Source organism: Lactuca sativa, chromosome 6 (genome assembly GCF_002870075.4).
Source record: "Lactuca sativa cultivar Salinas chromosome 6, Lsat_Salinas_v11, whole genome shotgun sequence".
In the NCBI taxonomy this organism is placed as follows: domain Eukaryota; kingdom Viridiplantae; phylum Streptophyta; class Magnoliopsida; order Asterales; family Asteraceae; genus Lactuca; species Lactuca sativa.
Window position 1 is genome coordinate 62,618,069 of NC_056628.2, and position 72,089 is coordinate 62,690,157.

General features: G+C 37.4%; 3 protein-coding genes across 3 annotated transcripts in view; 1 reads left to right on the top strand and 2 right to left on the bottom strand.

The window, feature by feature from the left end:
- The window catches only part of LOC111897800 (probable xyloglucan endotransglucosylase/hydrolase protein 32), a 2,537-nt gene extending 2,363 nt beyond the window's left edge, over positions 1-174 (bottom strand). Inside the window, exon 1 of the mRNA XM_023893746.3 lies at positions 1-174. This exon is cut by the window's left edge and continues 91 nt beyond it. Coding sequence (XP_023749514.3) covers positions 1-105 — 105 coding nt within the window. The 5' untranslated portion in view covers positions 106-174.
- Positions 175-21,178: 21,004 nt separating this feature from the next.
- On the bottom strand, positions 21,179-55,116 carry LOC128126801 (glycine-rich cell wall structural protein 1-like). The gene is made up of 2 exons (XM_052764927.1): positions 54,905-55,116; positions 21,179-21,350 (listed from the first exon to the last, which is right to left on the bottom strand). The coding sequence occupies exons 1-2, from the start codon at positions 55,114-55,116 to the stop codon at positions 21,179-21,181; spliced, it is 384 nt and encodes a 127-aa protein (XP_052620887.1).
- Positions 55,117-67,096: 11,980 nt separating this feature from the next.
- Positions 67,097-68,857, top strand: LOC111897773 (vacuolar protein sorting-associated protein 24 homolog 1). Its single transcript, XM_023893726.3, has 6 exons — positions 67,097-67,432; positions 67,559-67,635; positions 67,876-67,978; positions 68,128-68,249; positions 68,329-68,520; positions 68,618-68,857. The coding sequence occupies exons 1-6, from the start codon at positions 67,321-67,323 to the stop codon at positions 68,684-68,686; spliced, it is 675 nt and encodes a 224-aa protein (XP_023749494.1). The 5' UTR covers positions 67,097-67,320; the 3' UTR covers positions 68,687-68,857.
- Positions 68,858-72,089: the final 3,232 nt, after the last annotated feature.

The following is a 72,089-nucleotide window of genomic DNA, read 5'->3' on the forward strand; positions in this document are numbered from 1 at the left end:
TATGGTGTCAACCCTAGAGCTAGGGTTATAGCCAGGCGAGGGTGGGTTGCCCATAGCGTTGGCTAAAGAATTGAACATAAAAAGAAGAAGGAAAAAGGTTGCCATGTTGGGAATAAAGAGATGTATGATCTGCTTAAATGGACGTACAATAGATAGGGGGAAATGAGAAGCATGCATACAGACCACATTTGGTGGGATAGGGTATAAATAAGAAGATTATGTAGGGACCCATGCATGCAATATTATTAAACTTTGGGTGGGACAATGACTTAGAAGACCATGGAAGTTTCAAATTTGTTCAAAAAACACTATTCAAGTATTATATGTTCAAAAATATTATCAAACTAAGACATATGTTCAAAAAACACCAACAAATTACATATTCTGTTCAAAAAACATCATCTTTATGGTTTGGGGTAATTTACATGTTTAGTTCCTAACTTTTTTTTTTCTTAACTCAGATGGTCCCTTGCGGTTATATTTATTTTTTCTTCGGATCATGATCGAGTTAAAAGACTAATATACCCTTATTAGTTTCATTTAACATGTATTTTTATTACTTATAAATATTTATACAATTGATATATTTATAATAAATAATAACATAGATTGTATAAATAATTAATAAATAATAAAAATAATGTTAAATGAAAGTAGTAAGGGTATATTAGTCTTTTAACTCGATCAGGGTCCAAAGTTGAAGCAAATCTAAACTAAAGGGACCGTCCGAGTTAAGAAAAAAACAAGTTAGAGACTAAATATGTAAGTTACCCCAAACCATAGAGATGATGTTTTTTGAACAGAACATGTACTTCGTTGGTGTTTTTTGAACATATGTCTTAGTTTGATAGTGTTTTTTGAACATGTAATACTTGAATGGTTTTTTTCGAACAAATTTGAAACTTCAATGGTCTTTTAAGCCATTATCCCAACTTTGGGTTGATATCTTATTCAAAATATAGAGGTGAAAATTTTGATATGTTTATTTGTAAAGAAATTAAAGTCACTCTCGTTATGTTTTTTTCGGTGGGTAAAAGAAGGTAAAGACGGGGTAAACATCCTCCAAATAAATAAATAAATAAATATAAATAAAAATAAAAAAATACCCAAAAGTTGAAACAGACAAATATCAAAACTGGAATAAAAACAACACAAAAAATTAAAACTGAAAAAAAGAATATATATATATATATATATATATATATATATATATATATATATATATATATATATATATATATATATATATATATATATGTTTGTTATGTAAATACACTTAATAAGGTATAGATCGAACCTTTTAAATAATGTGGTTTAAAAAAAACAAGAGATTTTTTCCTTTAATTTTATTTTAATAGAATAACAGTGAATTGAGTTAAATTATGAAATAAAAAAATCAATTATATATTTTTTTATTGCAAAACATCATTGAAATTTATAGAGAAAATAAAAAATCAATATTTTTTTAATGAATATAACTAAAATGTTTTGGTCTTCAATTGAAAAATTATATCGAATGATTTGTGAAATGTTGATTGAGTTATTTCATATTCTTATTTTATTTTTTATTCTATTACTTTCCATTTATAATTTAGTAGGGCTGATTAAACGATCATGACTTTTAATACTTTAAGTTCTTAGACACAATGAAAAAAAAGAACGTAAATTTGATCGGTTTAGTAAGTCATATGATTAAGCAAAATAAGTGATATCATGATTATATATGGATCAAAACTACATACTTTGGATGGTTCTATCTATAAGTTTAGATAGATAATAGCCAGTGGCAGATCCAAAACTAAATATAAGTGGGCTCCATTTTCATAAAAAAATATATAAACACATAAAATTCAAAACTTTTTTGGGGTTTTGAGGTAAATAAAATGTCAATTGGGGCAATTTAATGTACAAATAGGTTTTAAGGAGAGTGTTTTTTGTAAAAATATGATTTTTGAAGTGTTTATTAATAATAAAAATGGTGGGACACATTTCTAAGTGGGGTCCATGCACCCCCTAAATGGGGTTGCATCCGCCACTGATAACAGCCATATATATATATATATATATATATATATATATATATATATATATATATATATATATATATATATATATATATATATATATATATATATTATACTATATTATAAAGCATATTAGTCATATCTTGAATTTTAAGAGGTATAAGTTACAAAGTTTTTTGTACAAATCAATTATACTTAAATAATTCATTAATACTTGTCAAAAATATGACGAATAAATATAAGGAAAGTAATTAAGAAATTCAATTTGAACCAAAATGAAAATATTAAATTCATGTATATAAATTAATTTATATTTCTTAAACTAAACATCAATATTAATTAATTTGCATCAATACTATAAACATGTTGTATAACTATAAGGTATAAACATAAATATTGTATTTAAAAGTGGTAATTTTTTTATTATATAATAACTAATAATAAAATCTAATAAAATTTTCCCTGTAAGAAACTATTCGCCAAAAAAATTAATTATCGGCGCCGCTTTGCGCAGACACACATCTAATATATATATATATATATATATATATATATATATATATATATATATATATATATATATATATATATATATATATATATATATATATATATATATATATATATATAGGGTGCAAACGAACCGAGCCGAGCTCGAGCTCGGCTCGATTCAAGTTTTCTTGTATTGAGCTTGTAAATAATTATACAAGCTCGGCTCGGGCTCAGGGTCGACTCGTTTTTTATCCGATGTGCCTAAATGAGCTTAAGCTCGGATCGAACTCGTTAAGAAACTCGTTTACCAATACCCTAAATCCATAATTCCCCTAATATTTTTTATTTTAATATATATAAATAATAATAAATTATATTATATAAAGGCTCGTTTAGGCTCGCGAGCCTAATCAAGCTTAATGATATAGGCCCGAGCTCGAGCTCGTTTAATAAACGAACTTAAGATTAAGCTCGAGCTCGGTTCGGGCTTGTTTAAAATCGGTTTCGAGTCGTGCTGTTAACGATCCGATCTCGAGTAGGTCGCGAGTAGCTTGGCTCGTTTGCACCCATATATATATATATATATATATATATATATATATATATATATATATATATATATATATATATATATATATATATATATATATATATATATATATATATATATATATATATTCGAGTAGGTCGCGAGTAGCTTGGCTCGTTTGCACCCATATATATATATATATATATATATATATATATATATATATAGAGAGAGAGAGAGAGAGAGAGAGGGGGACGTTATATGGAAAACAAAAAAAAAACCGTAAAAATCATAAAAATGTATAAAAAATACTTAAGAATCACAAAACTTTTTTTGACTTTTATATATATAAATCGCAGCTATTTTAAAATTTTCGCTGAAAAAAAAAATTAAAAAATCGATTTTTTTTTTATTATTTTTTTTCAAAAATATTTGCAGTGAATTTATATAAATAGTTGCGATATTTGAGAATATAAAGTCAAAGAGAAGATTTTAGATCTCTAAGTATTATTTTTATATATTTTTGTAACTTTTAGGATTTTTTGTTTTTCATAGAACTTAAACATCTCTCTCTCTCTCTCTCTCTATATATATATATATATATATATATATATATATATATATATATATATATATATATATATATATATATGTATGTATGTATGTATAGGTGGAGGTTCATTTGAGATCACATATATTTTGTGAGACATGAGGACAAATCTAAGCTTTTGATCAAAACTGATCTTGTGGCTCATAAGAAAACGTGATTAACACTAATTAATCTAAATGATTAAGTAATTAGGGTTAGATTAGTCACTAGGTTAAATATTAGATCATCATATTTGTTATCTTCGCGTTATCATAAAACCCAGCTGCTTCGATTCTTTCCACCAATTCATAGTAATCGATCAACATTCCTTCATCTTCGATTCACGCTAATCAATCTTTTATTTGCTTTAATTTGAGTGATTGATGTTTATGTTCATCTATCGACAACAATTCATTTCAATATTTTTATCGATTTTAGCTCTGTGATCATCGATTTCATCAAAGGTAGAAGTTCAAGTGTTCGGTCGATTTCTATTAATCTTCATTTTCAACAATTGCTAACGATCTTTCAAGTTGTGCTTTTTACTCTACATCATGATTTCATCAATTGATCAAGGTTTGAGTTTTATTCCCCTAAGTTTTCATCGGTTTCAGATCAACGATTTTTAGCCATTCATAAACATTGGTAATCAATCATCAACTGATATCGATTTCCATCAGATTGATGCTTCGAGTTTACTATCAAATCAGGTGTTTTATCAATTTAACTTCATCTTAAATCTATTATCATTTCAAGTATTTGATTTCAGCCATCGATTATCAATTTCAAGCTTTTGGTTTTTTCTATGCATTCGAGCACATATTAAACAAAGATAAGCAAGCAAAAATAACATATCTTCGTGTTATTTTGTGCTCATTCTATAAAATCAATGAGGTATGTACATAATTGTTATTGTTCTTGAGCCAATTATCTTACATTATACATGCACTCTACCTATTGGATGAAAGTCGTGAATGAATAAAGAGTCTGATGTAAAGTCTGATATATCACTCCTTCCTTCCCACCCTTAAACTTTATTACGATTTAATGATATTGACCCCAATTTCCAAACTGATTTTTCTTAACGTAGTGATGACTAATGTACTTCTTCTTTTTTAATTTTTTTCATCTGTAACATTATAGTTTCCAAATTGCATACAAATACACAAACTACTTACATAATTTTCTATACATATAAATACACATATTAAAAAAAATACTTTCCGTTATAGCATCCTACTTTTTTTTTTCATTTTTTTTCATCCATAGCATTATAGCATCCAAATTGCATATAAACAAACAAACGACATACATAATTTTTATACATATATTTGCACATATGCAAAAATAATACGCATCCCATTATAGTGTCCTATTTTGGTTCCTTGGTTAATTATGGTTCTTTATTGAACCTCGCCTTATATATATATATATATATATATATATATATATATATATATATATATATATATATATATATATATATATATATATATATATATATATAAAATTGTTTAATATAAATTAATATTTAAATGACCTAAAACTTAAGGTGATATATAACAAAATAACATTATTAATAAGTTATCTCAAATAAGCTCTTAGCTTATTTGTATTGGAATTCAAATTAAGTTATCAATAAGTTAATTTATAAGTTATTTTATAAATTATTTATAAATTATGATAAGTTATTTTTAAAGTTTTATGAAATACTAAATAAGATAACTAATTTTTGTGGAAAAGGAGCTTTTTTGTATTAGAATTCAAATGAAAGTTACATCCATATTATGTTTACATCCACATGGTACGTGTAAGTTGTTAAAGGCATATTGATTTATTTAAATCCAATTATATCGACTCTAATGCCTTGTTAACTTCACAGAAATTCGATGCTATCTTATGCCGACACTACTGAGCAACTTTTGTTTAGGAAATGTACTTGATAATAAGGTAATTAAGTTTTTGATTTGTTTATATCTAGGTAACCATTTTTTTTTACACATCTAGATAACAAATTTTTTGGAAGTGTTCACATATGATTATTATGACCGGCTGTAGCAGGTTACCAAGATGTATACAAAAAAAGATTGTATACAAAAAAGTTCGTTACCTAGATGTATACACTTCCAAAAAATCTGTTACCTAAATGTATACAAAAAAAGATTGTTACCCAGATATGAATACACCGAAAAGGTAAAAGTAAATTACACGAATAATCCTTGTAGTTTGGGTAATTTTATGTGTTTGGTCCCTATTTTATTTTTTAACTTGGGTAGTTTGTTGTGTGTTTGGTCCATGTTTTACCTCAAAAGATTATTGTGCCATTTTTTACTATATTTTTAATTAATTTTTTTTATTTATGTATTTATTTTTTATATATTTTAAAAAATTAATAGACCTCACATCCACATCTTCACTATCGTTTCTTTTTTAGGTCCTTCAACTCCATCGAGCCAACCCCACAACACACTGTCTCTTCATTGAATTTTCCATCACCACAACCCAATAGAAGCTGTGGAGTTGGTTCGCCGGAGTTGAAGGACCAAAAAAAGAAGGGATAGTGAAGACGTTGATATCATTAAAGATGAAAATGAAAGAGAAGTTGAGGAGGATGAGAGATGAGATGGTGACTGGTGGGACCGAGCTTAAATTTCTCGAATGTGGTTTCAGGTTTAGGGTGAGGAGATACAAATATATGGGGTCTATTAATTTTTTAAAATATATAAAAAATAAATACATAAATAAAAAAATTAATTAAAAAATGATATAATAGTCTTTTGAGGTAAGATAAGGAACAAACGCACAACAAAAACAGACAACATGGATTATCTAAGTTAGAAAATAAGTTAGGGACCAAACACATAAATTATCCAAACTACAGGGATCATTCGTGTAATTTACTCTTACCTCTTCAGTTTCTTCATATCTGGGTAACTATCTTTTTTTGTACACATCTAGGCAACTAACTTTTTGGAAGTGTTCACATATGACCATTATGACTGGATGTAACATGCTACAGCAGGTCATAATGGTCATATGTGAACACTTCCAAAAAGTTCATTACCTAGATGTATACAAAAAAAAGATAGTTACCCAGATGTGAACAAACCGAAAAGTTAATTATCTTATTAAATCAATTTCCCTTTTTGTTTTGGTTGATCTTTTTTAAAATAATATATATATATATATATATATATATATATATATATATATATATATATATATATATATATATATTCAATACATGTATACACAATTTATTTTTTCCTATTTATGGTCTGTCTTTTTAAAAGTAAAATGCAAAATTAAATATTTAGCGAGAATTTCCATCACATTCAATGTGTCAAGGGGACACCGGCCTTACTCAAATATTTGACAAGTATTAATTATATATGGGTACAAAATATGGTCAGCTGGAAGTACAAATCGTCAACAAAAAAATTAAATGGGGATACAAAATTCGCAATGGTTGTGTGAAGCCAAGCATTCCCCAAATTAGGGTTCTTGTTTGATGGTTTCTTACAAGCAACAAATGTTTATAAAAAAAAAATTTAACGTAATTATGAAATTATAGGCTCAAAGTACTGCATAATTTTCTTTTAGTAATTGTGATTATGATGTATATATTTGAAAATATAATGGTAAAATAATATCAGTTTATAAAGAAACGTACATAAAATGAATGAGCTAGATAAATTGACCGTATAATTGATCAAAAGCAAATATATTGTGTGCCAATTAGGTCGTGTTGGATTGACCTACAATTAATTTATGGGTCTTTTTTAACTTTATACATAACCAGGGTCGGTCCGATTGTTTTTGATACCCGGGGCGAAATAAGAATTTTATGCCCTTATATATGTTCCATAAATGTGTTGCTATTTCTATTATAAGTACATTTCTATAATGGATAAAAAGTTACGTACGTTGCTCTAAAGAAAGTAAAGGACATTGGTATTTCTCATAATTTTTCCAAAATCAAAAGATGAAAGTTGAAACAAAATTCCTTTTTATCATGTGAAATACCTTGTGTATCTGTTATAACTCATAAATCTTTTTAATGTTTTTTAAATCTATAAGAATGTGCTTAATTCATGCTTTTCACTAAATTAATGTACATGCTAACTTTTTTCTTAATTCCATTTACAGGAAGAGGATTTGTATGAAGTTGACATTCTGTTAAATGTAACTCCCCGATTCTCAGGTATTGTTCAATTATAGTTTCTTGGTTTTGGCCCTACTCGACGAGTCGGTTATCCTACTCGTCGAGTAGCAGCGGGAGTGGATCGCGATTTAAGTGATTGACTCAGCGAGTCCACTAGTGGGACTCGGTGAGTAGGATCTGGCAAGTGAAACCCTAATTTCCGGGGTTTGTGCCCCTATTTAAAGGAGCCTTAGTCTCCCTTGGGTCTCTTTGCAGTCTTAGAGAGCCCCTGATTCGAGTGTGTGTGCTTGTTGAGTGTGTGAAGCTTGAATAGAAGATTTTGAAGGAGAAGGCTTAAAGGAAGAGGAGGTTGGAGCAAGTTAGGTGGGGAAATCTGCACTATTTTCAGTTGTCATCTTCCAGAGGTATCCTAAATTACCAACTCTTCTGTGAGTTTTCCTTTTTATTGAAGTTCTAGGGTTTCTATGGACCTTAAAGGTTGATAAGTTGAACAATGAGTTGGATCTGAAGTTGTAACTTCAGATCTGAACCCTCTCTACGCTCGAGAAACATAAAGTCTCAATAATTGATCATGTATGAGGTCCCTCTTGGGCATGAAGCCCCATTAAGAGCTTAGAATTGGCATTTAGAGCCTTAAATGCAATGCATGTACGTAAAGTTTGTGACTTTACGTAATAAGTATACCATAGAAGCCTAGATCTATGAATTGGAGCCACTGCATGGCTCAGAATAAGTCGGTATGGGAAAAAGACCAAATGGACCTGGCGAGTCACAAGGATGACTCGGCGAGTCTGATGAATGAAGCCGTGAAACTCGACGAGTTGGATGAACAACTCAGCGAGTCAGATGAACTTTCCCAAGGATATGCCCAACGTATGCACCCATCGAGCTTCGCTTAGGAAACCCGACGAGTGGCTTTAGGGTTCAGTCGAAAAACGAGGGAAACTCGACGAGTCACTCGACAACTCGGCGAGTGCACCGGAAGCCAAGGAAACTCGGTGAGTAGCCGAGGGAACTCGGCGAGTCAGGTCAACATGGACTGTTGACCTTGACTGTTGACTTTAACCATTGACCTAAGTTGATCCGTTGACTTTTGAGGACAGTTCTAGGAGGATCAGAATCTTATGTATGCAATTCGTAATAAATATAGGTAGTGGGATTCGTGACAGTAGCCCGAAGGTTGGAACTAATTTCTCTTAGACGAAGTTTCGAGGTGAGTTATCCTTACTATACTAAGGGGTCTAAGGCACCAAGGCCGGCCCAATGGATTTGATATCCTAGTAGTATTTGATATGTTGAGTTGAGTTAGTAATGTATGTCGGTTGATATGCTAGTCGGGTAGATCTGTAGGACTGCCTGTGATACTGATTGATTGCCTGTAAGTGTATTTATCTGTTACATGTCGACATGTTGTGTGGGGTGGGTTGAGGTTGTACTGCTCCGTGCGGTAGCCAATAAACCCGAGAGTATTCCAGATATGAGCTGAGGGCCCGGTAGGCATTCCAGACTCATATTGAGGACTCGGGAGCATTCCAGATACGAGCTGAGGGCCCGGTAGGCTTTCCAGACTCGTACTGAGGGCTCGATGGCATTCCAGATACGAGTTGAGGGCCCGGTAGGCATTCCAGACTCGTATTGAGGGCCCAGGGGTAGTCCAGCTTGTAAAGTTGTGGACCCAGTACATGCTGTTCTGTTTTAATTAATATGATATGCTATTGTTGATATTGCTATGTGGACTGTATGTGTATCGGTATTTTGGGGTGACTCACTAAGCATTCGGACTTATAGTTTCATTTTATGGTTTCAGGTAACTCAGGGGATCGCGGCAAGGCCAAGGCGTGATCGTACAGCTCCTCCTACTATGTTATGTTTCTGGGAAAAGACTCTGATAATCAATGTTTTGAAAACTAAATTTGTAATGTTTTGATGAACATGACATGTTTTTAAAAGTTTAAAATTTGCTTGAAATTTTGGATGTTACAAGTTGGTATCAGAGCCTTGGTTTGAGTGAATTGGAGGAACATTCGTGCGAATCCAGTCTCAAATCAAGGAAGATTTTCAAAATAGTTTTTAAATGGTTTTCAAAATAAGTAAAGGAGGATGCAGGGTGTACGATCAGCCGAAGCCAATAAGCAGACCCTAAAATACCATACAGTTATTTGATATTGTGATATGTTTTAACAGCATGCTAGTACTAGTATAGGGATCTTCAGGAATTGCATGATAAAATTGTCTGATTATGTGGTGCCTGCTAGCCTAGGGTTTCCTTTGCGTGAAATTGACATCATTACTGTAGTGATTTAGTGTATGCATCACAGTTGTACATAATTAAGACCTTATAGCCTGAGAATGTCTGGTTTAGCCTTATGTTCTTTTCTTGTTTGATTGGGAGCTTAGGGTAGAATTGTATATTCAAAAGTCTATTAAGTACAGCGTTATGTGTGGCTAGCATGCACTAGTGCTGCAGGGTTGGTGGAAGTTTCATGAGTAGGAAGGTTGTTGGGATGAGTCCGCCGATTTTGAGTCGTCTAGCATCCTTTTAGGAACCAGACTTGAGTGCTCGATGTGATTATATGTATTGTTAGGGAGTTGTGGTGATACTTGGAACAAATATGGGTAGGTGTGGAAGGTAGTATGGGCCCGTACTGCTGAAAGCACAGGACCCATACGCGTGACAAGGAAGTCACAACTCCCAGGGTTTTGTTGGGGGTTGGTCCCTAGTTGTTGTGTATGAAGTTAACTAATACCTTGGGCTGTGTTTCAGAATGGTGATGACTAGGCGCTTTGTGACTGGATCCGGGTCAGGATCAGGGTCGGGATCAGGAGAGGGCGGACAGGGGGAGCTGACAGCACCCGAGACGATCGGCCAAATGAGGCCGGATGAGATGGACGACAGGATTCGAGCAATCCTGCATGATGAGGTTGCTGCGTTGTTCCGGGCCGAATTACCGAAAATGTTCGGGTCAATTAAGACCGCCATGGTGGAGTATTTCGATTAGCGTTACGCAGCCCTCACAGAGACGGCCGCTGCAGCAGCTGCATCATCTGTAACTACGGCAGGGGGAGGAGTTGGTAGGGGTTTTCAGTACCGGGATTTCGACAACACGAATCCCCCTACTTTTGATAGGACACAGGATCCCATCAAAGCTATGAGATGGATTTCAGATGTGGAGGGTGTTTCTTCACCTGCTCGTGTCCTACTGACCAAAAGGTCAGGTGTGCTCTTAACCTGCTTATGTCCGGAGCCAAGGATTGGTGGAGACTTACGACTGGGGTGTATACTGATGATCAGAGAACTGTTGTTACTTGGGAGCAGTTCAGCGATATGTTCTGCGCTCGTTACATCCCGAGGGTTGAGCAGGAACGTTTGGCACAGGAGTTTCTGAGTCTGAGACAGGATGGAGAGTCGATGACGGAGATCACCCTTATGTTCACTGAGAGGGCGATGTTCTGCCCAGAGTTTGCTTCCGAGCAGTCTCAGATGACCCGTTATCTGAGTATGCTCAAGACTGATATCCGACAGTTCGTATCCACCCAACGATGTGATACTCTACTAGAGTTACAGGAGGTCGCCAGGCGGCGGGAGTTAGAGATTGAGCTGCAGTTGAGGGAGCAGCGGCCTAAGACTGCCGATGCTAGGACCGGGGGTCAGCAGGGCCGCACTTGTGGGAAGTATGGAAAGGGTCATTTTGGGGTATGTCGGGCTGGTAGTGGGTGCCATAAATGTGGCAAGGAGGGGCCTTATGCGAAGGATTGTCGCCAGGCTGCCCCAGTTCAGGGTATGAGGTTGTGTTATCACTGAAACCAAGTTGGCCACCTGAGGGCCAACTGTCCGCTACTTACCGCCAAGCCGGTGCAGGCTGCAGCATCGGCTACCTTGAGGATCACAGACGGGAGATCAGAGAGGACAGAGCCTCCAAAGGCTCAGGGCCATGCTTTTCAGCATACGGCGGAGGAGGCCAGAGCAGCACCAGATGTGGTTGTTGGTACGTTTCTATCCTCACCTTGTTTTATTTATCTATCATATGCTTATCTATTGTACCTGTAATTATGTACGTTTTTGGTGAATTCCTTGCCTGCTTTGGTCTTATTCGACTCGGGGGCGAGTCGGTCCTTCGCGTCTCAGTCTTTTAGTGGGGAGCTCTATACGCCTATGAGCGAGTTAGAGTGTCCATTGCGATTGTCCATCGCTAACGAACACGGGGTTTCTGCTTCTTCAGTTTATTGAGGATGTGACTTGGAGATTTTCGGGCTGTCTTTTCTGATAGATTTGATTCTGATTCCCATGGGGGAGGTGTGCGTGATTGTAGGCATGGATTGGCTCAGTAGGTTCGGTGCTATGATCGATTGCGAGGGTCAGCGAGTGGTGGTTCGAACCCCAAGTGGGGGAGAACTGGTGATATATGGTGAGGGCACCAGAGTAGGTTCATGTTTTTGCTCAGCTGCCAGGGCTGGGCAATACATTCAGCATGGGTGTATGGGTTATCTAGCGTATGTGGTAGATACGCGAGTCAGGGACCAGATTTCGGTCTCCGATGTACCGGTGGTCAGGGAGTTCGTAGATGTGTTTCCGGAGGAGTTGCCAAGGATACCTCCGGAGAGGCAGGTCGAGTTCAAGATCGACCTGGTGCCAGGTGCGGCCCCTATCGCTAAGGCGTCGTACTGATTGGCGCCGCCTGAGATGCAGGAGCTGTCGTCGCAGCTGCAGGAACTGCTGGGCAAGCAGTTCATTCGACCTAGCAGCTCTCCATGGGGAGCGCTGATCCTTTTCATCTGGAAGAAGGACGGCTCACACCGGATGTGCATTGATTACCGGGAGTTAAACAAGCTAACGGTGAAGAACCGTTATCCACTTCCGAGGATAGACGACCTCTTTGATCAGCTGCAGGGCGCATCTTGGTTTTATATCACCAGGTCAGGGTTAGGGAGGAGGATGTGGAGAAGACCGCATTCCGAACTTGTTATGGGCATTACGAGTTCGTGGTGATGCCGTTTGGGCTCACCAACGCGCCAGCAGTGTTTATGGACCTAATGAATCGGTTCTGCAGGCCGATGCTCGACCGCTCGGTCATAGTGTTTATTGATGATATCTTGGTGTACTCCAAGACCCGAGAACAGCATGAGGAGCATCTACGAGAGCTGTTGGGGGTCCTGAGGCGGGAACGGATGTACGCCAAGTTCTCGAAGTGTGAGTTTTGGTTGCGAGAGGTCCAGTTCCTCGGGCATCTCGTTAACCAAGAGGGGATTTTGGTCGACCCGGCCAAGATCGAGGAGGTTATGCAGTGGGAGGTCCCAAAATCCCCCTCGGATATTAGGAGCTTTTTGGGACTGGAGGGATACTATCGGAGATTTATACGAGATTTCTCGAAGATTGCAGTACCCCTCACTCGCCTCACGAGGAAAGGGGTGAATTTTTGGTGGGGTCCCGAACAGCAGGGAGCGTTTGAGACCCTCCGCCAGCGTTTATGTGAGGCACCAGTCCTGACACTCCCGGAGGGAGTTGAGGATTTTGTGGTGTTCTTTGATGCCTCCATCACAGGGTTAGGGTCGGTTCTCATGCAGAGGGGACGTGTGATAGCCTACGCATCGCGACAGCTAAAACCGCATGAGACCCAATACTCTACGCATGATTTGGAGCTGGGGGCGGTGGTGTTCGCCCTCAAGATATGGAGACATTACCTTTTGGGGGTCATCTGTACCATTTACACGGATCACAAGAGCTTGAGACACATCATGGATCAGCCGAACCTAAACATGAGGCAGCACAAGTGGCTCGATATAGTCAAAGACTACGATTGCGAGATCCTTTACCACCCTGGTAAGGCAAATGTGGTTGCGGATGCTTTGAGCCGCAAGTCGGCGGGGTCTTCCACTCTCACTATATGTATGAAAATAGCTGTGGACTCCCCTTGTGAGCTTGATCAGGGATGCCCAGATAGAGGGCATGCGACCGGAAAATTTAAAGTGGGAAAGGATCAAGGGTGAAAACACCAGGTTTGTGGCGGATGGTCGGGGGTTACTGACCAGGTATAGTCGGGTTTGGGTTCCGATTTCTGGCGGGATCGGGCAGATGGTTATGGAAGAGGCTCATAAGTCTCACTTCTCCATCCACCCGGGGGAGAATTGTATCAATATAGTATATCTCCAGACCTATAAGGCTAGAGCCACGAGATTAAGTCTTCATCCACCAGACCATATTAGAGAACTTAAAAATTAGATTTGGGCCATATTATAGAAATCAGAGAAATTAGAGAAATTTGAAGCAATGTAATCACTAAGAAACTTGAAGGCACTCAAAGCAGAATATAAATTTAGAGAAAATCAGAGAAATATTCAAATCAGTTATGGTTCTTACTTTTTATTTATCAGATCGTGTAACAATGGATTCTAGGCATCTGAGCCATCGAGTTCACCAATCGATAGCAACATAACAACATGCTTCTAGGCATCGTTTCATTTTTCTATGAGCAATTGAGACATCGAGTTCTCATTACAAAGGGAATGTGTAATAACTAGGTTCCGAGATAGCTCACTTTCTTGAGAGTCAGTCGAGGTTTTGGATTTCCGGATTTTGGGGGAAGTGTGATGGTTTTCTTCAGTGGTAAAACTTAGTGGGTCAAAGATTCATTATTGGTTAGGGTGCGTAAGTTCCATTATGATTGGGTTAAGGATAGTATGGGAAGGCAGTCATCTAATGAGCCGACTTTTAGTTCGTATAGGATTTTGGGGATGATCATTTGAATGGTCGCGGTGGAGAGGCGGGAACAATACCCTGAGTCAGTTGCAGTAGCAGACTTCCAGGACAAAGTCTAGTTCAAGTGGGGGAGAATTGTAACATCTTGTTTTGAGATAATTTCACTTTTGACCCTTTAATTGAGATTTATTACATTTTGGTCCTTAAAATGTAAGATTTGTGACTGGAAAGGGCTATTATTGCCATTTTTGGATTTGTGGGGCGGAGCCACATATGCTAGGCATATGTTTACGTACGTTGGGTATACGGGGTGAAGTCTCAAACCCTAAATATTAGTGTTTGGATCCTACTTATTCTTCATTATCTCTCAAACATGGTCCCTTGCATCAGCCTCCATCCTCTCAAAACATTTTTGCAAACCCTAATCCACCTTGTGAGTATTTTTGAGCTTGTGTGTGTGTGTGTGTGTTTTGTGCCTTTGAAGAGGAAAAAAGGAAGTGGAGTCCATCTTAGAGGAGTGAAGCACCTTAGATCCAGAATCACACCATCATTTAACATCACTTGGAGGTATAAAGTTTTGAACTTGGTGAAGTTATACTTAGATCTTGTTTTGGGCTTGATTTTATGTTCTTTTGGTCCCATAAGCTTGGTATTATGAGTGGGGGTTACTCTAATCCATTTAAGTTGTCCTTTCAAAGGTTTTGGAGCCTCATGAGTCATAAAAATGTAATCTTGGATCTTCTTTTTCCTCTATGCAAGTGTTGAAGTGTCTTAGTGGAATAAGAAGTTACATTTTTAGCTCTTGGGACTTGCCTAGCCATGGAAAGTCATAAATGTGGAAACTTTATGACTAAGAGCCTTATTTTGAGCCTAGATCTGTATTTGAAATGAAATAGACTTAATAGATTAAGCATGACTTAAAGGGAAAGTGGGATGCAGAGTAAGTTGGGTGCACTTAAGAGTATGTTTCGCATACTCCCTTAAGCGCCCGATGTTGGAACATGTGTATGATGGGCGTATAACTGAATACACTGGGGGCACTCAGTTGGGTTGACTTGGTTGGCTTTTTGGAAATTTGAATTTTACCTAATTTTCACCAAATTTGACCTAGGGTTATTTTAGGTATTTTGGATTGTGTTTGAGAATTGGTCTTTTGGATGGATAGGTGACGATTAGACCTGAGATTCAGAGTCGGAACCTCATCAGCTATTATTCAGATTGAGAGGTGAGTCTTCCTCATTGTACTTGTGGGTCGAAGGCACAAAGGCCGACCCTTTGGATTGAATATCCCATTATATGATAGTATGTTATTATGTTGTAGAGATCTGTTAGATCGGTATCCTATTATAGAGGATGTTAGCATCTGGTAGTGATATGTAGATCTGCATGTTTGTCTGTTAATTGGTTATATGTTTATTTGTTATGTATATGTCGACATGTTATGTGTGGTTGGGTTGAGGTGGTCATGCTTTGTGCTGAAGGTCAAGATACCCGGGGAGGTCCGGATAGACGTAGGCTTGCAAGGCGGTCCAGTCAGGCCGAAGGCCCGACGAGTAGTCTAGATAGGCTGTAGGCCCTGCAAGGCGGTCCAGTCATGCTGAAGGCTCATTTATGCATGTTGTGGTTTGTTATGGTTATTTGGTGGTACTTTGGGGAAAACTCACTAAGTTTTGGCTTATGGTTTTAGTTTGTTGTTTCAGGTACTTCTGATGATCGCGTAAAGGCGAAGGTGTGACCGTACACATCCTCCTGTTTATGGCCTTATGATTTTGGAATACTCTGATATTGATAAACACTTTGGAAACAATGATTTGTAAACATTTTATGATGGGAAATGGACTTAATAAGGTAATTAACTTTTTGGTTTGTTCATATATAGGTAACCATCTTGTTTTGTACACATCTAGGTAATGAACTTTTTGGGAGTGTTCACATATGACCATTATGACCGGCTGTAGCGAGTTACATCGGGTCATAACCGGTCATAATGGTCATATGTGAACACTTCCAAAAAGTTTGTTATCTAGATGTGTACAAAAAAATTGTTACCCGGATGTGTACACACCGAAAAGTTAATTACCTCATTAAGTCCATTTCCCTTTTATGATTATAGATTGTTTGAAAAGTTTAAAATTATAGTGATTTTTGAGGCATTACAGCATAATTGCATCCATCCACATGAGATTTCATACTTACGATTTTGTTACTACTCTGATGTTACTGGAAATACTTTAGATACTATTTCTATTTTTGAAAGTAATGAATGAATGTTTTGGTTGATTTATAAACAAAATTTTATCTAGTATTTTTGGGACGTTACAATTGTTGGTTTGTGCTTTTCGGAATTGGATGTTTATTAATGTCATTCTTCATTGTATGTTATTGGGGCAGTGAAATATTGCTAGATGTTCGCCATTGTCTATATCAATTTATGATGAGTTTTGTGCAAGTAGGAGATTGAAAGATCTTTATGTCCAAGAGTCATTATAGAATGATATTTGCTAATGGCATATTATCCTATAAGGTCGCACCTTAAAACAAGTTACTACTTATTGATTATTTATTAGAGTAATTTTTTTATTAATAAATATAACCAAAACTTGTATTTAATTGGAAAAACTTTGTTTTATGAAAATGATATTTTACCAACATATTAGGAATTATTATTTTTTGAAAATAATAATAAAAGATAACAAAAACTATTTATATTCATAAGGTATGAATATATATGATGTGTACAAATTAAATGGACATTTTGAGTAACCATTTAGTTCATATGCAACTACTAGTTAGGGGATTATGTAAACACCACTCAACTTTGACTCTAAGAAGAGTCAAAGTCATGGGTTAGCTAGGCATGGTAAGTTTGAGTATTGGACTTCGTTGTTCCATATCATACTCTCTTACACTTCAAGTACTTGGACCTTAATGAGGCTTGGACACTTAATGAGGCATGGTTCTTACCTTGAATGTCTAAGTGTATAAAGGAAAGTAAGAGACCAAAACTAGCAAGGTTTGCAAGACATTTCTCCTCTCTAGAGGGCTGCCAATTTTGTGGTTATGATGCTCTCATTTTTCTCCTTTTTCTTGCAATTTGGTGCATGAATTAAGTGTTTATATGTTGCTTCTCTTTAAGTTTTATTTGATATAAACTTTAAGGCTTAAGAACAACATATATACAAGTTAAGACTAGCATCTTTGGTGGTTTATCCTTACTTGGTGGATACATTATAAAAGATCTTTTTCTTTGTAGCTTCATGTCATCTTGATCAACTTTCAACCTCTCATGAGAATCAACTTTCAATATCTAATGATTTATTAGATAAATCGAAAAAAAATATAAATTAGTATTTGCATATTACAGTTCAACGTAAACCAACCCTACACATTTGTGATTTGACCTATGATCTATTATGATTTGAACGTAACTTTACTAATCAATTTATGATTCGACATAAACATGTATTTTATCATTCCTACGGATTTATATAGTAATGATGTACGAATTCATAGAATCATTATTAAAATCCATGAATTTGATGGCCAACTACTTTAAAAGCAACGTCGTTGATAAGCCTCTTTTGTAGACCAAATATATTGTTTTTTCCAATTGGGCCTACTCTTTTCCTACTACTATTCGAGTGTGATTGATGTTGCCTGTCGAACTCTTCTGCAGACAAAACAAGATTTTTTCCGCCCATGTATAATGGAACATGCTTCTAATCCATTATTTCGTATCCATACCATGTTATTAATTTACGGGGTAAAAGATTTTGTTTTATTGTGGTATAGATACCTAGTCTTGAATTATGCATCAAAAGAAGTTAATTGGAATGGAAGCGATAGTAACCAAAAGATTTTGCTTAGTATAAAAAGGAGAAGTGAAGAACAAGGTTTCATATTTTACATGTCTTAGTTGGCGAATTTAATCCGGTTAGTGTATAATATATATTTTTTTATCGTGGGTATCAACATCTTGAATTATTTTATTTGGTATTTTGTTTTTGAACAATACATATTTAAGGAAGTACGAAAATAAGTGACTCAATGATTCATTGCAATTAGAATTTTCCGTCCTTGTGTTTTTGTCAACTATTTGTATTATATAGGTGTCAATTTTGATTCATTAATAGGTATGGGGTCTAGTGACTACTTGATTCATATTTCGAAACTAGAGGTGGTCATAACTCATAACTCATGTAACTCATAACTCATAAAAACCGGTTAAACAATTTGAATCCCAACTATTAAATCTGTTAGCCATTCTTCAAACCCAACGGTTTAAAAGATCAGCCAACCTGAACCGGTTAGAAACCGATTAAAAGTCTGGTTATATAGACCCTATTAAAAAGCTTTATTATAAATATTAGGTGTGAGATCCGTGTATTACATGAGTTTTTTCTTAAAAAATAATATATTTTGTTAAGCATTATATGTTTAATAATTTACAAAACTGAATTTGGAAAGAATATTAGTTGTGAATGAACCAATTTTTATAAGGTTTCTGCAAATTATCGTGAATTCAAAAGAGATTGACCGAAAATTATGTTTTCCAATTAGGAATGTTGATTTGAATTTTAGTTGAATTTAATACATTAATTGATAAATTAAGTGAGAATTTATGGAGACATTTAAGATTTCTTATTTTCTTTATTATATTTTTATATTAGATTTTTTATAGTTTAACAACAAACCCAAAAAAACCACAATTTGCCAAGTGGATTTAAATCAAATTGAAAAAATTAAAAAAAATGTCATGTGACATATTGAATTAGGTAATGACATATGGCAAAAAAAACTTTCATTTATTAGGTAGGATTTTTGTAAAAAAATGTTAAAAATGACCGACCCTTATAACCGCTAAGGAAGGCCCGAGTATAAGTTAAATTATACTACCTCCATTCTAAATTAATAGTCCATTTTTTACTTTTGAATGATTTCTTAACTATGCATGGTTAAGCCATGATCAGTTATAGGCCCATACCGATTAATCAGAGGAATGATAAAAGTTTCTTGATTGGGCCCGTCACTAGTTCTAGCTTTTGTTTACCGCTATTAATTTACAACCAACTCGGATGATAAGAAAAATAAAATGAACACAATTTAAATAGATCAAAAGTTTTTCAAAATCAGGGGCGAAATGAAGTAGTAGGAAGGTCGGTCCACAGACCCAGTTAACTTTTTAGATTTATTTATAATTTATATAGAAAAAAATGTTAGAATCAAGTAATTATTAATTAACAAAAAAAAATGAGAAAAAAGAGATAAACTATCAAGGTTCTAAATAGCATAAGGCGTGACTTGACGTCAATGGTAAACCTAGAGGTGCAAACGAGTCAAGCTACTCGTGAGCTACTCGAGATAGGATCGTTAAAAGTTCGACTCGAAACCGATTTTAACCGAGTCCGAGCCGAGCTCGAGCTTAATATTAAGCTCGTTTATTAAACGAGCTCGAGCTCGAGCCCATGTTACTAAGCTCAATTAGGCTCGCGAGCCTAAACGAGCTTTTATATAATATAATTTATTATTATTATTATATATTAAAATAAAAACATATTTGGGGATTAGGGATTTAGGATATTAGTAAACAAGCTTCTTAACGAGCTCAAGCTGAACTTAAGCTTATTTAGACATATCAGACAAAAAACAAGTCGAGCCCGAGCCCGAGTCGAGCCTGTATAATTATTTACGAGCTCGCGTCGAGCTCAGTACAAGAAGTTAGAATCGAGCCGAGCTCGAGCCCGAGCCAAGCCCGGATAGGCTCGGGCTCGGTTCGACTCGTTTGCAAGCCTCAAACTTTTCCGTGCATTGGCGAACCACGTCATTTGTAAGGCGTGACTTAAGGGGACAATTTTGTATATAATTAATATTTTCATATGAATTTTCAACTATTATTCATTTTAATAAACATATATGAGTTAAAACGATGTTTTGGTAAAGTTTGACGGTAAATACAAGCCTTGGAGTCATGGCACGCCATGACGAGCTTTTTAGAACCTTGTAAAGGATTCTAATTTAGACTCCAAGAAAGAAAAAAAAATGTTGAACGAGTTTGGTTAGTAGGAAATGAATGGAATACGAGAGAAAATGATTCTAATTCCTTCGAATTCATGTGTTTGGTTGGACTTAAAGGGGGAAAGGGATTCCTAAATCAAATAAATTTTCCACCATAATGAGGAAAATAGATTCCTTCCAAACTTGGATGGAAAACATTATTTCTCATCAAGGAAAGTGATAGATTACAAAAATACCTCTTTTATCAGAAAAACCAACACCTACTATCACTGCTACCGACCAACCGCTGCTGTCAGCATCACCTATCACCGTCATCGCCACCACCACCACAACTACCATCACCAGCCACCTTTGTCGCAAACACCACTTCCGTCGTCACCACCACCACTACTATCACCGACCACCACTATCGTCGCCTCCACCACTTCCACCACCACCACCATTATTGTTGTCACCATCACCGTTACCATCACCCACCACCACCACCATTACTGTAGCCGCCGCCACCACCACCACTACCACCATCGCCACCACCACTACCATCACCTACCACCACTATCATCGCCGCCACCACCACTACCATCACCCACCACCACTACTACCTTTGCCACCACCACCACCATCGCCATGTCCGCAACCACCACAACCGCTACCGCCACCATCACTACCATCACCCATAGCTACTATAACCACCACCGTTGTTGCCACCACCACCACTACCACCGCCACCGTTATCGTTGCTGCCACCACCATTACCACCATCATCGCCACCACCACCGTCAACACCATCACCACCACCGTCACTGTTGTCACCACCACCACTACCACTGCTACCGTAGTCGCTGCAATGATTTTACTATTTTATAATTTATATAATGTATCTTTACATATGATTTAGAAAATAAAGTAAATTTAAGAAAAACAAACAAAAAGGATTATTTATCATTTTACATGGATTCCAATTCCACTTCTTGTGAACAAAACTGAATCTGGAATTAAATCTAATGTATTTCTTGTCAATCAAATAGGGTATGGAGTTGGATTCAAATTCCAAAGATATTTCTTTTTCCAATTCCAATTCCAATTCATTTATAAACATTCTGCAAACCAAACAACACCTAAATATCCAAGTCTTCAAGTTGGACATAAAAACGACTCTATATGCACAGTTCGTGGGAAACTGAAAGTCATCGATGTGGCATCTCGCTGAGCACACCAAAACACGCCTAAAGAATCCAACCTTGGGAGGTCTCGACACCTCCACAAATACCTCACTGCCAGGAAATAGTTCCAATGTTGCAACCCCTAAAAATCTTTGAAAAATCAAAATTTTGCCCCATCTTTAATAATTCTATACATAGTAGAAATATGAAATAACACCACTATCATGTAAATTATTGATTCAACAATACTCGAACACACTGCATTACCCAATTGAGGCCTCCTACTCACCTTGAAACCACCACTGCTCCCATGACAATCTTTACTAATCCTTACCTATAAAGAGTTATCATCATTAAAGAACCATTATTTACATATATTCAAGAGACTGGAATTAAATGCTACTAAACTTCAAACATTCAACCTACACTTATCTTTGGAATTAAGATCCCCATTCTATTAATCCAACTCAACTTCCTTTCCCGTAAATTTGCACCCAAAAACATACACATCTAAAATCCTTTAGACAACACCCCATTCCTCTCAACATTTTAAATAAATAAATAAATATAATAAATGCCCAACCCACCCAACATAGATTTTAGAAGCATTAATTGGCCACAAATAGGAAGCATTTTAACTTTCCACTTAGAGAGACACTTAGCAAACATGACTTTAACAACCCACCACCATCTACTTTAGATATATTATCTCTAACTAGTAAACCCAAATACGTTAAAGGAAAGGAAACTGCATCATACTCTGTGAAAGCAACCACGACCTCAATGGAAGTTGATGGCATGCCTACTCTTAGAAGATTCAACTTTTCAAGCTCTATCTTCAGACCATATGCCAAATATAAGCACCTAATAATCTAGATAAGATGCAACACATTATATTCATCTCACTCACCCAAGAACAACATATCATCATCATAAAAGATCTATGACACCATCAAACCATCCCACCCTACAGAAGGAGCTCTTAACACCTTATGAGAAACCACACATTCCATTGCCACATAAATACCCCACCATGGAAAGAATGAATAAATATGGAGAGAACGGATCACCTTGTCATAACCCTCTATATAAATGGTACTTCGACATACGACTACCATTAAGCAAACTATAAGAACTTACAAACCAAAAACACGCTCGGATCCAACTATGTCACCTATGAGAAAAACTCATTAAATACATAATTTGAACTCACCGAGTCATAGGATTTTTCAATTCCACTTTAAAATTCATTAATCTCCTTTTATACTTCTTATATTAGGTAACAATCTCATTCACCATCAACGGCTCATCAAGGTCTTGTGGGCCCTTTAATAAAAGTCGACTGCTCACACCCTGACAATATCATGCACACCTCCACCAATATATTAGCTAAAAGTTTTGTAATAATTTTATATTGCAACCAGATTAACCTAATAGGCTGATAATCTTTAATAAGCACATGATTATTAATCTTTAAAATCAAGATATAAACAAGGACACCCTACATGAATAACTAAAAGTCCATAACAAATTCAAACATAACAAAACCAAGAACATCCCAATAGTGTGTTAAAATCCAAAAAAAACATATTCGGACCCAAAGCATAATCACTCCTACACAACTAACAAACAACTAAACACACCTCCTCAACCATGACTGAGGACTCCAAATTCAAAGCCAAGTATAACATTCATTATTGGACTGGGTGTAGGATCGGTTTTGGACAGCCATGTATACCATTTTTAAGGACCGAGTTAAGCTTTGAGTCCAAACTATTAATGGACTGACCAATTCGGTTCATATATAATGTTTTCGGACCGGTTCTTTTACCAATATAGTAAACTGTTTGCAAACTTGCTAATCCACTACATTATACAAGTCCATAGAAATTATGGAAAATTAAGTAATGTAATCATTTTTGTATTGTTTTTTATTATTACCAGTTTGATTTTTTTGAAAAATGACTCTCTTATCCGGAATGTACCATTCTAGACCGATGTTATCTGGCCCGGCCCATTTCGATTGGCTTCTAGATATATATCAATACATAACATATTATGGAATGCATACCAAAATATAATCATATTTCACATTTATTGGGCAAAAAAGATATGACATCTGATTCCAGTGAGTTAAAGATTTTAAGGGTGAGTTGCCTTCATAACTAAATTGGTATAAAATTGCAAATAGAAGCAGAGTCATTTTTGGTTTGCCCTCATAACTTGAACTAGATTATAATGACATTTATAGAGAGAGGTTGATTTATTAGATTATTATATGATCAATAAACTAATTGGGAATTATGAGGAAACTAGATTATGACCCGCGTTAAACGCGGGAAACACATAAATAAAATATAAATATATATAGATATTGCAGAATAATTATAAAAAAATCAAGGTTATTGATATTATTGAAATGTGTATAAAATATACTGAGGTTGGTAAATATATATAGTTGTCGAAGGACCTTTTTGTAGACAATATTTTTTGTTTTATTAGTTCAACGACCTTCATCGCCACAAAGTACCTTCAAACCTTTTTTACTTGTGACACAGGAAACAGCTACATATAGTTAACCATGCTCAAAACGGGTTTACGCAAGTATAATCCAACATTTGACAATGTACTTTCAAAATACATTGTTATTTTATGGTTATATTGCGAAATAGAATTGTTTATTTTAAAAAATAGCAACTTATTTATGTTTATTTGAAATGAACCACATAACCCCCCCCCCCCCCCCCCACACACACACATACAATATTAAATATAAAAAAAAACTCTAACAAAGAAATATAAAAACATTTATGCTTGCTCGATTCAGATATTGCCCATAACTCATTAAAAATGCCAAAATACATAATTGACACACAACTTACTTGTTATTATGAGACGAATTAAACAACTTAAACAAATGATGATTTTTTATTTTTATTTTATGACAATGATAAAATAATGGAAAAATGAATGCTTACTTCAAGACATTTGCGGACGTTTGAGTAAGGTCTATGGTCTTAACTACTGAGTATTCATATCTTTCACATATATCTATTAAATGGTTATTCAAGATGAATTAAAAGTTCATTGCTATTTCTTGCCAATTTAGAAGTATGTTTCGACCACTTTTGCATCAGATAAAAAACATATAGATTCTTTTAATATTACTGCAATCCTACTTTCATATAAAATTACTTTTTTTGCATCAGACCAAACTCAGTGTTTTTAAGCATTATTATCATCCTATATTATACATTCTTGATAGTTTTTAAAAGTTAGTTGCAATTTCTCATTTCTTTTTGAAAGTTCATTGTTATTTCTTGTTGCTTTTATAAATAAATTTTAGACTATTTTTTTGTATCAAACCAAATTTGAAGGTTATTTTTGCATTATTACCATCGTATATGTTACATTTCATTTTTATTATTTGAATATAGTTTTTGTAGTTCAAAACCGATACGAATATAAAAATAATGACTACATATTAACCGACTCTCTATAATGTATAATTAAAAATCAAGACACTATAATCATAATTTATTGATGTTAGTTAATATGTAATTTATTTGGGGACGAGGTTAGTTTTTGGTTACTTATTTGGGAAGTATAATATGTATTATGCATTACAAGTGTTTATTTTTTAAATTTAGCATTTGATACTTTAGAAATTTATTTTGGATTGAAATAATCATGATCATCCCATATTTAGTATTTTTCTTTTCTTGCACCTTTACTTCCTACTAACTTGCATTCACTAAAACAATATTTAACATTTAAAAAAAACAAATATGAACAATAAACTATTAAACTCAATGGATATGCTAAAAGAGACATGAGACGTGCCTTTTGTGAGATTAATAATACCAAATTGAACAACTTTTTGCAAAATAATTTAAGAACCGAAGAAAACCTGATTGCCCAGATATCCAATATCATTATTTAAGTCATAACCTGTTATATGCCGACAAAATTGAAAATTTCAGCCAAAACTCTGTTACATGCCATCAAAGTTGAAAAAAATCCTTTAAAGTTAAATGATGGTATTGATTTAAAAAATTGTCTTTCACTTTTTGTTGGATGTATTTTTTTGATGACAAGAACAATTATCAGCCCAAACATAATCCGTAAAAACCATCATGGCCAAATCATAGATCGCTTCATCAACAAAATAGAATACCACGGTCGTAGATGATAATCCAGTTAGAGCATCTTTTTCTAAAAGATCAAGAAATTGACAATTTATTAAAATCTTATCACGCTGATAAAACCTGAGGATGAGACAAAAAAACATGTAACACTACAAAGTTGCAAACATAAAAAAACACATGATGCTAAAAATCTAGAAAAAAAAACCAAAATTTATACATGGTTGTGAGGTGAGCATAGAGAACTTGTGTCAGATTCTTTGAGACATTTCGTCAAACACCTAAGGTGTCTGTTCTAATAACCCATATTTTGAATGTAACATGACAAAAAAATCCAATGTTACAGGAAAGTATAGAAATGAACTACATTAACATGTATTTAGATTATACAAATTATTTTAAACAATGTTCCTTCAAAAATATACTTATTGTTGTTTCATACCTACAAACAAAGTTTAATAAAAACAATGTTAATTGTAATTATGCAATTTGATTCTACAATCAAATAAAAAATTTCTATAATACCGTAAATATGATATTCAAGGAAATAAGATTATTCCTAGTTTAGATTCTAACTTCTTAGCTTACTTTTGATATGGTTCATGTATTAATATTTAGAGAAACCGGTAGGAAATGATGTTGATATTAAGTGTTGTATATTGTTGTTACTGATAAAAAACTAAGTTGTAGTTTAAATTAAAAGTTGTTTTTTCATGGTAATTATGTTGCTATAAATTGTAAAAAAATCACATAGCTATTGCAGTTTGTAGAGGTTGTTGAGTATCGAGTCCAAGTTAATAGGTTAAGAATTTAATATGAAAAACTATACATTTTTGTTTTGTTTGACTTAATCTAGACCGAATGACGTTAATCGATTTCATGTAAGTTATGACAAAGAATATCAAAATATATATATGAATACGTATATTTGATAAGGGAACAAAAAATAATCGAAAAAAATATAAAAAAGCGAAAGAAGGTACTGACCTTCTAGTGCACAAAAATGAAGGATTGAAGCAGATAATGATGATGGAAGTGATAAACAATAAGAATCATGTTGTAGGAGAAGGTCTGAAGAAAAGCAACGATCGAAAATAAGTGTGAGCCGCAAATTCAATGATGAATCGTATATGTATGTGATAATTTGAATATGATTTTTTGGTATTAATGGTTTCCTAATAAAAATGGATTTTATATTAATGGTTTGCTAATATAAACGGATTTATATTAATGGTTGATATTTAATGTCTTAATTGAAATGGTTTTCAGTAATATGTTTTTAAAGTTGACTATTTTAAAACCTTTATAACCGAAAATTCAAGACTTAAAATAGGGGGAAATTTATTAAAATTAAATACATTCTATTTCAATGGATTTAAGTTAATTTTGTTTGACAATTGGAAAACTTTTATTGGAATTAAATACATTCCATTTAGGGAAGATGATGTCACCAATTTGATCTAAGGGTGGAAAACATAAGATTGAAATGCAATCAATGACCCAGATTGTTTTAGATGATATCATAAGATTTTTGTTTTAATATATATTAAAGATAACATAATTATTGATATGCTTATTTAATGAGTTTTTTTTAAAAGAAAAAACTAACCAGGTTTAAATTTTGAAGCCAAAAACTATAAATAATGGAATTAAATTATGAACAATATTAATTAGGGTTAATGATGACATAGATCGTCAAAAGATGTCTTAAAGGAGATGCTTGCTTCAGTTTGTAGAGATTTGTGTGAAGCCAAAATAGAGGTGTGATAATTGGAGATGCAAGGAAGAGGCAATATGCAAATTCTAGGAATACATGAGAAAAAGGAACCACCTTATGGTGCTACATTCTGTTATAAACACACAAAACATCAATTGAAGCACAACCATTGACATGAAGAAAAAGAGGATTAGAGAATTGTGGTTTAAGAGAAAAATAGAGGAGAAAGATGGAGGCGGTTATTCATGTTTTTGGCCAGATTTATGGAGAAACCGATGTCTCATATATTAATAGAATGATATGCTTTAATTGATAACATAATTGCTGATTTTAAAGATTCTACAATTAAATGTAATTATGCCCGAATTGTGAAATATATTTTCGAAAGTATGAATAGATTCTATAATTAAATATGAATAGATTCTATAATTAAAGATTCCATAATTTAATGTAATTGTGATTGAAATGTAATTGGTAAATTTAAAGATTCTATAATTAAATGTTTGAATTCTATTTTGAGAAGATGATGTCATCAATTTGATCTAATGGTGAAAATCATATGATTGAAATACAATCAAGGGCCTTGATTGCTTCATTGGTGAATTAAAGGTTCTCTTTTTAATAATATTTAGAGATGATTTGTTAATATATTATATGATTAATATATTAATTGGAAATAAATAGTTGGTTTGTTAATTTATTATGTGATTAATATATTAATATGATATCAATTGTTAAAATAATTGATTTGTTAATTTATATGATTAATAAATTAACATGACATCAATTATAATTGATTAATTATTAATCATAATTAATCTGAAATTAATTTGGGATTAACTGGAATTAATTAAATGTGTAAGGGGTGAATTGTAATTGTTCAATAGTTGAACAAAAGTGGTAATTCTAGAATCATCCTAGGGTGGACAGGTTTGGGAGCCTTTCTAGGGTTTCCAGAAGCCTCCTGGATGTTGATAAGGAAATTATATGAATTGGAACTAAATCCATTATTTAATTATTCAAATCTTGTTTTGTCCCTAAGTTACCTAAACTATAAATAGAACCCCTTGGGCATCAATTTTCGAAGATACTCTTTATTAGAAGCCTATGAACAAAAATTATACCTCTCGTCCTCTCTCCCCAAGTGTCTTCTAGTTCTAGGGTTTGTGTGTGAGCCATTAGATGCATTATCATTTAGGTGCTAGTTTTCCAAGCTCTTCAAAGGAAGGATTCAAGTGATTTGTTTGCTACAACAAATCAAAGGTATGTAAACCCTTAACCTTAATTTCTAGATTTTGAAATTTCTAGGGTTTATGTTAGTCTTGTTATTCAAAGTATGTTGTCTTGAAAGTGAAATACATAGATGAGGGAGCGTTACCCACGGTTATTTACGACAACAAACTTTGAGGACAAAGTCTGATTCAAGTGGGAGAGAATTGTAACGCCCGAATCACTAGAAGAAGGACGCTTGAGGAGAAGCATTGGACAATAAGGAGCTTGTAGATCCAGAGGTTGTTCATCATTTCTAGCTCATTGGAGGTATAAAGTCTGAAACTTGTTCATTCTAAGTCTAGATATAGGTTTGGGGAAAAACTTAGCATCTTTTGGTCCCATAACTTTGTCTCGTTGAGTATGGACTACTCCAGACCATTTGAGCAATCCTTTTGGGCTCTTAGGGGTGCATGAAGTCATAAAAATTGAATCTTGGAGGTTAGAACTCAACCATGCATGAGTTGGTGACCACTTAAGGGAGATAAAAGGCTTAATTCATGGTTTGATTCCCATTAAGTCATGCAAAATCATAAAGTTTGCAACTTTATGGCTTAATACACTTTAATGATCTTGGAATTGAATTTGGACATCAAAATCGTAATGGGTTAAGAATTTGAGAAGGTTGGCTCTCTGACTAGTACGACGGGCGTACTCATAAGTACGTTGCGCGTATTGGGCTAGCGCTCAGATTCCGGATCAGCGATAACGACGTACGTCGGGCATACGAGCCATATCTGATTCGGAGCCCAAAACTTCCAAGGCTCACAGACGGTCATACGAGCCAGGTACACCACACATATGACCGTCTGTGAGCCTTGGAAGTTTTGGGCTCCGAATCAGATGGGCTTTTTGTCTTGATTGAGTTTGGGCATTAGGTTTAATTGTGGTATCAGGTCATTAGTGGGCTTAAGGCCATATGGAAGCTCTTGGGTCCATGTTGGGCCTTAGGGTCAATTTTAGTTAGACTTGGAATGCCTTTTGGGCTAGTTTGGATTTGGGCATCAATGGGTTAGGCTCAATAAGGCAAGGGTTAAGCAGCCTTTCTAGGGTTGGACTCTCCGATTGGATTATTAACCTAATTTCTAATTAGGGTTTTATTACTTGTGATTTAGAGTGAGAGGATTTTGTGAGTTAGCAGCTCAAGAGTGATTTGATATCTTCTATCTGATGTGAGTTTCCTTCGCTCTAGCCATGGCTTGAAGGAACCAATGCCGGTCCACTAGATTATGTTCGTAGTATGATGATTGTCTTTGTGACAATTACATGTTATGTGTGTATCTACTTGATGTCTTTGTAACTCTTACTGTCATTGCATCTCATTTTCCTCATCTCCTCATCTGCAACGTACTTCAGGACCAACAAAGCCTTCTCCTTGAATTTGGTGGTAATCTCCGCCACATTCTCAGTAGTTTGGTGAAGGTCCTGGAACTCCCTCTCCAGTTGTTGTACCTCAATCATCAGTGCAAACTCCCTCTGTAACCTCTAAACAAAATCCTCCCAAGTCATGACTGCCACTGTCGCTGACCCCACAACTCAGCTAACCTCCTCCTACTAGTCTCATGTTCTATCCCTTAGCAGACATGATGCAAATCCCACCTTTGTCCCCTCAGGGCAAAAACTTGTCCGCTAAGCATTCTCTATGTCATCGATCCAATGTCGGCTAGCGATGGGGTCCTTAGGCCCAAAGAACTCAGGAGCTCCACAGGCCTTGAACTCCCTGAATGGGGGAGTTCGGGCTCCTATATGACCCACAACAATATCAGCTCGAAGCAAACTAATCCTCTCATCCATCAGATCCATAATCCCCTCCTTAATAGTACCGAGCAATACAGGAGTAGGATCCAATATGCCGCGAATAAACTCAGCCAAAATAAACTCGCGTAGTCGCTCATCGATCGATTTTGTGCCTGAGCCAGAACCTGAACCTAATCTAGAGCCAGAACCTCCTCGAGTAATCATCACATTCCTCAAACTAAAACACAACATATAAATAATCAACATATGACTCAAGGGGATTTTCACTACAAAGTCCACCTTAGAGTTCTCAGGCCCATCATCGTCTCAGGTACATATCATGTGCTTCCAGTAGTACGGACCCAATACTACCTTTTGTTGGGTTTTGAGCATTCTAACACTCCTAAGGTGTACATGCAACCCTAGAAACCTTGGATCTATGTTTTACTATGATAAATGCAAAATTGATTCTCCAAGGTTCTTAACCTATCTAGCATACCATGGGAACTTTTAAACACAAATGATAGAAGAAGAACATACCTTTTTGTAGTTTGGATTCCTTGAGAACCTTATGAGCCTAGCACCTCAAGTGTGATACCTCAAATGTCTCACACAACACCAAATACACTTGGAATAACCTTGAGAGAAATAGAACACTTCTAAAATCGGATATGCCCTCTTGTTCTCACTCTAGTGCCAATTTTGGTTGCTCACGTATTCCTTTTATAGTGTGTCATAAGTAGGGCTACACCATGTAAAACCTAACTTGACATGGCTCTTCATTCCCATGATCCATGGGTTCAAAGACACCATGGAGCATCCTATGGGTTTTAGCCCAACTTGATAATCCATGGAGCACTAGACCACTATACAAGTATGAGTGATTTACACAATCAACCCATATATTTAATTAGTCTTCTTTTGATCACTTAATTAATTCCAAATTAATTCTTGATCAATACTAATTAAATAATATTATTAATATATTAGAACTTATAATATATTAATAAACCTTAAGTGTTATTTCTCTCATTTTAGTCTATCCAAATGCATGATGCCATGCAACCCAAATGGACCATGTTAATCAGGTCAAGTACATTCCAGAAATAGTTATGAACTTAGACACCTAATCTAACAGTCTCCCACTTGGATAAGTCTAATAACTATATTTGCAAGAATAACTTCAGGAAGCGATCAACAATCGTAGCTCTTTCAAGGTCTCGCGGAACTGAGATAATGATGATACGCCATTTAAGATAAGTGATCATATAATCCTCTATTCTAGATATCAGCCGGACAAATACATGAAACAATGTCTTACTTATTGTCCCAATAGTTTGTTTCTTGATTTCCGATTTGTTTGACATAGAACTTATTTGAACACATCAACTTAGTTTGACCAGGCCCGGTACATGGGTCAACACAAAATCATCGAGGGGCCCAAATATCGCTTCTAATCCAAGAAGGAACAGATAAAATTCGACTCATATGCTTGTTCTACTACTTGTTGAATCATACACAAAGGCACGTTTTATAACATCGACTGCGTTTACATACAATCAATGTATAACTAACTCATAGGCGACAAGTCATATCTATATGTTTGAAGACTTATATGATATTACCATCTCACGATCACTCAAGATAAATTCCATGAAGTGATACCAGTGAGAGTGGGTTGAATCCAATACTCATAACTTATGAGCACTCATGAATGTTGCAACAATCCTTGCTATGTCCCATACCTTGGACATCTACAATCCAGCTTCATGACAGTCTTGATTCATATCTACTTCCAACATATGACTGACTGTGGATGGTTTGAATAACTTAGTCATTCAGGAAGAGCGACTTAGTTATTCTGGAAGTCAAAACATGCAAAGTGAAACACAAGAATAATCGAATCCAATATGGTCTCAGAACTTATGAATATAAATAAAACATCTTTTATTTATCACCATATTGATTACCTATCATTCATTGCATACTATTTCAAACTATCAACTTTATACTTGAATTAAAAACAATAGTTGTCCCATGCTCCAAGCATGTACACTATGTTTTTCTAAACACTAGTCATGCCATACACCAAGTATGCACACTATGTTTTTCCAAACATTAGTTATGCCATACACCAAGTATGCTGTAGCACCCGGTTCCTGGTACGTAAATCTTAATTAAGTATTTCCCTTCTTTTAGCCTTGGACTCGACGAGTCATAGGTCCGACTCGCCGAGTGGATGCGGGACCCGGGACAAGTTTAAGTTGTAGACTCGGCGAGTCCATATCCTGGACTCGGCGAGTCACATCTGTTGGATGAAACCCTAAGTTTCAGGGGTTTGCACCCTATTTAAATGACTTAACTGCCCCAAGCCAGCCCCCATTCACCCTCAGAGCCCTGTATCTCTCTCTTGTCTTGCTTTCTTGTGAGTTTGAAGTGTTTTGTGGTGTATTGAAGTTTCTTTGAAGGAAAAGAAGAGGGAATCAAGAAGAGGAGAAGGAGGCCAAGCATCTCTGTGTCATTCCAACGTTTCCCCTAAGGTATAGCTCGTTTCCCCTTTGTTTTTAAGCTTATAGCTCCATAAAAGTCCTTTTGAGCCATTTCCAAGATTGTGTATGCTTGAGGGTTGGTAATAAGTCGATTGGCCTCTAGATTTAGGCAAGATTAAGCTCCAGGAGCTCAGATCTGTTAGCTTTACGGCCCCATGTTGCTTGTTCACCCTAGATCTACCCTTTTGAGGCATTTTGAGCCCTAAAATACATATTGGTGAATATCCACACGTAAAGTTGGAAACTTTACGTGTGATTCGTGTCCTAGAAGTCCAGATCTATGAATGGCATGGACTGGAATCGAGCAAATCTGTGTATTTAGTGGGTGCATGGCAACAACTCGGTGAGTCGTTCATGTGACTCGGCAAGTCTGTTCGCGAGTCTCCGAGTTTGTCCCCTTTTCGTAGTGTCGAGTGAGCAGTGAGTCACGGGGTGTGATTCAGTGAGTCGGAAGCTGAACTCATCTATGGAGGTACTCGGCGAGTCAATGCCCTGACTCGGCGAGTTCAAGGCAATCTCCTTAGATCAAGAACAGACTCGGCGAGTTGTTCATACAACCCGACGAGTCGCAGCATAGGTGTTCATCGGATGAAGATGAACTCGACGAGTTGTTCATACAACTCGGCGAGTAGGATGAAGGACTTGAATATCAGTTTAGAAGGAGAACTCGTCGAGTCGTCGCCTAACTCGACGAGTAGGAACGGGATCCAGGACAATCGTTTGGGTGGTGACTCGGCGAGTTGGAAAGCCAACTGAAAGTTGACTCTGACTTTGACTTAGGGCATGGTCAGGGGTAAAATGGTCATTTTACCCAAAGGTCAGTGAGCAGTGTTTGATTGAGTATGTTGTGGGAATTGCAGCCGGAGGATTTCCGAAGCAACAGCAGCAGCAACAGTAGGCAGTCAGTTCCCGATCAGATCAGCAGCTACTTCGAGGTGAGTTACCTTCTAGTAGCGGTGGGTCTACGGCCACAATGCCGGCCCACCAGTAGGAGTTGTATGTTAGATGATTGTCTTTGTGATATCATCTAGGTTTGCTACTACCTGATATGTTGTATGCTGGCATGATATGTATATGTGATAGTTGTAGAGTTCGGTTGTTAGGACCGAAGGGTAGGTCGGACACCCCAGATATGTCTGACAGTACGTGATGATATGATTGCATGCTGGCCTGTTATGTTATATGAGATAAAGGTAGTAAGAGGGGACTAGTCCCCGAAGATCGGTTGTTAGGACCGATGGGTAGTCAGCACCCCAGAATGGCTTGACATGGGTAGTCAGCACCCCAGAATGGCTTGACATGGGTAGTCAGCACCCCAGAATGGCTTGACACGGGTAGGACGACACCCCAGAACGGCCGTACCGGGTAGTCAGGCACCCCAGAATAGCCTGGCAGTAAGTATGTTATGTGTTTGTATGGTATGTGGTACGATGGGGGAACTCACTAAGCTTTGTGCTTACGGTTTTCAGTTTTGGTTTCAGGTACCTCCTCAGCTAGGGGAAAGGAGTCGGCGCAGTAGCAGCATGTCACACACACACTCTCCGGTTTCCGCATTTACGAGCTTCACTGGGATTTGTACTCTGATATTTTGATTGGGTGTATGAATTGGCTTTTAGACATGGTTCACTTTGTGTTATGGTTTGATCAAACAATGTTTTTAGTTATTAATATTTTCTAAAGTAATGATTTAAAACAAAATTTTTGGTCGTGAAAATTGGGTCGTTACAAGTTGGTATCAGAGCCCTGGTTTGAGGGATTCGGACACACCCTCGGGAGTGTCTGAACTCAAATCGAGGGATTAAAAGATTTTCTAAAAGAAAATGTTTTCTAAAATTGAGAAAAGAGTTTTGAGAAAGAACGAATTGTGTGATGTGCGCGACCGGCCGAGCTCAAGTAAGTATTCCCCAAAGTACCCATACAAGTTTATGTTATGTTTATCAGCTTTTGTAGCATGCTAGAATAGGACTAAAGATCTAGGAGTGATGCCTTATGTGCCTGCTTTATGTGTTTCAGTTGTGTGAGAACTGCATGCTAGATATTGAGTAGACAGTAAGTAGGATAGCCTGATTAGGTTATGCCTGGTAGTATGAGCTTAGCACTAAATGCTAGCTCATTCCTCACGAGGCGAACTACCCGACGCATGATTTGGAGTTGGGGGCGGTGGTTTTTGCCCTCAAGATTTGGCGGCATTACCTCTACGGGGTTCGATGTACCATCTACACGGACCACAAGAGTTTGAGGTACCTCATGGATCAGCCGAATCTGAACATGAGGCAGCGTCGATGGTTGGACGTGGTGAAGGATTATGATTGTGAGATCCTTTACCACCCGGGGAAGGCCAATGTGGTGTCCGATGAGCTTAGCCGCAAGGCGGCGCCGGTCAGGGACGTTTGCATGAGGATGACCGTGGTGACTCCCCTGTTGGAGCAGATTCGGGAGGCTCAACAGGAGGCTATCAAGGAGGAGCATCGGAAGAGAGAGCGTGTGGTGGGTCAGGTTTCCTCCTTTGATTATGATAGCCGAGGACTATTGACACTACACCGTAGGGTGTGGGTGCCGTATCACGGAGGCGTACGCCAGATTTTGATGGAGGAGGCGCACAAGTCCCGATTCTCTATTCATCCCGGGGCGACGAAGATGTATAGGGATCTTCGTCTAGACTATTGGTGGCCCTGCATGAAGCGGGATGTGGCATGGTACGTCGAGCGATGTTTGACCTGCAGGAAGGTCAAGGCCGAACATCAGAGACCGCATGGCAAGATGCAACCGTTGGATATTCCACTATGGAAATGGGAAGATATCACGATGGATTTTATCACGAAGCTTCCCAGGACCGCACGTGGAGTGGATTCGATTTGGGTCATTGTGGATAGATTGACCAAGAGTGCTCACTTTATCCCGATTCAGGAGAGCATATCGGCTGAGAAACTGGCCGACATCTATATCAGGGAGATTGTGGCACGGCATGGGGTGCCAGTATCGGTGATATCAGACAGGGATGTGCGTTTTACTTCCAGATTTTGGAAGAGATTCCATGACGAGTTGGGCACTCGTCTGCATTTTGGCACTGCCTTTCACCCGCAGACGGATGGTCAGAGCGAGCGGACCATCCAGACTCTGGAGGATATGCTGCGGGCGTGCGTGCTAGAATTCGGTGGTAGCTGGGATACCTATCTTCCCCTGGCCGAGTTCTCCTACAACAACAGCTATCACGCGAGTATCGACCGCCCTCCCTTCGAGATGTTGTACGGACGGAGGTGCAGGACCCCGATATGCTGGGGTGAAGTTGGCCAGAGGGTCATGGGGAGCACCGAAGTGGTGCTCAAGACGACCGAGAGGATCCAGCAGGTCCGGAGCAGGCTTCAGACTGCTCAGAGTCGGCAGAAAAGTTATGCCGACAAGCGTCGATCCGACTTGGAGTTCCGAGTCGGGGATATGGTTCTCCTGAAGGTGTCGCCTTGGAAAGGCGTCATTCGATTCAAAAAGCGGGGCAAGTTGGGCCCGCAATTCATCGGACCGTTCAGGGTCGTAGCCCGGGTGGGCAAGGTAGCGTATAGGTTGGATCTGCCATCCGAGCTTAGCCATATCCACAGCACTTTCCATGTTTCTCAGTTGCGGAAGTGCTTAGTGGACGATTCAGCAGTAGTGCCTTTGGAGGATATTCAGGTTGATGACAGCTTGAATTACATTGAGCGCCCAGTCGCAATCCTCGACAAGAAGTCGAAGGATTTGAGGAACAAGAGGGTGGAATTAGTGAAGGTGCAATGGCAGCACCGCAAGGGTTCGGAATGGACTTGGGAGCCGGTGGACGAGATGATGGAGCATTATCCCGAGCTGTTTCGGGATCGAGCAGCAGACTTCGAGGACGAAGTCTAAAATAAGTGGGGGAGATTTGTAGCACCCGGTTCCTGGTACGTAAATCTTAATTAAGTATTTCCCTTCTTTTAGCCTTGGACTCGGCAAGTCATAGGTCCGACTCGCCGAGTGGATGCGGGACCCGGGACAAGTTTAAGTTGTAGACTCGGCGAGTCCATATCCTGGACTCGGCGAGTCACAGCTGTTGGATGAAACCCTAAGTTTCAGGGGTTTGCACCCTATTTAAAGGACTTAACTGCCCCAAGCCAGCCCCCATTCACCCTCAGAGCCCTGTATCTCTCTCTTGTCTTGCTTTCTTGTGAGTTTGAAGTGTTTTGTGGTGTATTGAAGTTTCTTTGAAGGAAAAGAAGAGGGAATCAAGAAGAGGAGAAGGAGGCCAAGCATCTCTGTGTCATTCCAACGTTTCCCCTAAGGTATAGCTCATTTCCCCTCTGTTTTTAAGCTTATAGCTCCATAAAAGTCCTTTTTGAGCCATTTCCAAGATTGTGTATGCTTGAGGGTTGGTAATAAGTCGATTGGCCTCTAGATCTAGGCAAGATTGAGCTCCAGGAGCTCAGATCTGTTAGCTTTACGGCCCCATGTTGCTTGTTCACCCTAGATCTACCCTTTTGAGGCATTTTGAGCCCTAAAATCCATATTGGTGAATATCCACACGTAAAGTTGGAAACTTTACGTGTGATTCGTGTCCTAGAAGTCCAGATCTGTGAATGGCATGGACTGGAATCGAGCAAATCTGTCTATTTAGTGGGTGCATGGCAACGACTCGGCGAGTCGTTCATGTGACTCGGCGAGTCTGTTCGCGAGTCTCTGAGTTTGTCCCCTTTTCGTAGTGTCGAGTGAGCAGCGAGTCACGGGGTGTGACTCAGTGAGTCGGAAGCTGAACTCATCTATGGAGGTACTCGGCGAGTCAATGCCCTGACTCGGCGAGTTCAAGGCAATCTCCTTAGATCAAGAACAGACTCGGCGAGTTGCAGCATAGGTGTTCATCGGATGAAGATGAACTCGGCGAGTTGTTCATACAACTCGGTGAGTAGGATGAAGGACTTGAATATCAGTTTAGAAGGAGAACTCGTCGAGTCGTCGCCTAACTCGACGAGTAGGAACGGGATCCAGGACAATCGTTTGGGTGGTGACTCGGCGAGTTGGAAAGCCAACTGAAAGTTGACTCTGACTTTGACTTAGGGCATGGTCAGGGGTAAAATGGTCATTTTACCCAAAGGTCAGTGAGCAGTGTTTGATTGAGTATGTTGTGGGAATTGCAGCCGGAGGATTTCCGGAGCAACAGCAGCAGCAACAGTAGGCAGTCAGTTCCCGATCAGATCAGCAGCTACTTCGAGGTGAGTTACCTTCTAGTAGCGGTGGGTCTACGGCCACAATGCCGGCCCACCAGTAGGAGTTGTATGTTAGATGATTGTCTTTGTGATATCATCTAGGTTTGCTACTACCTGATATGTTGTATGCTGGCATGATATGTATATGTGATAGTTGTAGAGTTCGGTTGTTAGGACCGAAGGGTAGGTCGGACACCCCAGATATGTCTGACAGTACGTGATGATATGATTGCATGCTGGCCTGTTATGTTATATGAGATAAAGGTAGTAAGAGGAGACTAGTCCCCGAAGATCGGTTGTTAGGACCGATGGGTAGTCAGCACCCCAGAATGGCTTGACATGGGTAGTCAGCACCCCAGAATGGCTTGACACGGGTAGGACGGCACCCCAGAACGGCCGTACCGGGTAGTCAGGCACCCCAGAATAGCCTGGCAGTAAGTATGTTATGTGTTTGTATGGTATGTGGTACGATGGGGGAACTCACTAAGCTTTGTGCTTACGGTTTTCAGTTTTGGTTTCAGGTACCTCCTCAGCTAGGGGAAAGGAGTCGGCACGGTAGCAGCATGTCACACACACACTCTCCGGTTTCCGCATTTACGAGCTTCACTGGGATTTGTACTATGATATTTTGATTGGGTGTATGAATTGGCTTTTAGACATGGTTCACCTTGTGTTATGGTTTGATCAAACAATGTTTTTAGTTATTAATATTTTCTAAAGTAATGATTTAAAACAAAATTTTTGGTCGTGAAAATTGGGTCGTTACATATGCACACTAAGTTTTTCTATGATCTTTACTTTGTGAAATAGATCGATTGAACATAATTCTAGTGATACTCATTTCACAATCCCAAATCCTTACCGCAAATGCAAGAATTCCAAATTCCTTCCATTTACCTAAATCTGTTAGATTCTAAACTTATATGCATTGGTCCTCTTGTAATGATTATGCACAAAGTCACAAAGACTTGTCAACAGACATTACAGAGTATTCTAATGGAGATCAACTCCATGGAACCGAAGTCTCATATTCAAAGTTCATTGCCTTTGAACATTCTTCTTGCATTAAGTTTCCTAATATTACACAGATTTAATGAATTACTTCCACCTATGGGAAGATTTCCATATTCCCCTTTTGACTATTACTCTTGAACAAGAGTTGACTCTTTTCAGAATATGTCAATATAGTCCTTCCAAAATTAACACTATACTTTCAACTGTCCCTGAGCAACCAATCTTTGGTAAACCTTAGATTGTCCTCGACAATTACTTAATCAAATTAGTCGTATCTAGTTCTATTACTTTTTCCCTCTTAATGCTTTGGGCATTTGGAAAAATTTAGAACAGATGAATATTATAGCACACGCAATCGATCCTATATCCAAAGCATATGGGACACGATTCATAAAGACATGATACTAGACCAGTCTTTTGCTATAATATTTCTATTTCTATTTGCCAAGTTCTCATAATTCAGATTATGAAAAGGGATGACGTAATCATAATCGAATTTTAGAACGTAAATAATGGACCTATATATAGAATTTCCTTATGTTGAGCCATTCCAACATAAAATTCATATATATCCTTGACTAAAGATGATTAAAATCTCAATCTAAGCTTTTAGAATTGAAGTGAAGTATAATTTCCTCTCCCTTAATTATAGCAAAACAATTATTTCCCAATTGAAACCTTTTGTTTTCTATAATTAACATTGCTAACTTGCAACACTTATTATAATTATCATGTTCCCACTTGCATGATGATTATTAGCATGAAGATTATGCTCCCACTAGCTTTGACATGTACTCAGAAATCTACTGGACTTCTAGAAATCAATACTTTATTGACCTTCTTACCAAAGTTCATATTTCTGATACGAAATGCTTTGATAAAACTTTATCAAAATCATATACCTTTCCTTAGATAGCACACATGCATGCCTAAACAATTTCAGAACTACGAAAAAGGATGTTGTAATCATAGTCTCAATTGTTTAGACCTTTGTCATTTCTCACAAGTCCATGTTAGTGTGCCGCTTAACCACACACGCTCTACTAACGACTTTGAGAATGCAAATATCACAATTTCTATCTAGTTAAAATCTACTTAGTGAAAGCGTTTCCTCACCATCATTTTCCTGAATCAGAGAGAAACCTTATGACACTTAGATTTTCTGGTGTATGTGATCCTATCCATGTGAATTTGTCAAAACCATAATCACAAGACAATGTTAGTGACAAATTCAAACTCTTATGGATTGAACTTGTGCAGTCTTAACTTCTTGCCACCTGGCAGTAGAAGGGCCTGCCATTGCTTCCAAGTTGTTTATGCAACCAATTCAGAACTCTCAAAACTCATATGCAAAGCCAACTTTCACTGGAATGGGCACAGAAATAGGAATATGTCAACACGATAGGTTATAAACCTCAAGTCGTGTGCTAGTGATAAACTATAGGTTTTTGTTCTTGATTAGATCTAGAAGCTTTTTCAAGATCTTTAAGACTCCCACTGTCCTCTTGACATATAAGACTTACTTGCCAAATATTCAAGAGATAGTGCGGATTCCTTATCAAGACAAACACTTCACACAATTGGCCTTAGTTGGTCTTTGTTTTATCCAAAACATCACAACTTACCAATTTCAAATGTACAAGAGTAGGATACATTTTACTCTAACGTTTGACAAGTGTTATCAACCTTCTTTTAAGATATGTCACTCAATTTACAATCTTGTAGTATGACTCTAAGATTTGTTTTGGAACGAAGTATGACTCACCTTCTTGATTTAACCATTTCAACAATTCATGATTCCTCTTGTTATCCATAAGAATGGACTAAGATGTCCTTAGAGAACCAATTATGATATGGTTTCTTAATCATTAAGATGATCACTAAACATGATACTAAAGTACTCTCCCATCTTTTCAGATTTGAGAAACTTTTATACTTAAATTGGTAAGTATAACCATATTTACTAAACTTTAGTAAATCATGACGAATAATATTATCGATCTTTTGTGGTGGACTTGACCAGTGCACAAAAATGTGTACTCGATCCCCTTAGACCTTTACTTGACTCACATATAAATGTGAACAAGGAATTAGTCTTAATTTTTCAAAGCTGAAAGTTCTCATTCATCATACTATACAACTTGCATGATTCCAAGTTTCGGTCCAATTGAAACCTTGGGTGATGAGAATCTTTCCTTATTTGATAAATTTAGACACTACCACAAATAAAAGAATCAAATTCACATTTCCATTATTGCTAGAAACATATAAACACCAATTTTCCATAAAGCCATTGCAAGGAGATATAAACTAAAATAAAATCAAAATTTTATTTATTTATAAAATGCGGAAAAACTTTTTCCTTACAATGCAGCTTTAAATGAAAACTATGCTATTACATATTTCCTATCAATCTATCATAAATCCTAAGTAGTAGCTCAAGGGTCCGATCTTCGAACCATGCGATTGAAATCCATCTTCGCGATCAGATTCAACATACTCTTTCTTTAAGTGTCCTTCCCTTTGCTTGATTCCTGCCAAACACCAAAATGTAACCGAGTCACATTTTGTATTAAGAATCATCAACAAGGAACTTAACAGAGTTAGATAGTTGACTTACCTAAAGCAGAATCAAACTTAATGACTAGACCTTCTCTCAAATCTTTCAGGTAGTTAGGGCAGCTTTGCAACCAATGCCCCTTCCTTTTTGGAAATAGAACCATATGAACCCTTTGGGAATGGTACACATGACTATCTCAGACTTAGCCTTTATCTTTACCATCTAGTCAACCGAGTTGACTATGGCCGATCCCTTTCCATTGGGAAGAGAAAGCTTTCTGGATTTCCAATGTCAATGTCCATGGTAGTTTGGGAAATTGATCTACTAATAAAATTTGCTTTACCAGAGCTCCAAATCATTTCTAATTCAGCAGCACCAAGCAAATAGATAAGATCATTAAGGGTCATGTCATAGTCTATTACACAGTAGTCCCAAAGGACACTCACTATGTGACTTAGAAAGTGATTGAACAATCAACTTTCTCAAGACTTTGACACCTAACTCTCCCGACTTGTCAATATGTGACTTCATCTTCAAGAGGTGATCACACATATACCTTGCTTGCCAATAGGTCTTGAGTGAACTTGAACTTGTGGGTATAGGGATAATAATTGGAGGAGGTGGAGGAATTGAAGTATGATTTCCATGATCCAGTCACGGGACATCATCTTCATTAGGAAGGCTTGTTCCAAGAGTTTTGGGAAGATCATAATTGTCTGAACCAGACATCTTTTGGGAGATATTCAAGATAGTTGATTAAAAGTCCTTAATATAACACCTAATATGAAATATTAAGGCTAGGACCAAACACACTATTTTATAACTTGGAAGAGGGGTGACGTAGTCCAAGCTATAGAATATTTTAAGGTAGGCGAATGACGATTCACCAATTTCCACCATGAAAAATGAAATAAATTATTAGGTTTTAATTGGTTTTGAAACTCCTAGATCTTTTGAGATTCATTGAACTTTCAATGGCATGTTTTAATCTCGAATGTACCCTTCAGGTTTTGTGATTGGGATGCCGAGGATCACAAAACAAGGTGTGAAGTAACCATGCAAATTACTTGGTACCCTTAATGCATTACCCCTCAATCGATGTGTTGGTTAACCACACGCGCTCCATTGATACTATGATAAACATTAAGTTACCCTTTTCCTATCTTGTTAAGTCCAGCTAGTGTGCTGGTTAACCACACGCGCTCCACTAACCGACTTAAGCAAAGTGCAAAGTGTAATTTCATGGGTTAGCACCTTATTCAAATTTTCCTAAAGTAACTAAGATTGGGAATTATAAAAACATTTAGTTACTTTATATTCATCATTAATACTTTTAATGAAGATTTTAAGTCCTTGTTTTACCCGTTCGGCTAACGACCCTCCACCGATCAAGGAAGCAGTGGGTGAGAGTGGACACCCATTAAGCTGACATTTTATAGGCAACAACCTTATACCCCCTTATAGATCGGCTTCGTAAATGAGTCCTACTAATGGTAAAACGACTTATTCTTATACATATATAATTATTATTAAACTATAATATTATAAAGTATAAGGGTTGAATTTTAACTTTTAAAATTCTAGGGATTGGAACTAAAGTTTTTAAAGTGACTTTACATGTTCCAAAACTTGAGGGAAAGCTTTGTAACTTTCAAGACTTTTCATTTTTCATAACTTATGAGTTAAATGGTTTAATAAAATGAGAGCCTTTTCATTTTATGTAACCTATGTGTTTCTTTAATGGACTTTAAAAGAATGACTTTTGGTAATCCATAACTTGAGGAAAATTTATGGATTCCATTAAAACACATAATGATCAAGAACTAAACTAACAAGAAGTTACAAATAATTCCTATGATCTTCTAAACTTAAAAATTCATGAACATGCATATCAACAATTTCAAGAATCATAAAATTAACCATATAAAACTTGAAATTTTGATAATAGCTATTAAAAATGGATTAGCATAACCATTACACCATCTAAAAAAAGTTTTATAAGACCAAAACAGTTTAGGGTAATCTTTCTAGTCCATTTCTAGCAGCAAAACTTGAAAATCTGCATTATGGGGCTCCTACTCGTCGAGTGCATGAACCTACTCGACGAGTAGGATGAGTTTACTCATGGACTCGTCGAGTCCCCCCATGGAATCGGCGAGTTCATGCTGCAGAGTGCAGAAAAACTGAGTTTTTTCACAATTTTTCATCAAGTATCAAACAAACAAGCCTAGGCTCTGATACCACTATTGAGTTTTGAGCATTCTAACACTCCTAAGGTGTACATGCAACCCTAGAAACCTTGGATCTATGTTTTACTATGATACATGAAAAATTGATTCTCCAAGGTTCTTAACCTATCTAGCATACCATGGGAACTTTTAAACACAAATGCTAGAAGAAGAACATACCTTTTTGTAGTTTGGATTCCTTGGGAACCTTGTAAGCCTAGCACCTCAAGTGTGATGCCTCAAATGTCTCACATAACACCAAATACACTTGGAATCACCTTGAGAGAAATATAACACTTCTAAAATCGGCTATGCTCTCTTGTTCTCACTCTGGTGGCGATTTTGGTTACTCATATATTCCTTTTATAGTGTGTCATAAGTAGGGCTACACCATGTAAACCCTAACTTGACATGGTTCTTTATTTCCATGATCCATGGGTTCAAAGACACCATGGAGCATCCTATGGGTTTTAGCCCAACTTGATAATCCATGGAGCACTAGCCCACTATACAAGTATGGGTGATTTACACAATCAACCCATATATTTAATTAGTCTTCTTTTGATCACTTAATTAATTCCAAATTAATTCTTGATCAATACTAATTAAATAATATTATTAATATATTAGAACTTATAATATATTAATAAACCTTAAGTGTTATTTCTCTCATTTTAGTCTATCCAAATGCATGATGCCATGCAACCCAAATGGACCATGCTAATCGGGTCAAGTACATTCCAGAAATAGTTATGAACTTAGACACCTAATCCAACACCTTTCACACCTACCTATACCTTCCTCAAGAGCATGCATGATTCCTCCAAGTCATCATACTAATCATGCAAAAATCCTATGCTCAACAACATACATATCCTAGACTCTCCTAGGAAATCTCAACTCTCACCCCTTGCAATACTAAGAACCTCAAGCAACACCTCTGGTTGCCTTATGCATGCAAATTATACACACAAAGAATCACATAGACTGTCAATTGATGGATCTACCCTAAGTCCACAACCAAACAAGGAACATGAAATGAGGTCGAATCGATCATTCTAGGGCTATATAATCCTAGTAGTATACAAATTTAAAAGCATACACTTAGCAATTAACTGAGTCGATATCAATTACATGTAATACATAACAACAAATTCCTCTAGGCTATAAGGCATCACAAAAATTAGACAATTCTATCATATGATTCCTAAAGATATCCTTAGCCCTAATCTAACATGCAATTCTCATCTCAAGCATATGTTGGATTAGTGTCTAAGTCCATAATTATTTTGGTATGTACTTGACCCGATGGTGCATGGTCCTTTTGGGTTGCCTTCACCAAAGCAACTTGATAGGATGAATTATGGAGAGAAAGGATTAAATATGATTTATTAATATATTATGGGAATAATATATTAAAGGAGAAATCATATTGTTTAATTAATATTAGTCAAGAATTAATTGGTAATTAGTTTTGTGACTAAAAGAGATTAATTAAACTTAAGGGATTGGAATTGTAATTATAAGATAATTGCAATTTGGGCCATGGATTGCCTTATATTATAAGGTGGACGAATTCTATGGGGAAAGCCCATATGAAATCGTCCAAGGCCTTAAGGAAAGGGCTCCATGGGTTGCTTAGGGCTTAAGCATCCAAATTAGGGTTTCCTTGTTAGATAACCCTAATTGCCTCCTATATAAAGAGATCCCTTATGACCAAAAACGTGGACAAGACTTCTCCTAGGGTTTCACACGTTTTAGGGCAGCCTCCATCCTCTCTCCTCTTCATCCTCTTGCTTATGGTGTTTGTGAACCATTAGAGGAGTGACACTTGTGACTCTAAGCCTTCCAAAGTCAATACAAGGAGATTTGGGATTGTTATTGCTACATAACAATCAAGGTAACATTATAAACCTATTCTTATGTTGATATGATTACTTGTATGCTAGAATTAGGGTTTATAGTCTTGGATAACTTGCATGTACAATAGAGAAACCTAGATCCAAGCATTAGGGTTTGTATGAGCACATAGGATGTTCTTAGGTCCAAAACCCATCAGTGGATTCAGAGACTAGCCTGGTTTCTATTGTATTGATGCTTGATATGTTTGAAAAATTCGATTTTTTGGTTTCTGCAGGCTGGACTCGCCGAGTCCATAGTTGAACTCGCCGAGTCCATGCAGACTCGACGAGTCCAAGCTTGACTCGATGAGTCAACTCGTCAGATGGAGCATATCTCGGGATTTCTTGCTAATTTTGCTTTGGGATAGTTACCTTATCATATTAGATCAATATAAATCCGATTTTATGATATATTTGACTATATTCTTGATCTAATTGAAGATTTTTATCAATTAATAAGATAATTGTTTCCTTATGTGATAATTGATTAATTATTTTGACTAAATTGATAAATTGTTTTGCAAGAAATCATTAAATAAATCAAATATGGATAATTATGTGATTAAATGTTAATTTAGATTATTTGTTATTTGATCCTTGTTGTTATGAAAAGTTTCATATTTTCCCCTTTAGGTTTTATAGTTTAAATTTGAACCCAAAAAGTTTTGTTGTTTTGAAATTTAAATAGTTGAAACCCTAATGTTTTGAAAAAGGTTTCAAAACTTGCCCTCAAGTTTTGGAATTTAAATTTTGATTAATTGTTTAATTTTGATGTATATTTAAATTCTAAACCCTAATGTTTTGAAATGTTTCAAAACTTGCCTTCAAGTTTTGGAATTTAAAAGTTGATTAAAAAGTTTAATTAGGAATGTTAAATTCTAAAACCCTAGTATTGTTTTGAAAAGTTCAAATCACACCCTTATGGTTTTATTAATTAATTAAGGTGTATAATTAAAAGAGGTTTAATAAATCCATAAAAGTTTCGGTTTACAATTTAATTGAATTAAAAGTATAATTGTTAAATTTGACCACCTAATATTTTAAAAGTGTAAAATACTCCCTATACTATATATAACATTAAAAGTCTATATATATATATATATATATATATATATATATATATATATATATATATATATATATATATATATATATATATATGAGTAAAAGTCAGTCTTACCGTTAGTATGCCTCATTCACGAAGCTGGTCTATAAGGGGTGTTTAAGGAAATTACCTATAAAATGGCGATTGAATGGGTATCCACTCTTACCCACCGCACTCTTGACTAGTGGAGGGTCGTTAGCCGAATGGGTAGGATAGGACGGAACCTTCCATTATAAGTATAATGAATTACTAAAGTAACTAAATGTTTTTCAAATTCCGAATCTTAGTTACTTAGGCAAAAGTGAATTGATGCAATTCCATGAAATTACACTTTGTGCCCTTGCGAAGACGTTAGTGGAGCGTGTGTGGTTTACCGACACACTAAATGGTTCTAAGCAAAGGTAGCAAAGGGTGACTCAATGTTTGTCATAGTTCGGTGGAACGTGTGTGGTTTACCGGCACATCGAATAGGTGACTGTAACATGTGAGGGCACCATGTAAGTTTGCATGGTTATTCACACCCGCTTTGTGATCCTCGGCATCCCAGTCACAAACAAGAGGGGCATATCGAGATTTAAACATGCCATTGAAATGTTCAATGAATCTCATAGGATCTAGAAGTTTTCATAGATTTAAAACTTAAATTTCTTTTTCGTTTTTCATGGTGGAAATTAGTGAATCGTCATTCACTTACCTTCAAATGTTCTACAATTTGGGTTACGGCATCCCTCTCCCGAGTTGTAGAATATTGTGTTGGGTCCTAGCCTTAGTATCTCATTTAGGTGATTTACTAAGGACTCAATCAATCAACTAACTTGAATTTGTTTTCTCCCGTTTTGTAGATGTCAAAGTTCGACAACTATGGTCTTCCCAAATCCCGTGGAACGAGCATTCCACATGAAGATGATATTCCACGATTCGATCGAGGAACAAGAAATCATACTTCATTTCCTCCACCTCCTCCAATTATTCTCCCTAACCCACAAGTTCAAAGGCTTGAAAAGTTCAAGATCACTCAAGCCCTTTTGGCAAGTAAACATAAAGAAGGAAAGTCGGTGTGTGCACACGTCCTAGGGATGAAATCACACATTGATAGGTGAAGAATGTTGGGATCCGTCGTCTGTGAGGAAATGGCTGTTGATTGGGTTCTTCAGTCACTTCCTAACTCATATAGTGAGTTTGTAAGAGAGTACTATATGATGAACCGCGACGTGACCCTTATAGATCTCACCTATATGCTTATTGCTACTGAATCATCAATGGTTTGGCGCAATAGAAAAGCAAAGTTGATTGGTGAATCTGCCTTCAAGACCTCTATGGATATAGACAATGGCAACGAAAGACATGCTATGATCGAATCATAAGAGAAAGGCAATGTCTGAAGTAGTTCCATGTCATGTTCCAAAAGAGTCAATTTGCTTTTATTGCCAAGAGAAAGGGCATTGGAGACGAAGCTGCCCCATTTACCTAAGAGATCTAAGAGATGGGAGAGTCAAAACGTATGGCTCTAATATAGGTAAAATCCATTAACTAACTCTTTTAAGCTTCTATTCTAGATTCTTAATACATAATGTGATAAGATTACAATTGATGTTTTGTAGGATCGAAGAAAAGAAAGGAAGCTTAAAGGAAGAAGTGAGCAGAATCTAACCGTGAAGGAATGGATTTCGATCGCATTTCTCGAAGATTAGATTCTTGAGCTACTACTTAGAGTTAGAATTAGTTTGCTAAGAAAGATGTATTAGCATAGTTTTTCAATGAATTGCATTGTAAGGACAAATTTTTTCCGCAATAAATAAATTTTGATTTTATATTATCCTTACAATGGCGTGTATGAAAAATTGATGTTAAAATGTTTCTATTATTAGCAATAATGGATTTGGTTCTTATTATGTTATTTATGGAAAGTTGAGAATTTACGAAATAGGGAGAGTTTCTCATCGCCCAAGTTTCAATTGGACAGAAACTTGGAATCATGCAACTTGGTTGCACGATGAATGAGAAATTTCATATTTTGGAAATTAGATTAATTCATTGACAAAGTGTCAAGTGAAGAACTAGGAGATCGAGCACACAAAGTTATGTGTTGATCAAGTCCACCATAAGAGTAACAAAGACATTCGTCATGATTTACTAAAGGTTTAGTAAATGTGATTATACTTACAAGATTAAGTGTAATTCTAGATTGATTGAAAAAGGTTTAAATCAATAGTAGAACAAATAAGAAGAATCAAGTAGGCAGAAAGATAAAAGTTTCTCCATTCTAAGAAGAAGGGAGAGTACCTTTTATGCTTTATGATGGGTCTTAATGATTAAGAAGCATATCTCAATTGATCCTCTAAGTGAGTCTTAGTACAATTGTATGTTTAAGAAGAGGAATCAAGAATTGAAGAAATGGTTAAATCAAGAAGTCAATCATACTTCGTTCCAAAAACAAGTCTTAGAGTTAAGATTGTGAAATTGAGTGATAAGTATTAAGAAGGTTTATAACATTCACCAAATGTGGAAAGTTGTGATGTCTTGGATAAGACAAAGACCAACTAGGACCAATTTATGAAGTGTTTGATAAAAACTACACTAACTCTTGAATATTTGTTTGTCAAGAAATGGTTATTGACAAGAGGATCTTATATGTCAAGGAGTCAGTGGGAGTCTTAATGGTCTTGAAAAGTTTCAAGAACAAATCAAATAGACCTTATCGATCATCACTAGCACACGAGTTGAGGTTTACAACCTATCGTGTTGACATTATTTTGTTTCCGTGCCATTCCAATTTAGTTAATTATGCATGTGAGTTCTATGAGTTCTCATTTTGAACGCATAAAAGGCAAGGCACCTTAATCAATGAAAGTTACATTGATAGGAAAGGGTGAGCTGCTTAGCTACTTGGAAGACGTGGTGGGCAGCTGTGCTACCATAAGGCAAGAAATCGAGATTAAGAAAGTTCGATCCATATGAGTATGAATTTGTCGTAAACTTCGGTTTTGACAAATTCACATGGATAGGAACAAGTACACCGTTTAAATCTAAGTGTCATAAGATTTCCTCCTTCATGAAAATGATTGTGAGGAAATGCTTTCACTAAGAAAGATTTTAAGAAGATAGTGATTGTAAAATTGCATTCTCGAATTCGATTATGGTTACGGTATCCCTTTCCATAATTTGAATTGTGAGGTTTGGCAATTAGTCTTAATTGTTTAGACACACATATGAAATATCTAAGGCAAAGGTGTATAAGAGGCCTTGATAAAAGATTATCAAAGCATTAAGTATTAGAAACATGAATTTAAGAAATTCAATAAGTATTGTTTTTCTAAAAGTTTAGCTGTTTCTGAATACATGTCGAAGCTAGTGGGAGCATAAGTGTTATGTTTATAATAATCATCATGATAGTGGGAGCATAAAAGTTATGATTGTATGATTATTAAGGCACGTATTGCAAGTTGGCAATATTAATTATAGAAAACAAGAGTTATACCTTGCAAAGTCGTAAGGGTTGTAAAGTTGTTTTGCTATAATTAAGGGAGAGAATATTATGCTTCATTTCAAATCTAAAGGATTAGGTTGAGAAATGTTAATAAATTTAGTCAAGGGTACATAGTGTGTTCGTAAAATTTCGATTATGATTACGGCATTCCTCTTCACAATTCGAATTTTGAGAACATAGCAAATAAAACATTATGCGTCGTGTCCCATACACTTCGGGTATAGGATCGATTGCAAATGCTTTAATGTTTGACCATTCTAAAATTTTCCAAATGTCGAGCGCATTTAGAGGGAAAAGGGACTAGAATTGGTTTTGTCTAAAATAATTAAACAACTATCAAAGGGCAATCCAAAGTTTGACGAGGATTGGTCGCTTGTGAGTAGTTGGAAGCATGGTATTGAATGGACCATATCGACTTATTATGAATAGAAAAGATTCTATTAAGAATGAGTTGTCATATGGAAAATATGGAAATGTTTCCATATTGGATGGTGTAACGACCCAAAAATCACGACTAAACATTTCTTTTAAAACATTACTAAAATCATATTTATAAAAATCGCATCATAAGTCATAACATAATTTCTAGAGTATTAAATCAAAACATAACATCATTATCAGAGTCAAACGTTCCCAGGCTAACTGACTATGGTGTGTGCACTGCAATCTTCCCGAGCTCCTCTTTTGAAAACCGGGTACCTGAAACCAAAACTGAAAACCGTAAGCACGAAGCTTAGTGAGCTCCCCCAATCTACCACATACCACACAATAACATATAAAGCACATACTAGGCCTTGCCCGCTGCATCGGACCGAAGTCCGGACTAACTGGGGCCTTGCCCCCTACATCGGACCGAAGTCCGAAGCTGACTGGGACCTTGTCCCCTACATCAGACCGAAGTCCGAAGCTGACTGGGACCTTGTCCCCTACATCGGACCGAAGTCTGAAGCTGACTGGGACCTTGTCCCCTACATCGGACCGATGTCCGAAGCTGACTGGGACCTTGTCCCCTACATCAGACCGAAGTCCGAAGCTGACTGAACATAGCATAAACATATCAACTAGCATAAACACATAAATCCTGTCTGAGCCACGAAGGCATTAAACATACTAACTACTACATCGGACCGAAGTCCAAAGTTGATTGGGACCTTGTCCCCTACATCGGACCGAAGTCCGAAGCTGACTGAACATATCATAAACATATCTACTAGCATGAACACACATAAATCCTATCTGAGCCACGAAGGCATCAAACATGCTAACTACTGCATCGGATCAAAATCCGGATACTACTGCTAGCTAAACGGGCCGGCATTGTGGCCTTAGACCCGTTCCTACTGGAAGAAAACTCACCTGAAGTGCTGAGCTCTGCTGATAAACCTTTGGCTGCTACTCGACAATCTCCTGAACCGTTGTTCCTCTAGCTCTCCGAGTTGTCAATATCCATATAACACTTAGTCCAACTGACCTCCAAAGGTCAACTAGGTCAACTCTGGTCAAGGTCAAAATCCTGGTCAAAGTCAACCTTCCAGGTCAACCCTACTCGCCGAGTCCTCATAATGACTCGCCGAGTTCATATGCTCAGGGTCTTTCTATTCGCGACTCGACTCGCCGAGTCAGTCTATGACTCGCCGAGTCCAACCAGTTCCAAGTCCTGTCCTGACCAACTCGCTGAGTCACCACCCGACTCACTGATTCTAGTCTCACTCGAAAGGTTTGGGGTTTCGCGACCTGACTCGCCGAGTCCACAAATAGACTCACCGAGTCCAAGGCAATCTTCAACCAACTCGTCGAGTTGTTCATCCAACTCGCCGAGTTCATGCCTAACTTCATCCGACTCGACGAGCTGTTCATCCCACTCGTCGAGTTCCTCCTCATCTTCAAGCTACTCGCCGAGTCCACTCGAAGGACTCGCCGAGTCTATCCAGTCCTTAACCCATGCAGTGGCTTTTCGAGCCAAACAGGGCTTCCAACTCATAGATCCATACTTCTAAGGCCTATCCCCCACGTAAAGTGGCAAACTTTACGTGTAGATCAAGAGATCTAGGCTCAAAACACATTCAAACTAGGGTTTATGGCAAACATACTTCTTCAACTTACCAAGGGCTGATACTTTAGGGGATTCTAGACCAAAACAAGCATGGATCTGAGGTAGCAACCTCAGATCTGGACCTCTAACTCGAAGTGGTTACTTATCATGCCAAAAATGTCCAAAACTCACACATGAGAATAGATCTAGGTGCAAAGGGATTCCAAGCAACAACTTATTACCTCCAATTGGTCTGAAATGTCTTCTCAATCCCGGATCTACAGTCCCTTCTTGCACCTCCAAGGCCTTTCTTCCTTTTCCAAGCTTTAGTGCACTCTTCAAGGCAAGATCTAGCTCAAAAACGGATATGGTGGCTAGGGTTTGGTGTTCTGGGGTAGAGAGGCAGTAAAGGAACCCTAGGGAGGAGAATGAGACGTTTAAATAGGCTCCAAGTCCCGGATTTAGGGTTTTCCTTGCTCAGACCAGACTCGCCGAGTCACCTTGGCCGACTCGCCGAGTCGGTCGCTTATACCTCAACCTGAATCCCGCTCGGACTCGCCGAGTCCCTCCATGGACTCGCCGAGTCTCCCCTTAAAATTGAGGTCTTCTTTCTTTTCTTGATTTTCCAAACTTTGGGGTGTTACAGATGGACCATATCGACTTTATTACGAATAGATAAGATTCTATTAAGAATGAGTTGTCATATGGAAAATATGGAAACGTGTCTGTATTGGGAATTAAATATTGAAATGTAACGACCAAAATTTCAAAGCAATTAAAACTTTTCAAAACCACCCATTTTAATAATGTTGTTACAAAAAGGTTTTCAATACATTATTTAACAGAGTATTTTTCCCAGGTTCAAATCATAAAACACCAACGCGGGGAACGGTACGATCACACCTTTGCCTTGCCACAGACTCCTGAGAACCTGAAAACATAAAACCACAACTGTAAGCCTGAAAGCTTAGTGAGATACCCCCAAAATACCAACCACATATACGCCCTTCCAGGCCACGACCTTCCGGTCCAAAACATATCGCCTTCCGGCCCATAACATATTGCCTTCCGGCCCATAACACATCGCCTTCCGGCCCATAACATAAAATGCCCACATAACATAACAGATCATAGAACAGCCATTCATATCGGGTCAAACCCCAGACCAAGCAACTGTGCACATAACATATAATCATCAACAGATCACATAACATATCATTACCCTAAACAAGATACCGGCCTAACCGGTCACTAGCATAACATCGCCCAACGAATCAATCAACATACTAATTACACACATACGCCTTTCAAGGCCATGACCTTTCGGTCCACATCGCAATGCCTTCCGGCCCACAACATATAATGCCTTCCGGCCCACAACATATAATGCCTTCCGGCCCATAACGTAATATCATAACAACAGACACTACCCGGATTTCCATCCGATAAAGGGTCGGCCCTGGTGCCTTAAACCCTATTGGTATAGTGAGGATAACTCACCTCGCGATTGCCGACACTCTGAACCGAAGAAGCAGACTCTCGAATCACCAACTCACCGCAAATCCCGAACTAACCATCATCACAAAATAAACATAGGGTCAATCATACTTTCACTTATCGGGCCAAGACCAAAGTCCCAATCTCATACAAAATCCCACATTGGCCCAATTTACCAAATTGGCCCCACCTCACCAAATGAGCCTAGATCCAATATTCATAATATTAATTGGACCCAAAATACTCTATTCATAATTTCCAGACTTGGCCCAAACACCACAACCCACAAATGGCCCAACACAAAGGCCCAAAAAGGAAGTCCACAGGAGGAGTACGCGGGGCGTACTCTCCTTGGTACGCGGGGCGTACTGCATTGATTCGCAAAGGACAATCGGGGTACCGGCCCGTTACGCGGGGCGTAACTGCCAAAACTATTAAGTCCTTCTTACAGCTTAATGGCTTAAGCTCTTAAGCCCAACCTACAGATCCATGTGCCAAATATGATTAGAAATCATAAAGTCTCAGGCTTTATCACTGGGGACGTCCTTAAGCTCTTAACACAAGGTCTTAATCCATTAAGACCCACATAACTCATACATGGAATAGCTACAGCCCTTGGGACCTCATTTTTATCACTCAAGACCTCTCCAAAGGTTTGAAAGGACAGATACACTTGACCAAATCGGACTATGCAACAAGATGAAGACTTTTGGGACAAGAATGATAACAAAGCTTCAAAATACATAGATCTATGCAATATGAGGGTCAAGCAAGAAGCTTTATACCTTAAACCAGCTCCAAAGGGTGGTATTTCTTCAGATCCACAAGTTCCACACGTTCTTCTTCTTCTTTGACAACTTCCCTTTTCTCCTTCAAGCCCTTCTTTTGCCAATACAAGCTTCTCAAGGTCAAACACACTCAAATATGGAGGGAATACGAGATTAGGGTTTCTCTGAGGTTGAAGATAAGTGTAAGGAGGCTGAGGGATGAACCACATGTTCCTTATATAGCGGCTGACCCTAAAAATAGGGTTTGGGGTTTCTGAGAGTACGCTGGGCGTACCTCCCTGGTACGCTGGGCGTACTCACCCGGCTACCCGAAACCATTCGACCCATTACGATGGGCGTACCCAGCCACCTCTCAAAATCAGAATCATGCATGCATGCCATTCATGCATGGGACCATCTATTTCTCATTACACAAAAGGGCTATGAACAATGTTCAACTTCAAAACACCTCAACTCCTCTAATCTAAACCCGCTTCCAAATAACTTCACATTCATGCGAGGGAAACGAGAAGCCCAATACCACTAACACATAAACCCGTCCGAAACCTTCTCGGATGAAGCTCATTTCTCGAAAGGGACCAGAATTACCCTTCCTCTTAAATCTCAGGGACTTATAATTGAACACTCGAAGAACGGGGTGTTACAATTCTCCCCTACTTAAATTAGGCTTCGTCCTTGAAGCCTGCAGCAACTCTAATTCTGAACTTCCCCTGCAATGCACTAGTTGGCACTAACCAAACCAGGTCCCTCAAGGTACAACCATCGACACCCGAAACTCACTTCCTCCTTTCTTGCGGTGTTCTGACCACCGTCTTAAGCCGGGCACCGACTGTACCCTCTAATAATCACACTCAACAACCGAGAATTACCCAAGAAGCATCACTGCCCCAAATCCCAACAATCACTCGACCCATAAGGGTTAGAAAACCATGAACCATTGAATCCCCGATCCGAATCCCACTCTATCCATTCCGCGACGACGGAAAGACCCATTCTCGCTCTCAGAGCAACTCTCACTAGTTCCCCTCTTGCAACTGCATACATATGCTGAACTAGCTCTAACACCCTCAGGTTTGGAAAAACTTGACACACTGATAATATCCTCAAACATCCCCCAGAATAAACCACTAATACATACCCCATACCCTGATCAGAATCACACTGAGAGTCCAAGACTCTCTCCCTACATCCCTTCTGAGCCTCATGGCTCTACACTTGCGAAATTCCCTCCGCAACCTCCGCAGACATCCCAACCCGGATGAGCTCTTATTCCACTGCTGCAAACACGCTGCTCAAAAACCATACTCGAAGTACTCTAGTCATAACTCTGCTCTACCACTTTCACTTCCGGGAACTTGCACTCTCTCTCGGAGTTACACGCCTCTTACCTCTTTCTCTTCCTTTACCAAGGAATCCACCCGGCCACAATGTCACTTCGACAAATGCCACGGTGCTTGCCCGACGCTACACCACCCTTAGCGTGTCCGCTATCCATCCAACACACTTACTCTGACTCTCCTCGCAGGGACTCTCAAGCCCATGCACTACCTCAACTAAACAAGATCACTACCCGGGGCCAGACCTTCCAATGCAATCACACTGCAACATACACAATCCGCAATCTCAAACTGATCCAATAATACCAGCAGAGTCTCCAGCATGACTGGACCGACTCACATAACACATATTAGCCACTCGAGGCTATATCTCTGTGGGTCCGTACACCCAAACTCTGTGAACCCTCAGGTTCTAACTCTGGGAACCTTCCGGTTCCAACTCTATAAACATGCACAACATAAATCCCATAGAATTAATGCAGTACAACAAATCACGTACATAAAGCATACAAATACTCTGATCACATAACCCCCGATTACCTACTCAAACTTGATCCCGGCCTGCTTCCAGGCCTCCACAATCAAATGCCCTAGGTCTGTATCCCGCCCCGCATGCCCGACACACGCTCCTATCAGCCTATACTCTGGGCTGACAGAACACTGCTGAATCCCAACAGCTAAGCACCCTCAAATACTCATCGATCTCCCGAAGAATTCTCTAATTCTCCCCCACTTAAAGCACTGACTAACAACCACCGGTCGCCATTAACGACCTTCCAGAACAACCCCGCAGAAAGAGAACACTTACACTCTGACTGCTTCCCACAAGCATAAGCAACCCTCAGTAAAACACATCTCCTCACTGATCAATCTGCTCAAAAGAATCCGATCTTCCAATTATCCACTCCACGACTGCAGATGCTACCTGAAATTCAACCCAATGCCGCATCTCCACTAATAACCCTCACAAATGATAACCAACGGAATTCCCAAAACAATAACCCATAACCAATCCATAACCATGCCAAACCCGCGAAACAACGAATACCGCATCGAAAACCATACAAAGATACCAGCACAACAATACCCACAATAATCGCAAGATAACAAGGCATCAAGAAAGAAACATACCCGCAGCTGCCTCCGGCACTGCTCCGACCTCCTCTGCCGCAAGCTGATAAGCACGACCCTGAGCCCTTGGGGGCTCCGCTCCATCCTGACCTCCACCTGAAATCCTCAAAGTGGCCGGTGCTGGAGCCTGCACCGGTCCTGCAGAAAGCTGTGGACAGTTGACCCTCAAATGTCCAACCTGACGACAATGATAACAAATCCTCAAATCCCGAATCGGCACTGACTGCCGACAATCCCACGCATAGTGCCCCTCCTTTCCGCACTTGCGGCATGCACCACCGGACCAACAAACTCCGGTGTGACCCCTCCCACACTTCCCACAAGTGTGGCCGCTCCGATCCCCAACTCTAACATCAACGGTCCTGGACCGTTTCGGCGCCGACTGCGACTGCATCGGAGCCTGCCTCAGCTCACGCAACTGCAACTCAACCTCTAACTCACGCCACCTGGCGGCCTCCTGCAACTCCAACAAGGTCTCGTACCTGTGCGCAGACACAAACTGTCTGATATCCCCCTTGAGCATACTCAGATATCGGGACATCTGAGCCTGCTCCGAAGCGAACTCAGGGCAAAACATCGCCCTCTCAGTGAACATCCTGGTGATCTCAGTCACCGACTCCGAATCCTGCTTCAGCTCAAGGAACTCCCGAGCCAATCTCTCCCTCTCATCCTGTGGAACATAGCGAGTGCTGAACATCTCTCTGAACTGATCCCATGAAACCGCAGCCCTCTACGTATCGGAATATGACCCCGTGGTCAATCTCCACCAATCCTTCGCCCCGAGCTTCAACAGGTTCAGAGCACACCTCACCCTCTTATCAGCAGGGCATAAACACGTGAGGAAACACCCCTCCACGTCTGATAACCATCTCATAGAAACAATCGGGTCCTGAACTCCATCGAATGTGGGAGGCTTCGTATAATAGAAGTCCCGATACTGAAAACCCCGACTAGCTCCTCCCCCTGCCGCTGCTACAGTCGCTGTAGTCGCCGCAGCAGCCGTCTCTGCGAGAGCCGCATAGCGCTCATCAAAATACTCAACCATGGCGGTCTTGATCGACCCAAACAGTTCCGACAACTCAGCCCGGAACAATGCAGCAACCTCATCATGAAGGATCTCGCGAATCCTCGCATCCAACTCGCTCGTGCTCATCTGACCGATAACCTTAGACGGCACCGATCCACTCGGAACTCGCTCTCCAGCTCCCGATCCTGATCCGGATCCACTCTCATCATGCCTCGGAATCTCCATACTGGAAAACACCATACCAAATCTCAGACTCATCCCACAAACCTGGGATCCAACTCTCTCAACCCAACCCTAGAGATCATGGTTTCCCTGATACGCGTATGGGTCCTGTGCTTTCAGTAGTACGGGCCCATACTACCTTCCACACCTACCCATATTTGTATGAAGTACTACCATAATACCCTAGAGAACATGCATAACAACTATCAACCCTCACCACTAGAGGAACACTGAGAATCTCATATAAGGGACCCTAGGCTACAGGCATCACAAATCAGGCAAGATTATCATGAAATTCTGAAGATCCCTAGCCTAACTCTAGCATGCTGTTCTATCAAAGCTCAACAAAACAAGTGTCATGAATGGTAAATTTGGGGTTACTTACTGGCTCCGGCTGATCGTACCTCCGCGTCCCCCTTTTACTTAATTTGAAAACCATTTTAATTTCTCTTTTAAAACCTTCCTCGATTTGAGACTGGAGTTACACGAGTGTTCCTCCAATTCACTCAAACCAAGGCTCTGATACCAACTTGTAACGACCAAAATTTCAAAACAATTAAAACTTTTCAAAACCACCCATTTTAATAATGTTGTTACAAAAAGGTTTTCAATACATTATTTAACAGAGTATTTTTCCCAGGTTCAAATCATAAATCACCAACGCGGGGAACGGTACGATCACGCCTTTGCCTTGCCACAGACTCCTGAGAACCTGAAAACATAAAACCACAACTGTAAGCCTGAAAGCTTAGTGAGATACCCCCAAAATACCAACCACATATACGCCCTTCCAGGCCACAACCTTCCGGTCCAAAACATATCGCCTTCCGGCCCATAACATATTGCCTTCCGGCCCATAACACATCGCCTTCCGGCCCATAACATAAAATGCCCACATAACATAACAGATCATAGAACAGCCATTCATATCGGGTCAAACCCCAGACCAAGCAACTGTGCACATAACATATAATCATCAACAGATCACATAACATATCATTACCCTAAACAAGATACCGGCCTAACCGGTCACTAGCATAACATCGCCCAACGAATCAATCAACATACTAATTACACACATACGCCTTTCAAGGCCATGACCTTCCGGTCCACATCGCAATGCCTTCCGGCCCACAACATATAATGCCTTCCGGCCCACAACATATAATGCCTTCCGGCCCATAACGTAATATCATAACAACAGACACTACCCGGATTTCCATCCGATAAAGGGTCGGCCCTGGTGCCTTAAACCCTATTGGTATAGTGAGGATAACTCACCTCGCGATTGCCGACACTCTGAACCGAAGAAGCAGACTCTCGAATCACCAACTCACCGCAAATCCCGAACTAACCATCATCACAAAATAAACATAGGGTCAATCATACTTTCACTTATCGGGCCAAGACCAAAGTCCCAATCTCATACAAAATCCCACATTGGCCCAATTTACCAAATTGGCCCCACCTCACCAAATGAGCCTAGATCCAATATTCATAATATTAATTGGACCCAAAATACTCTATTCATAATTTCCAGACTTGGCCCAAACACCACAACCCACAAATGGCCCAACACAAAGGCCCAAAAAGGAAGTCCACAGGAGGAGTACGCGGGGCGTACTCTCCTTGGTACGCGGGGCGTACTGCATTGATTCGCAAAGGACAATCGGGGTACCGGCCCGTTACGCGGGGCGTAACTGCCAAAACTATTAAGTCCTTCTTACAGCTTAATGGCTTAAGCTCTTAAGCCCAACCTACAGATCCATGTGCCAAATATGATTAGAAATCATAAAGTCTCAGGCTTTATCACTGGGGACGTCCTTAAGCTCTTAACCCAAGGTCTTAATCCATTAAGACCCACATAACTCATACATGGAATAGCTACAGCCCTTGGGACCTCATTTTTATCACTCAAGACCTCTCCAAAGGTCTGAAAGGACAGATACACTTGACCAAATCGGACTATGCAACAAGATGAAGACTTTTGGGACAAGAATGATAACAAAGCTTCAAAATACATAGATCTATGCAATATGAGGGTCAAGCAAGAAGCTTTATACCTTAAACCAGCTCCAAAAGGGTGGTATTTCTTCAGATCCACAAGTTCCACACGTTCTTCTTCTTCTTTGACAACTTCCCTTTTCTCCTTCAAGCCCTTCTTTTGCCAATACAAGCTTCTCAAGGTCAAACACACTCAAATATGGATGGAATACGAGATTAGGGTTTCTCTGAGGTTGAAGATGAGTGTAAGGAGGCTGAGGGATGAACCACATGTTCCTTATATAGCGGCTGACCCTAAAAATAGGGTTTGGGGTTTCTGAGAGTACGCTGGGCGTACCTCCCTGGTACGCTGGGCGTACTCACCCGGCTACCCGAAACCATTCGACCCATTACGCTGGGCGTACGTCCAGCTTACGCTGGGCGTACCCAACCACCTCTCAAAATCAGAATCATGCATGCATGCCATTCATGCATGGGACCATCTCATTCTCATTACACAAAAGGGCTATGAGCAACGTTCAACTTCAAAACACCTCAACTCCTCTAATCTAAACCCGCTCCCAAATAACTTCACATTCATGCGAGGGCAACGAGAAGCCCAATACCACTAACACATAAACCCGTCCGAAACCTTCTCGGATGAATCTCATTTCTCGAAAGGGACCAGAATTACCCTTCCTCTTAAATCTCAGGGACTTATAATTGAACACTCGAAGAACAGGGTGTTACATGAAAACCTATGACTAGATTAGAAACTTTTATGCAAAAGGATGTTCAAAGGAATGTACTTTGAGTGAGAGACATCATATCTAAGAATTTGTCTTGTAACAATCTCCGATAGAGAACTTTGTAATATCATTGGCAATAGTCTTTGTGACTTTGGTGCAAGTGACATTACAAAAGGATCATTGTATAGAATGTTAGAATCTAGCATATTTTATAAGTAACAAGAATTTGATATTCTCACACTTATGAAAAAGGATTTGGAGTTGTGAAATGAGAATGATTGGAAATGTGTTCAATTTGATCTATTTCACAAAAGTAAGAACCATAGGTAAACATTGTGTGCATGCTAGGAGCATGGGACAAGTGTAATAATTCAAGTAAGAAGTTGATTACCCAAAACGTCAAATAATGAGTAATCGATATGGTGATAAATAAAAGGAGTTTTATTTATACTCAAAGGTTTGAGGCCATATGGGATTAGTATTATTCTTGTGTTTCACATTTGCATGTTTTGACTTCCAGAATAATTGAATTTATTAAGAATAATCGAATTATTCAAACGGGCCACAGTCGTTCATATGTTGGAAGTAGAATTGAATGAAGACTGTCGTGAATTGGTGTGTGGATTGTCTAAAGAGTATTAGACATAAGTAAATGTTTGCTGCAATGTTCATGAGTGCTTATGAATATGATTTGAGCATTGAATTAAACCCACGCTCACTTGGATCACTCCATGAATTGTATCACGAGTGATTAGTGAGACGATAACATCTTATATTCTTGAAACCGAGATGTGTGAGTTGTATTTGCAAATCGGTTGCACATTGATAATATGTAAACGCACCAGTAACTTGGTGTTATAAAACATATTGTTGTGTGTGATTCGGTGAGTGAGTGCAAGCGAGCATTGAATCAAAGTTTATCCGTTCCTTTTATCCAAAGAAGGATAAAAGCGATATCTTTGGGCCCCTCGATGGTTTACTGATGACAAACGTAAATGCTCGGCTGGGCTAGGGCTAATTTGATTTGTTCAATTAGTCAGTCGTCATAAATCAGGAATCGAGATATAGTACAAAGAGAATGATTTGAAATCATATCTCATATGATATCTAGAATGAAGGAATATATGATCCCTTATCTAAGGACACGCGTATCTGATATGATCAGAGTTGACAACGGCTTTGGAAAGCTACGATTGCAGATTAAGATCTGAAGTCATACGCATAATAGTTATTAGACTTATCCAAGTGGGAGACTGTTGGATTAGTGTCTAAGTCCATAACTATTTTGGTATGTACTTGACCCGATGGTGCATGGTCCTTTTGGGTTGCCTTCACCAAAGCAACTTGATAGGATGAATTATGGAGAGAAAGGATTAAATATGATTTATTAATATATTATGGGAATAATATATTAAAGGAGAAATCATATTGTTTAATTAATATTAGTCAAGAATTAATTGGTAATTAGTTTTGTGACTAAAAGAGATTAATTAAACTTAAGGGATTGGAATTGTAATTATAAGATAATTGCAATTTGGGCCATGGATTGCCTTATATTATAAAGTGGACGAATTCTATGGGGAAAGCCCATATGAAATCGTCCAAGGCCTTAAGGAAAGGGCTCCATGGGTTGCTTAGGGCTTAAGCATCCAAATTAGGGTTTCCTTGTTAGATAACCCTAATTGCCTCCTATATAAAGAGATCCCTTATGACCAAAAACGTGGACAAGACTTCTCCTAGGGTTTCACATGTTTTAGGGCAGCCTCCATCCTCTCTCCTCTTCATCCTCTTGCTTATGGTGTTTGTGAACCATTAGAGGAGTGACACTTGTGACTCTAAGCCTTCCAAAGTCAATACAAGGAGATTTGGGACTGTTATTGCTACATAACAATCAAGGTAACATTATAAACCTATTCTTATGTTGATATGATTACTTGTATGCTAGAATTAGGGTTTATAGTCTTGGATAACTTGCATGTACAATAGAGAAACCTAGATCCAAGCATTAGGGTTTGTATGAGCACATAGGATGTTCTTAGGTCCAAAACCCATCAGCATACTACTCATAACACATAACTATGGCTAATCTTGGGAACCACTTACTTGAGCTCGACTGATTTCATGCATTGTACCCCTTTTCTTAGTAAAAATCTTTTTAGAGGTTCAATTTCATTTATCTTTAAAAATATTATCATTTCCTCAGTTTGAGTTCTAACACACCCGAAAGTATACCCGAATCCCTCAAACCAAGGTTCTGATTCCAACTTGTAATGTCCCAAAAATAGTGATAACAAATTTCATTTGGAATTTTATCAAACCGTACACAAATTGATAAAAATCAAACACCCAGTTATAAAATTCAAAACATCATAGTATAATTATTCAGAATGCGAGAATCATGAGGGGAGGATGTTGTGTCATCACGTCGGGCATTTCCCTTTCAAATCGAAAGTACCTAAAACCATAAATAAAAACTGTAAGCACAAAGCTTAGCGAGTTCCCCAAAGTACCACATACTAAAACATACAAGTGTCATGGGCTACCCCCATGGTCTTTCCTTGTAAAGCCGAGGGCCAAATCCTGGTCTTACATACAAGTGTCATGGGCAACCCCCATGGTCTTTCCTTGCAATGCCGAGTGCTAAATCTCAGTCTTACATACAAGTGCCATGGGCTACCCCCATCAAATTCCGGTCTTATATACAATGGTCTTTCATACAAGTATCACAAAGACAATTAGCAATCTACATAACAAAGTAATGGGATGACATTGGTGCATTCGACCCATTAATCTAGTGAGGAGACTCACCTCCAAAAGAAGATAACCGAGCCACACACTCGAGCTGCTGCTAACACGGCTCCTCGCACTAATTAAATCCCAAAAATAACCCTAATCAATAATCCAGGTTTTTAAACCCAAATAAATGCTTCAAAAAATCCTCATATCCTAATTAGGGGCAAAAAGGTTATTTTGCCCTTCCCATTCGGCCCAATCCTGAAAAACCCAACACCTAAAGATCTAAGGCCCAAAAGATTTTCCTAAACGCTATAACTGGGTCGAACGCCCTGCTTGCCACCTTATATGCCTTGCATACGTCGTCCGATGCAAAAAGGGAATCGGGGTCGAGGTGCAGTACATGCAGCGCACATGCTTTTACGCTCGACGTACGCACTCTAGGTCAAAACTCCCATTAAGGTCTTAATGCCTTAAGAACTTACATCCAAACTTCAGATATAAGCTTAGTAAAACCTCTAAGGCCATAAAGTTGCAATCTTTGACTTACTAAGCTTTAACTTACAGTTGTTGATTAAATATTTTTCAGGCACTTCATTGGATCATGGGAAGGGTAATGCTTGACTGTACACACGTATCGACATCATGTCTTGAGATTTCTGCATGTTTATTTTATATACTCTGATTCAGGTTTTTGAAACTTATTTATCAACAATGGTTTTGTTTGTCGTGAATGAATGTTTTTAATGAAGTGTTATATTTAAAAAAAAAAATTGATTTTGAAAATACAACTTTACACTTGATATGATAAGAATCATAAATTCTGAGTAACACTAATTAACCAAGTTGTAACTTTGATTAGTAAAGTGTTGTTTGTTTTTTTAAGCAAAAATCCATAAAGTCTGCGGACCACCTCTGCAATCCTTTGTAGTAGAAGAGGTGGACCAAACGGCTGCAGACTGTAATAAGAAGCGTGTTTGTTTTTTCAACATCTGTATGCTGTTGCAAATATTAAAAAATTAAAATAATCTGATTTTGTAATTCGAAAATAGTTTTTAATGCCGAAAATTTAATAATTTATGACATTTCGGCAAATATTTATGATATTTCAGCAAAAAAATAATGATATTTTAACAAAAAATAAAGATATTTTAGCATAGAATAATGATATTTCATCAACAAATTATTATTATTCAATATAAAAAAAGAAAAAAAAAATTTCAACAAGAATAAACAAAAAAAAGAAAAACAAAATATGAAATAAGATTTCAACAATATATAATCAATATTTTAGCAAGAAAAAAAAAAGAGGTTGGAAGAGGTTGGAAGAAGCAAAACAAGTGTTGCGTCAAGAAGAACACGCGCATAAGTTTTTTAATCCGGAGACTTCTGAAAAACAAACAACTGTGAGATGAAAAGTGCTACGTGTGTGCTGCGCCGCGCAGTAATAAGAGGTTTGAAGATGTTTTTTCAAAAAAACAAAGAACACCTAAGTATTTACAAAAGTGTTTATGTTTGCAAAAATTTCTAAGTGGCAAATGTATAGAACTCATAAGAGAAGTCATATAATGCAAGCAAGTTCGGAGGATTTGATGATTAAGAGCAAAACTGAGTGAGTTAAGGCATTAAGAAGTGGAATAAAGGAACCAAACACAATCCACAAGATACGACCATCATCACAATTTACAGGCAATAATCTTTTATCATCTTCTTAATCGTCTCAAGATTAAGGTTTGGCGGATTTAAGGGTTTTGAGCAATGAACCAAATTATGAGAATTTACATTTGTGATCTTATATAATGAGTTATAAATAACTAAGAGTGTTTGATATGATAAAATAGATATCTTTCAAACATTTGCATTGTGTCCAAATGGGTTGGACCTTTAAAAAAATATAATGGACATGATATTTTTATATATCCAATTCATATAAAATTTAAATACATTTTGAAATATTAAAACAAAATAATATATTTTATTAATAACAATATATTTACAATATTCCAATAAAACATTGCGTATAAAAAGATAATAAAAATTACTTTTAATTAAAAACTAACTAATAGAATAAATATTTAAAAATTACCATTTTATATTGTTTTAAAAACCGGTTTGAACCGGCCGGTCGAACCGGTTGGACCGGGAACTGGGGAAGGAAGCGGTTCAGTTATCACCGGTTTTACATTGATTTTTAAACCGGATTGAATCGGCCGGTTTTTAAAAAAACCCGGTTGAACCGGTCAAAATAAACCGGTTGAACCGGTTAAACCGAATAAAAAACATGAAAAAGAACCAATTACATCATAAACATTGGTGATTTATTTTCATATCTATTTAGGTTTCTCAAAATAAAAACATATATGGTAAATGTTATAAAGTTTTTTGATGTGTTTTTATTAATCCAAAACCATATTTAGTTTCGGTATTATACTCTATTTTCTTTTTGATGTATATGAATTGATGTAAAACACTAAAACTTATGGTTATGTGTTATTTTAATGTATTTGGATTTATCTACAACTTATTTTTATATGTTTTTTTTAATGTTTGAACTTGTAAACATTAAATTCATAATTTATATATGTATGTATGTGTAGAAAAATAGGAAAAAACATGAAATATAGAAACCGGTTCATTTGACGGTCAAACCGGGAACCAGTTGAACCGGGAACCGGTCATCATACCGGTTCAATTAAAAAACCGGTTTTTAAAACATTGCCTTTTTAACGTGCTAAATGATGTAAAAATTAGAGTATATTTGGATATATGTATACAACTTGTATATTTTTACTTTATTTTATTGTAAAAAAGGCAAAGATTAGGTTGAAGATGGTGAAACCACTTCACTAATACTTTAAAAACTCAAATCATTTAATATTATGATCACTTTTCATATTACCAAGGGTTAAAAACTTTATTAAACACAATAAACAAATTATCCAGAACCTTAATTTGACACTAAAATTTAATAAAAATATTAAATCCCACCAAATGCAAATATCATCAAAGAAATTTTGGGATGCACTAACACTAGGAATAAGATAAAAGCGCGTTGGAGAATCTCAAGGAAACTTTCTTCTTCCCCAAATCAAACTTGATCTTCCGCAGACAATCAACTCCATTACTAGCCATCAAGAGCTTACAAGATCACAATTTCGTCTTTCACGTTCATCAATTTCACTTCTTAAAGCCTTTACCTAAAACCTCTAGAGGATTTAGTTGTCGAAGAAGATGGAGAAAGTCATGAACATAATAAAACCAAAACCTAATCCGCAATTGCTCTTACGCGATTGGCAACGCCGTCTCCGCCATGAGTGTCGCAACATCGACCGCCAGATCCGTGGTAAAGCTAACTTATTCATCTTTTTATAGAGAAAATTGTGTAATTTTTGTTTATTGTGATCTGAAAACTGCAATTGTTGAGTTTACGAGCGTTTGATATTGATACGTTATTGGGGTTTTTTGTTAGATATACAGAGAGAAGAGAAAAACGTTCAGAAAGCAATCCGAGAAGCTGCTAAGAGAAACGATATGGGTTCTGCTAAGGTATTAACTATACACTTGATTGCTCGTGATTCTATCAGTAAACATTGATCCGATTCCAAAATACTTAATCGATCTATTAGTTTTCGTTTTCAAATTGGAATTGCTTCAGTTGTGAAGAACTGTCTTTTAAGATTGAATGTCTGAAGCCTTCTTTTTCGCTACTGCTGTACATTATCAGATGCTATGGATCAATTCTTTCATACTGATTTACTTCTTTTCCCCATGTTAACTTCACCTCAGTCACTTGCTAAAGAGATTGTGCAATCAAGAAGAACTGTGAATCGCCTCTATGAAAACAAAGCTCAATTGAATTCAATATCAATGCATCTAGGCGAAAGCGTTGGTAAGTTCTACCTAATCTTCATCTGTTGATTAATGTCAATTCTTTTAAACACAAACGGTTTATCTCAAGAAAAATTCCAAATTCCTTTTGGGTTTTATACTTTATTGCACAAAATTCAATCTTTTTTCATTAAAGTTAACTTTTTTCAGCTATTGCACGAACTGTGGGGCATCTTTCCAAGAGTGCTGAAGTGATGAAAATTGTCAATAACCTAATGAAAGCTCCCGAAATGGCAATCACAATGCAAGAATTCAACAAAGAAATGACCAAGGTACTTAAATTATTTGAACATTTTCTATAATTTCCATTTATTTTCACATATTCTGTTGAATCACATTATGTTATTCCAGGCTGGTGTAATTGAAGAAATGGTCAACGATGCTGTTGACTCAGCACTAGATTCAGAAGACTTGGAAGATGAGATTGATGAAGAAGTTGATAAGGTCTTAACTGCTATAGCTGGTGAGACTGCTGCAGAGCTTCCAGAAGCTGTAAGGAAAGAGAGGTTAAAGCAACCTGCTAAGTCAAATGAAGAAGCAGAGGTAGTTTTTTTTGCTACATTTTTCTTTTTTCTTTTGTTTATGAACTTATGATATTGTTGTTATGAATAATAATAAACATTTGATTTGAATTTTGTAGGATGAGGGTGTTGATGATGAGGAAGAGATGGAAGAAATAAGGGCGCGACTTGCTAAAGTAAGATCATGATTTGGTATTAATTTGTGAGTCGATTTGTATTATATTTGAAATGATTGCAATCGTGTGGAAAATATATTATTATGTTCACACCTTGTTATTTATGAAGTTTTGTAATTTCTTGTTATTTGTTGTTTGAACAAAATAGCAGCATATAGTTATATCACAAACCCTTTGTGAAGATATTGCATAGTGATAAGATGAAGGGGCATTAAGAACTCAAACATGGCCCAATGCAATTTTTTTTTCGCAAACATAGTGAAAGTATATAGATACACTTGTAAAATGGAAAAAAAGAAAAAAAGAAAAGAATTAAAGGCAATTTATAGTAAACATAGTCAAAACAAAACATTGCATATAGCTCACTAGAGCATACCATGTCACCATAAAATCCATTAAGTACTAATGTAGCACCTTAATCCGTTAACTTTAATGGTATATAATTTGAGCAAAGACGACAAAGCCTAAAGGTGGGCATGAAAATCCGTTATCCAATTTATAACTCAAATTAATTGTGCGAAACAATGGGTTTGAAAATCATATTTTCTAATTTAGAATTCAAACTAATTGTGTATTCTTTTATATTTGCCTAAAATGGCATTGTTGCCTTTCTAGGCTTGATATAATAGGTGTTTGTTACGTTGCTTTCACCATGCCTCCTAAAACCATATTTAATTGTATTCATTTGTCCGATATTCTTGTAATATTCATATTCCATAATATCAACTTATTATCAATTTTTATTTTTTTGTTTTCGTATTTCAAAATATGGCATCCATTATTGGGGCATCTAGAAAAAGAATTATTGTTTATTAGCTTATTAGCTTATAAATTAGAGTAATGTAATTTATGAAAAAAATTAGCTTATTAGCAGTTTCCCACCACTATAAGTCATTTTCATGTTGGAACTTTTAATAAGCTAATAAGTTTATTTTCCAAACACCCTCTAAAACTAGAAAATTGAGTTTATTTCTACGCAATGTAAAATGAAAAGGGATACAAACTATGTAAAATATATAGTAATTTTTCCACAACAAGGAAATGCCACGTTGAAAAAGCATGCCAAATCATTGGGTACTAAAATTTGCAATGGACCCGAGTCAAGCAATGATGATCTCAAAAGCTCCATGTTAATGAGTAATGACAACGAGCTAATGCAAAAATAAATAAGCAAAACGATGAGAAAGTTTGTGATTTAGGAATCGTTGTTGTTTGACCACTTTGAGAAACGCATTATCATAATATGAGTCGTTCTATCATTAGAAGATATATAATAAAAATGTAGGCTATGGAGAAAATGAAAGAATTTTAGGTTTTCCAAAATTAGAATATGGACTAAAATTAGCATGTGATGTTTTCCTCACATAATTCACCAAATATGTATCTTGTTGTTACGATTCAATAGCCAAATCTGTGCCTAATGATAAAACATACACTTTGTGTTTGAATTATTTAATTATCAGCACATCGATAACAATTCATATAAAAATTTATCTTATATAATCAGGGCTGGTCCAGATAGTGGGCAACACGGGCGACCGCCCAGGGCCCACGACTCCAGTAGGCCCAAAATTTATGGGCTATTTAGTTTATATATATAAAAAAAATTTACCTAAATGATTTTTAAGATCTAAAGTTGATTGAAACTCAAATTAGCTCAAAAGATAAACAACTTAGTTTGCTTTTTAGTGCTAATTAAACACGTCTATATTGAAGAGTAAATGATATTTTTTTTAATCTTTATTATATTTGTCTTTGAGGAGCCATTTTTTTCTTTTTGCCCCGAGCCCCATATATATTTGGACCGGCCCTGTTTATAATTACAAATAAAGTTTTTATATTTGTTTTAATTATACGTTTCCGCCGCCATTGGAATCTTTAACCGACATGCAACATTTTCATACCTAAAGTGTTGCCCACAATAGTTTATATATGAATTTAGTCGAGTAAGATGAACTCGGATTTATTGAACATACCAAAACAAAATATTGAGATATGTTAAGATTGATGTTTTCTTATAACAAGATTTGGTAATAAATACATAAAGTTTATAAGGATGTTGGATCTAATCTTTATGTCTATTTACCACCTACTTAAGGGAATTCAACACCTCACCTATTTGAATATGCGCTGCGACAAAAAAAAAACACTCTAAAAACATTTCACAAGCGCCTAACCGAGCCTTACAAGATCATGGCCTTATGAGGGTGTTAACATGTCATGTATTTCTTATGATAAAAGTGATATGACAATGAGGTGGTTGCTAAAAAACTATGTGACAAAATGAGATGTCATGTACTACTCCTTTCAACCTAAGGCTCAACAAATAATTTGAGTTTACACTTTACACCTTCAAAAAGTTACCAGGAGAACAATTTCCACGTTTTCAAAAAGCACCTAATCTACAAATTTAAATATAATTGATTTGATGTTTATTTTTGGATAAATGTCATTGTAGTCCAATCAACTTTCCGGTTTTGTTTTAAAAGGTCCCTTACATATTTTTTTGGTAGTACCCTTAAACTTAGAATTGACTTATTAAAAAAGACATTGAATTTCATATTTCCCGGTTTCACCGGTTAAATTTGGATTAAATGACATTTTTACTTTTGGAGTAATAAAAAAAAGGGAATTCAAACACACACACACACACACACACACACTCTCTCTCTCTCTCTCTCTCTCTCTCTCTCTCTCTCTCTCTCTTATCATCAACATGAAGAAGACAGATCGTTAAGAGGGTATAAATAGCCAACACCATTTCTTTTCCTCACGTCGGCTACCCCTTCCACTCCCTTTCTCCCAGATGAAACCTCATCGGCAACCACATCCAAAAACCTCATCGGCAACCACATCTAAATTCCTCCTATTTCAGTGAATCTGTATCGTGAAGCCAAAATCTAAAACATGCATTCACCGGTATCGAATTCACCTAAATTGGAGGCTGCATCTGGATCTCTGTATCAGAGGTCCACCGACCCCAATTGAAACCCTTCCATTTGTTGACCGCTCACTGTCTGCTATGTTTCATCTTCATCGCCTTCTTTGTTTCAGTTTAGATCCATGTAAGTACAAAAGTAAAGAAGTCAGTGGATCGTTCAGAACCAGACCATTATTCTAAAGGCGATGACTCTCCCTCGTCTCTTTCTCATTTTCTCCTTCACTACTAGATAACATGAACCCTACCAATTTCAAATTGGATTCAAGTTCATTGGGACACATCCCTATAAATATCCTTACCCTACCAAAAGACTATGTTGCCACAGTGACCAGAAATCACTTCATCGATTTCAACCGTCCTTACCAAACTTCAACATCCGTCTCCCCATCTGCACTTTCACCACCTAATCAATCAACAAACTTACGCCCTTAGAAGACAATCTAGCCACTAACAAACATCATCTCCATTATCAAA

Coding starts and splice junctions, on each gene's coding strand:
- LOC128126801 (XM_052764927.1), bottom strand. CDS start 55,116: ATGTGGTTCATCCCTCAGCCTCCTTACACTTATCTTCAACCTCAGAGA. Junction 21,351..54,904: donor CCCTTTGGAGCTGGTTTAAG/GTATAAAGCTTC, acceptor AAATCATTGCAG/CGACTACGGTAGCAGTGGTA.
- LOC111897773 (XM_023893726.3), top strand. CDS start 67,321: ATGGAGAAAGTCATGAACATAATAAAACCAAAACCTAATCCGCAATTG. Junction 67,433..67,558: donor CATCGACCGCCAGATCCGTG/GTAAAGCTAACT, acceptor GTTTTTTGTTAG/ATATACAGAGAGAAGAGAAA. Junction 67,979..68,127: donor GCATCTAGGCGAAAGCGTTG/GTAAGTTCTACC, acceptor AACTTTTTTCAG/CTATTGCACGAACTGTGGGG.